The sequence below is a fragment of the Miscanthus floridulus genome, chromosome 5, assembly GCF_019320115.1.
Source record: "Miscanthus floridulus cultivar M001 chromosome 5, ASM1932011v1, whole genome shotgun sequence".
Taxonomy (NCBI): domain Eukaryota; kingdom Viridiplantae; phylum Streptophyta; class Magnoliopsida; order Poales; family Poaceae; genus Miscanthus; species Miscanthus floridulus.
In genome coordinates, this window is record NC_089584.1 from 82,682,257 (window position 1) to 82,754,345 (window position 72,089).

The window sequence follows — 72,089 nt, forward strand, 5'->3', positions numbered from 1 at the left end:
CAAAGTAAAGAGAGGAGAAGGAAAATAGCGATGTTTTGTCGAGAAATCAGAGAGTTGCCACTCCCCACTAGTCCTCGTTGGAGCACCCGCGCAAGGGTGTAGCTCCCCCTTGATCCACGCAAGGATCAAGGGCTCTCTATGGGTTGATTCTTCAACACTCCATCACGATGAATCACCCACAAACGCTCACAACTTAAGTTGGGTCATCCACAAGCTCCGCTGGATGATCACAAAACTCCCAATCACCACCAAGTTGTCTATGTGATGGTGATCACCAAGAGTAACAAACACAAACTCTCACTTGACCACAACAAGCCTAATGAGAAGGGTGGATGCACACTTGCTACTCTCCTTGCACTAATGAGGCCTTAATCTTGGATTCTCAAATCTCAATCACCTCACTAGGCTCTTGCTCTCCAAAGCACTCTCAAGGGTGTTTCTCAGCTGATCAAATGGGTAAGAGACCTCCCTTGGATGAATAGAGGAAGTATTATACCCCCTCATTCAAAACAAACCATTAGGAGGTCGCATCAGCATTCTGTGGGGTGATCGGATGCTCCGATCAGTTATCCCTGCCATAGAGCTGTTAAGTTGTGACTAGACTCTGACCTACATCCCGTCAGCACTAACTGGACATGCCTGGTCACAAAAACTGCTCTCTGGACCCTTACTGATGTTGATCGGACGCTGGAGCCTAGAGTCCGATCGCTTCGCTGTTCAGCGTCTGGTTAGTAACCGGAACCTAACTAGTGTCCGGTCAGCACTGACCAGACGCGTCTGATCAAGATTCTCCCTCTCTAGAACCTTACTGGAGTTGACCGGACTCTGGCACCCAATGTTCGGTCACTTTTCACTTAGTGTCCGGTCGCAACCAAACTACTTCTCCTTGATCAAATGAACTGATCGGACTCTTCTGCTAGCGTTCTGTCATAACCGAATCAGTGTTTGGTCAACATTTGACCCTCCATTCACTTCCAACTCGACAACATATGTGAATGAAGTTTGCTCCAATTGATCTTAGGGCTACTTCGGAGCTACCTAGTGCTAGATTTAACAAGTGTGCGCCACACCTAACCCACTAGACTTACCTAGGTCAAGCTACTAGTTCATACCCCCCTTAATAGTACGACCAAAGGAAAAACAAAGTCCTAAACTACTCTAAGTGTCTCTTCAACACCAAACGACACTTAGAACTAGTCCATCCTTAACCTTGTCGTCCATCCTTTGAAAACTGAAATGATTTTCATCGTAGGGGCATGATTACCATGATTGCCCAATCAATTTCCATTACCATGACCTAACTTAATTACCTCTATAAAACACACGTTAGTCATAGTAATCACATATTGTCGTTAATCACCAAAACCCAACTAGGGGCCTAGATGCTTTCACCATCCCTAGTGATGCCAGAACAAAACACACGCTTATAAATACCAGCTGGTTCCAAGTCATGCATAATACCTAAGATACCAACTAGTTCCAAGTCATGCAAACTAGGTAGGGATTCATCTCTAACTACTTCTCACATGCTCTGAAACTCACACATACATGCTGCCAAGCCTTTGATCATATCCACCCACAATCTCTTGTCAAGGGGAAAGATCCCTCTTTCTCAATCTCAACAGCCTCAAGTTAGATCATAACCAACCTAGGGAGAAAAGCACACATCATTCCCTAGTCAATGTAAAGCACTTATTAGCATAGGCCCATCCATGACCATGGGCATGGCCTTACATAATATCCAATGTTATCAGGTTGGCTAGTTGAGCCTGGTCACCTACCGTCCAGGACGTCTAGGATGTTTAGTCATCATCTAGGATGATTAATCGACCCTGGCCTGGATGAGTCCCCTAGTCATCCCAGTCGTCCCCTACATATGGGGACTGATATATACCATATATATTATATAGTTTTGCTAGGGCCTTCTCAACAAGAGATGCAACATCTAGAGCAACTGAGGATGCTAAGCCAACAGTAGTTGAGCCTGATGCAACTGAGGAGGATGGAGCAGAACCAACTTCTCCTTGTACATTGGCCTCAGGCATGTACACTTCCACCTGCGCACCCACTGTAGGCATGTGTGCCTATAGCATCAGTCGCAAGGGAGAGAGGAAGGGCAGCTGGAAGGGAGGGAGTAGCAGCTGGGAATTAGAAGGGAGAAGAGGAGGAAAGGGAGCTATAGAATTGCGGTAATGGAGGCAGCTACTGCTGCTGGATGGGAGAGGTGAGAAGAGTGCATGTGTTCTGTTGACTTCTGAGTGAGTGAGTGGCTGAGGGAGTGAGGGGTAGGAAAGAAGAGAAACCCTAATGGGCTTGGGCCAAAACATAAGACAGTTGTAACATCCCAGATGTTAAAAAGCAATTAAAAACTTGATCATGAGCATCATCATGCATAATCATCTAGCATTATAACCTAGACGCATTTCATGTTTTAATTGTAGTATGATTATGTTGCTCATGATGTGTTTTATATGTCACATGAAATGTCATCAATGTGTTTACTTAAGGTTATTTGTGAATTTATATATGAGAATCTTCTTAAACAAATAAAACTTTGTTAAAATAAACTTTGTAATATAAAGTGTGCTATGTGATGTAGAACAAAAGGTTGTTGGAGATTTCAAGTCAAACATGTTAAAATTGTGCTCCAAATATTGAATTCAATAACTAAATCTTCACACAGCCATTTTGACTAAGTCCCTAAAAAGTAGTTATAAGTTCAATTTTTGGTGAATTTATTAAATCAATTTCCATGAATAAAATGTGTCCAACTTTTGCTCCATTGTTTGGTCCTATACTTGAGCTATGTCACTGTGAAATTAGTTGAGATGTTTGATTAGTGGGTGCTCATTAATTAAATGCCAAAGTAGCTTAATCCAAAACTATTTTTAAAACCTAAACCTGAATTGTTTTTTGGTTTCACTAAACCCTTCTTTGCGATTCAAAACCTTCAAAACCATCAACTTTTGAGTGTCCATCTTTAAGCAAAGATGGAGAGCACGTGTTGTTGAACAACTTTTCTTAAAGTCAATTGATGAGAGAAGGGAAGGGGGAGTTTTAGTCAATGAATAGTGTTGCTGGCAGCAGCTAGCCGGCCTGTCTCACTACCGCTACCGAACAGTTGCACTGCTCTCGCAAGCGCAAACACGCAGGTGCTTCCCTTGATGCGTCGCAAGCAGGAGCTGGCAGTCGAGAAGCTTCAACTATGTCGATATAGTCCCTAGTCGGCCACCGTCCTCCCTTCTTCCTCCTTCTACTCTACCGCTAGCAGATCCACCATGTCGACGAAATACATCGCCGTCGCTGTGCCCCCACCTAATTCCCCTTGCTTGTAGAGTCACCTGCTCCCTGCACACTCACCAGAACCACTCGCGCTACCTCTCTCCACCAAAATTGCCCGCACGTGCTGCTGCCTCCACGGTCATGTTGCCATGGCCACTAAGATGGTGCTCGTCGTGGCCAGGGCGCCTCACTATAGGTCTCTCTTCCCTAATCCTTGTTCTAAATTCCCTGTACTGCCGAGATGCTCATCGGTCCTCCCTTTTTACCTCTACAGTGTAGGACACGATGGAACGCGGTCGTCTTTCCTAGTTTAGGCCGCCACGACCACCCTCACCATCGTCGGCTCTATCCGCCATGTTCCAATCTTGACCAAGTGGACGGTCAGAGTCACGGTGAGCTTTTGATCATACCCATAGCCTCCGTTTTGTCTCTTCCACTCCGTAGCGAATCGAGTTCCATCGCGTCGCCGTGCCGAGCATCACCACTCCGTAGCATCACCAAACTATAATTCGTCTACCTAGCACCTTAGACATGTTCGCCTAGTTGTGCTGAGTCTGAGGGTGGTCTTCCCATCACCGATGCCCTCATTATTACCAGCTGCCATGGTCATTGTCATGTGAGCTTCGGTGCGATAGAGGTTCAACTAGTGCCTTATATCGATGCGCCGGGTGATGGGGAGCATGTAGGTACCGACCTCGTCGCCAACGACCTCATCACCAGTGAGGAATCGCCGGTCTAACAGCGATGTACCCGCGGCTGACCATAGGGGTACTATGCGTGTGATCAGGTCCCCTTTGTCAGTCTCTGTGGCTGGTGGGGGCTAGAGTGCAAAATGATTTCTCAGTTTTATTCTTTTCCAGAAAATGTGAAAATGTGTTGATCTTGTTTAATTCCTAGAAAAATATAGAAGCATGATAAACTTATGAAAATTTTTGTGTAAGCTTATCTTTGTATGCTCTACCTAGAAAATATTAGTTGGTCATTTTTAGTAGTTTTGGTATGCTTAAAAATTACCTCTTTTAATTATAAAATGAACCTTCCATGATTTTTATAGGCTAAAATAATTATCCAAAAATCATGAAACTTTATGGTTATGCTTATTATCCTTAGGTGTGCCTTCACCAAAAGTTTGGCTCTGTTTTGATGAAAATAAATTATCCACTTAAGTTAAATGCCTTTTATGGATTAATTAAAATAACAAAATGGTTTCTATAAATCCCTAAATGACTTTGATGTGATTTTGGGCTTGATTGTGGACCTTGGAGCACTAATCCCTTTGTTGTTCCTTGGTAACTCTTTTACTTCTTTGATATGCTCATATTTAACTTTTTAGTTAATAAATAAAATAGTTTAATCAAATGACTAATTAAGTAATACATATGATTAGGTCATAAAATGATCCTTGCTTTTGTCTCAAGGTTGATCTTGTGTAATGTTAGTTAAATGCCTTGGCTTGCTTGACTAGTATAATATGATAAGTGTTGATTTCTTAATAACCACATGATTAACTTGTTTATATAATAATTAATATGCCTTAATTATTAGTTTCTTATAATGATCATGCATTAAGTTAAATGTTAATCCCTTCATGATAGACAACTAAGTAACTAGATAATTAATTAACTAAAATGCTTTGTAAAATAATTGCCCTAGTTCTTAGTGAAGGAAAGTTGTACTCAAGATAATAACTTTGTTTAACTTCTGTTATGCACTAGTGCATCTCTCATCATGCATCATGGCATGTACTCCATCATGTTAAGCAAAGCATCATCTATTACGTTTAGTGCACGAGAGTGAGAAGATTCATGTTGATCAAGTTTCGGAGAAGGTCCATCCACCATGGTGTTGGTGCCAAGTTAACCTTGGGATATCTCTGTGAAACTAACCTTCTCTGCAACATAGGCAAGCCCCGGAGCATAAACCCTTTTCTAGTATTTACAAATCTTTATTACACCTTAAGTCTTATGAGATGTGCATTAAGTAATTAGGAGTTGGTCGAATACCATTGCTGCATGATTACCTTGATATCCAGGTATCACTAGTTCTACCATGTTAGCATGAATAGGTCGATATCTCTGATGCTTAGTAATGCTTAGACTTTGATAGAAGTCAAATGATGGTTTCATCGTTCAAGAGATTAGATTTTACCTTGCTCTTCTGAACTCTGGTTATGGGCTATGATATACCTTGGTTATGATAATATTAAATTGAGACTAAGCAGGTGGCTTGCATCAAGAATGGAGTCTCAATGTAGTGCCTCTATCTATGTCGATTAAGGACCATTTGTTGTAGGCTTGTATGTGTTCAAGACTTTACAGTACTGGCCACATACTCTAGTAAGCCTAAGACCTCAGCTATTCCATTATGTCAAAGGCCAACTGTGCACTAGGAGTGGAGAGATGACAAGAGTAGCGTGTACACATCTTGTGAATCTGCTAGGAGCGGCACAGGGAGGTGGAGTACTGTGCTCTCGGGTAGCGCTGGACCCGTTCACATTTTGGAGGATCCGAGTGAGGGTTGATATATGTAGGTTCAAGTCTGGGCCTAGACCTACATATGTCGTATGGTAGGGAAACCCCAACTGGGCCTAAGTGATTCAAATCATCATGCTCCTCAGTTATGGAGACTCTATCCTCTACCCCGCATCATAGTTAATCAATGGAACATGGTTACTTGTGGATAAGAGAGGACAATGAGATGGCTAATGAAGTGAGTGAGCTAGATCAGGTGCAAACTAGATACTTCTAATGACTTAATACAAAGCTAAAATGTTGAAAGTAAGGATCCATTCATAGTAAGCTTTTCTGTAAAAGTTACTTCTTACTTCAATCTTTCCTTTAAGCTAGCATGTCCTTGGAGTCTTTTCTTTTGGTCGGGTAAGACTTGTTGAGTACCCTCAAGTACTCAGGGTTTGTTAACCCTTGTTGCAGGTTCTGACTAGTGCTGCTAATTAAGGTCATGTCGATGGGCTCGACATGATCTGGCTATCTCCTCTACCTTAGGTGCTTGACCTAAGTTGCTTCTGCACTTCTACTTACCTTTTGAACTTAAGTTAAGATTTGACTTGAACATGTTTTGTAGACTGATGTTATAAGTCTTCTACACTTTGATGTAAGTTATTTTTATACCAAATGTTGTAATGTTGTGGTAACTCCATTGTTGATACTGTATGAGTAGTAAAATATGGATGATTCGGGGTTCCTTGAGGACTACCGATAGACTACCTGAGTTATCTGGCTCTCGTGTGCAGCCATCAGAGGTCTTAAGGACAATGATAGGTGCACATGGGCCATATAATTAGGGTGGTTCTACCACAACTGCTAGCTAGGCCCAACTCTGAGATGTAGCCTACTCTCTAGCTAGACGACCACATAGCCTGGATGGACGATTAATCGTGACTGGACGACGACTAATCAGATGACCGGGTTTCTAGATGGCCTAGCCAAATCAGAGGCTCTAGTCGAGTAGCTAAGATCATCTAGGACAATTAGTCATGACTAATCGTGATTAATCAGACGTCCTGATAACACTAGTAATATCTATACTTTGTAGATTTTCTATACCCAAAGTTACCATCATCGGTGGTGCCATGCTTAGGCCAAATCAGAAGAAAACTAACTGGTCAAATAATACCTTACCTCTGATATCATGTCACTCTAGATGCCACTAGTGCATATAGGGCTATGAATTGTACTATATTAGGGCCTTTAATGGAGTGTTAAAGGTCTTGAGGGTACGGCAACTCCACTCGTACCCCTGACTTTGTCACCTCCATCCTCCTAGGTGTATGGCACTACCTCTAACTAGCCTTGGTAACTGACCCCTTCCCATGAATGTAGGAAGATGGCATGTAAGCTATGACTAAGTTTGTAGAAAATAACAATAACTATTATGATATCAAATGGGCTCCATTATATATATTATGAAATATAAGGTATTTTGATAATGGAAAAATTGGCTATGCATTGCCAATGGACACTGAAAAAGTTCAATTAGCTGTTGTACGCTATGGTTTGTGGCATATTTGTTGGAAGACATCATGTCCACTAAATAATATTTGTAGGCTAAGTAGGAGAGAGAGTAATTGAAAATTGACATCTAGTGCCCTTATAGTCGACTTTCTTTGTATGTGAGCCTCACATATCATTCTATTTCCCTGACCTTACCCCTCCCTTATCGTTGGCGCATTGGCACCGCTCTCTCACTGCCCTCGCTGTCATTGCTCTCCTTGTTGGTGTGCGCCCTTGGCTCTACATAAGCAATGGGTAGTTGAAAGCCCTAGTTTGGATTTGAATAATTGATGAAACCTTTGTACTAACCTTTCTATCTAACTATTGTGTGAGATAGGTTGGTACATCCAAGTGTGGAGCATGATGGCACTCAAGAAATGGTGATGATCACATGAAATGATGAGATGGCCACATGTGATGATGATCAAGTGCTCAACTTGGAAAAGAAGAAAGAGAAAAACAAAACCCTATGGAGATCAAGGTAAAGGTATAAATAGGGGTTTTGCTTCAGTGATCAAGGCACTATAGAGAGTGTGATCACATTTAGGGTAGATGGTCATACTATTAAGAGGGGATCTCTACTAGACAATTCGGTCATCTAGTGCCACTAGATGTTGGACTTCATGCATTGCATTTAGGCCTAATGCACTTTGGAGAGCAAGCAAAAAAATTATTGAAAATATTTTGAGAAATGCTAACTTGACTCTAACAAGTTTTGAGAGCAAGTGGTGGTGTCTGGGTGGCACTGCCACCCCTTATCTGGTGCACCGCCACCCATATGGCAGTGCCCACCTAGACTTGGCCAAGGATGGCTGCTATGGGGTGGTCACCGAACATGGCTGTGTGCACTGCCACTGGCACAGCGGTGCACTGCCAGGGGCTATCCGGTGGTACCACCTTATTTCACCCAAGGCTAGTGATTTGGGATTGAATGCAGAGGGTCACCACCATGGTCACCACCATGGTGATGGCAGTACACCACCCTATTTCACCCGAGAGTAGCAAAAACAAGTTTTAGGGCTGGGGGTGCACTGCCCTGGTCATCGCTAAGGGGACGACGGTGCACTGCCCTAATTTTCTAGAGACTTTGTTTTTGGGGGCTCAGCTGGGATGGCACTAGGTGGAAGCTTTGGGCTGGTTGTGATCTTCTTACTCTTGGTGTTTGTCGATACCTAGATGGCCCAGTGATTGGAAGATCGTTGAGCACAGTTGGTGATTGTCTCCAGCCTCGATCAGTTGCTTGTGAGGGGTTCTTGACCTTTCCCCGGCGGAGAGCCAAAAGGTACTCTATTGGATTGCTCGTGTCATTGAGCTACCTCACTTGTGGGTAGGTTCTTGTGGTGCCAAGTGTTGGCTAGATTTGTGATACCTATTAGCCACCGAACCACCAAGTGTTGGTCGACACAACGGGGACTAGCATGCCGGCAAGCACATGAACCTCAGGAGAAAATTGGTGTGTCACTTGTCTCTTGGATTTCTCCTGGTGATTGATTGGTATTCATATTGTGATTGGTTCATTCCTCGATATGGCGGTATAATCACCCTACTCACTTCTTTACATTCTTACAAACTAGTTGTGTAGCAAGCTCTTTAGTTTAGCTAGTTTTGAGAGCTTGCTTGCTACTTTAGTTTCACCTAGTGGAGCTCTTTAGTGTAGCTTGTTTGAGAGCTCTTAGTTAGTAGTGACTTAGCCTCTTGTGTGCCTAGTGATCATAGCAACTAGAATTGTTGGGTAGGTGGCTTGCAACCCTTGTAGAGCTAGAGAAAAATTGCATTTCACCATTTAGGTTACTAATTTTGTGCTCTAGTGATTTTGTAGAGATTTTATTAGGCTATTCATCCCTTGTCGGTGTTTCAAATCACCAGCTAGTAAATTTCTAGTTTGCTCGTCTGACCTAGATGGCTGTGCTCGGAGGACACAAAGATTTATACTGGTTCGGGTGGAATGTCCCTACGTCCAGTCTGCTGCTGCTAGTGTTACCGTCACTTGGTTTGTAGTAGGGGTTATAAACAGGCAAGAGAGGGCAAGGATCCTAAGTCTCTAGTGAAAAGAGTGAGTTTGGTTGAGCTCTCTGTCTACTATTGAGCGCCTAAGCCTTCCACCACTCAGACGTGTTAGATGTGTCTTTGGATGCCCCCATGTGGGGTGCCCTGCTTCCCCCTTTTATAGATGAAGGGGGAGATGCAGGTTACATTGGAGAGAGAGAGGAGAGAAAGGCTACCAGGATTGTAATGTCTTTCATCTCCTTTATGCGAGTCCTGCTGGCCCTATAGATGACAACGGGGATGGCTCCTCGTCGTGGGCCTATTCATCACTGACGCCGTACGCGAGCATCGTCAGCCGGCCATGGTGCTCCATCCTATCCTAGCGGACGGTATGGCTCGCTGATGCCTCCACTAGAGGCCATACGGGAAGTAGGTAGCACAGTGCTGGTACGCCCAATGTTGTTGATGACATGCGTCCTCAGACATGGCCTATCGTGGTCACGGGTCATGTCAAGATGCACTTGCTCCCCTTCTAGCGTTAGAAGTTTGACCCTGAACTCGTACGTTTAGACCCATAGTGGTTGGGGCGGTACAGACCTCCATCGGGAGAGGGGGAGCCCGTGCCCTCGGGGTCAAGTGAGGTAGAGCCCACGCTCTCGGGATCGGGCGAGGCAGAGTCCACGCCCTCGAGGTCAGGTGTGACAGGGCTCTCGCCCGAGGGGTCGGGCGTAATGGGGCTCTCGCCCAAGGGGTCGGGCGAGACGGAGCCCATGCCCTTGGGGTCAGATGACCCAGATCTTATATCCTTGAGGTCAAGCGAGATGGGGCCTATGCCCTTAGGGCCAAGCAAGACCAAGACATGCTCTTGACCATCTGAGGGTGTTAGCGTTCACGGCCATTAGCTTCCTTCTTCCGGGTATCCCTAATACCGATACCCGACAGTAACCCCCGAGCCAGTGGAGGAGTAGGATACTCCTTCAAAGGCTTCTTCAAATGGATTTTGGGGATTTTGATCTCCCTTTGCGGGCTGTGGGATGTCTTGGTATGGTCGAGATTCCTTTCCATCATGTTTGGACTCCTCGGGAGCATGGAGCTACGCAATTTGGGGGATTAGAGAAGATCTCTTTTGATTCTGATTCCTCCCTAGGATTCAACCAATCCACCATTATTATGCGCTCGCGTATTTGGTCTTCTTGCGAGTCCAACCCTCGAGCCCCCACATGTAGCAAGGGTCCGGTCGAGGGGTTAGCGCGTCTTGAGGTCGTCCTCCCTCAAGTTTTTTTTGATAAAACGGAGGGGCTGAGCCATGCCATGTTTTCCTCGATGGGAAAACTATGGTGCTCGGTGAGTTGTTAATGGGCAAGTTCGAGTAGGGCCCTGGCTTCCCATTCATGGGGTCTGGCATGGGTTAGCTAGTGACTAACTCTAGGTTCCTGACGGCTAGTCCATATAGTTCTTGGGTCCATTCGATCGGTCCCGAGGGCTCGTTACCTTTCTTTGAGGAAAAACCATGGACCGTGATCTATCAAGACTCGAACATGGGCCAGAATGTCCATGGATCTCGTGTGCCCAGGTATTGGTTGCTAACGGGCCCATCCCATTCTACCCCTTGCTCTAAAGGTGCCCCGGAGTGGTTGTGAACCTATCGGTGGGCCAACCTTTGAACTCCTAGGCCTTAATGGGCCATGGGAGCATTTTTAGCTCCATATCCCTACTTACCTGTGGTAGTTTTCAGCCCGTCGAGGGGGTGAACCGCTGTCTAGTGTCCCCTTCAAGGAGCGTCCGGGGGTGGTGTGTGCATGATTCCTAGAGGGGAGAAGTGATGGGGCATGCCGGGTGCGTCGATCTAGGCGGACGGTTCACCTCCCATCTCTCCCTGCCCTATAAATAGCGGGCTCCTCCTCCTTGTTTTGGTGTGCCAAACTGCAATCTTGCCATCCCCGCCTTTCTACCATTGTCGTTTGGATCTGCTGCCTCTGCTAGTCCACCGCCAGCACCCCAGATCCATAGCTTTTGCTTCTCTGTCATCGCCAAAAAGTCCTCGCTCCTCCGTCTTCGCTTTCCATGGAGTCATGGTACCGCTCTGATGTCACCCACGCACGCATGGAAGGCCTCATCAAGCGTGGTCTTTTTCACTGGAGAACTGACACGATGGAGTGGTTGGTTCTCAGCCATGAGGAGGTGCTAATATCGCTCGACGGTTACATCATCTCCTGCCCACCCATCCATGAGCGTAGGCTCGTGATCCCCCTCATCCATTCTTTTGGGGGCTGCTGCACCACTACCAGGTCGAGCTACAGCACACCTCAATCCCAATGGGATCCAACACATCATGGCCTTCATCGCGATGTGCAAGGGGTACCTAGGGATCAAGCCCTACTTCGAGTTATGGAGGTACTTCTTCACCATCTCCCTGCATAGGAAGAAGGACAGAGGTGGAGAGATCCCAATGCCAATGGGATGCGCGGGCATCCACCTCCGGGGATAGTGGGCGGCCAAGTACATGCCCTGCTAGTTGTTTAGATCCAACAAGGGGTGGCACGCATAGCGGTTCTACTTGAAGAACGACCTCGCCGCCCCCTTGCTAGACATCACTGGGTGCTTGATCGAGGAGGTGCCGCCGACATGGACGTGGGAACCACCCAACAAGGAGAAGAGGAGGATGCGTGACATCCTCAAGGCCGTCGTGTTACTAAGGAGCCATGACCTTCATGGGCTAGTGTCATTGGAGCATATCACACGAGGAGGGTGGCGCCGCTGATGGCGCGTGCCCTCCCATTGTTCGAGATGGTGCCCATCATGGAACTCAGCGAGATGGTGCTCGCTTAGGGGCCACTTCACAATAGCGAAATTGCGCAGCGCGTTAAGGAGGCAATGGATGAGTCCAACACCGTGTTCTTGATCCCGAGACATCCCATGATGCAGCTAGAGCTAAGCTTCATTGAGCTGCCAGCGGATTTGGGCTTTCAGGCCTCTATTGCGCCACCATCGGAGCATGTGGCCGTGAGGGGCGGCGAACCATGTCACAAATGAGCGAAGGAAGAAGGAGAAGGACAACAAGGAGAAAAAATGATGGGCGAGGGAGCAGGTGAAGCTGCAATAGGGGAAGCAGCACCAGGGCTTGTCAGAGGATGAAGATGAGGAGGAACAAGGAGAAGAGGAGGGGGGAGATGACTCTAGGTCGCCCATCCTATGGGATGATCTGGCCATTGGGGATGAGGACCCACCTTCGCCATAGGTGGGCCCTTCCTGTGGCATCTCCTGGAGCAAGAGGGGGAGGACTCACCCCCGAAGATGGTGGGAGCAAGTTGCCCAGCTCCACTCGGGCCTTCTACAATGCCCCCAGAGCCGAGGAGAGTCGGATAGCCCTGAAACATCAGCGCCCAACGGTGTCAAGGTAAGCTGAGAGTTTTTTCGTTCTTTTTTTATGAAATTTTCACCACAAACTAACCATCGTGCCTTCTATAGCATTGGGAGCATGGGACCCTCCTAAAGTTGGTGCCAAAGAAGACTCTCACCCTTCGGTGGTTGCGCCAAGACCCATCTACGCCACGTCGGAGGCTGGCGGGAGTGTGGCCAGGGCGACCACAGGGTCGACCGAGGAGGCGCAACCATTGGCCGTGTCTACGGGAGGGCAGCCAGCGAAAAGCATGTTTGGGGTGCCTGTGGCAGGTGCGACGTGGCTGGGTGTGGCTGTGACGCCATAGGCGGAGATGGTGCAGCCGGAGCCATCGTCCACGCTGGTGGGTGCATTGGTGACGGGGCAATTGGGGCTGTTGCGTGGGCAGACGGTGGCACCCATGGTGGGATGGATGGAGGAGGCCATGCCTGGTGCACCCTTGGCAGACGCAACGATGGGGCAGGCTTCCTCATCTACATCACTCAACCCCTCTACCACTGGGGGGGCGCTCTATAGGAGTTGCGGTCGTGAGAGGGGTCGGTGCTGCCTAGGGTCGGCGTAGAGGCATCTTGCCTATCGGTGGCGAGCCTCACACCTGTGGAGGACCCTAGATCAAGTGGGCCAACCGTTGGGACCTAGGGGCGATGCTCTTCAGTCTCAATGATGTCATGGAGAAGAGGGAGTGGGAGAGCATCCACATGGAGGTGGGGGCCACGGTCCGTGCCCTAACCACCGTGCTGAGTTCGCTACAAGATGTCATCGCTCTAGTTGGCTAGATATAGTGCATCAACATTTCTGACCTTCATCTTCCCTTTTCTTGCCTTTTAACTCATTCCCTTTTCATAGGTTCTCATGGACCGCATCTAGAAGTCTGTGTTCCTTTGTTGTGAGAAGGGTGTTTTGGATCACCTCGCGGTGGAGGAGCAGCTGCGAGCTATGGGGGAGTGGCTACATGAGGAACTAGCCACCCAGCTCGCTACCGCTCGTCAAGAAGTGGCCGAACTTGCCCTCATTCACCAAGAGTTGGCTGACCTCCAGATCAAGTATGCGAAGGCTCATGACGATGCCTATGAAGCTAGGGAGAAGTTTTGGGACCTGATCGAGAGTACATGCAAGGACGCCATAGAGATCGAGCGGCTATGGAAGGAGGATGATGACGCCCAGCAGTGGATTGACCTACTAGAGGGCGAGCTCTAGGGGGAGAAGGATATGAAGGCCGCGGTAGAGGTGGTGACCACCAGACTCGCTGTGGAGGCCAGCCAGCACTAGGAGCAGGCCTAGAACTTAGAGGCTGAGGTGGCCCAGTAGCGTGATGAGGCGTGCAAGGTCTAGGAAGACATGGACGGTATGCCCTGGTCTTCCTTTGTTGTCCTTCTCTCTAGGATCCACGATAGGCTTTTTGACATGGCTGGTGCGTGTTTTGGGTAGGTCTTGATCATAGGCTCGGGGCAGAGATGATGAAGAGCCATAGCCTAGAGAAGAAGCTCAGCGAGGTGAAAGCCACCTTCCTAAAGGAGAGCGATGAGCACGACGCCCTACACGTCGCCATCTAGCTGGTCTACGATGACCTCACGCTAGCCCCGGTGTAGGAGACGAGCTCGCTCATTGTAACACCCTAGTGTTAAGCATTGCATTTGGCACTTGCATTTCATGAGCACAAGCATCATCCAAGCATTCATGAGCATGACCATATGGAATTTCAACTTATTCTTTACATATTATCACATGTGATGTTGATTATATACATGCATATGGTTGTGATCATGTGTGACCAATGCAAGAGATGGTTGTGAGGACACAAAAACACCTTAGACATGTCTAGGATGGTAAATGGAACAATGTTTGTATTCATGACATGGGCCAATTTTGCTTCTAAGTCCTAGTTTACTCAAAATGTCATTTTTCATGATCCAACTTTGACCAAAGTTGAACTATAGCATAGAGTGTTTGCATGGCAGTGCACCCTTAATAAAAGTTATAGCTTATCTTATATGGAACAAACTTTATTGAAGTGTCATGAGCTAATTTAGTGCCTAACATGGTCAAATAGGGCTCACAAGAATCAACAAAATGTTGTTTCTAAACTTAGAAATTTTGCTAAGTCCAAAATGCTGATTTCAGTTTCAAGTGCACCACTTTGGAGCTTTGTAACTTGCTAACCATGATGAATTAGATGTTACTTCCTAAAGCAAAGTTGGAGATCTCACATAGCTCTACAACTTTCACTAATACAGTTTCCAATGATTCTCGATGGATTAGGAGTTATGGTGGAGAGAAAAATGAGTTTTAGACGGTTTCATCCAAACTGAAACTGGCCTTGCCGCACGCATCGTGGCTGACCAGCGCAAGCCATGTGCACCACATGGCAGCCATACGTCGATGGTGGCCCACCCTGCCATGCCACAAAGGCTAGCGCTCGGTCGCCTCGCTCTTACGCGCTCATTCACTCTCTCACCCTCTCCATCTCGCTCGCGCGGGGCTCTAGAGCAGAGCAAAGCATAGCGCCACCACCGTCGCATCGTCGCCGGCCAAGCACATCACCACCGCTGCACTATCACCTAATCAACCTTGCATGTAGCTCTGTCATGAGCCGTTCCACCTTCCCGAGTAGCTGGCGCCACTAGACGAGCACCGATAAGGCCACATTGTCACGCCACCGTTGCTGCCATGGCTGCGGTGCACCACCGAGCATGAGCATGCACATGGCTAGCCACAACCTGTGCATCTCTGCTCTCTCTCTCTCCCTCATTCGGTCTTCACCATAGGTCCTAGAAGCTAGAGCCACCATTCGTTTAACCGCTACCGCTTCGTCAGTGACGGAACACACATCCGTACTGTGCGCGCCCGCCATGGCCGCAAGCACGCGCTCGCCGTGGCCAACCCCAATCGGTAACCCATAGTCCCCTATGGTGCCTGTTACTGAGTCGCCTTGAGCACTAGATCCATATCCTATGTTGGAGGCAGGTCGCTGATAGCCCCTCGCCGAAACGGTAAGCGCCGCCGCCGTGCACCAGGCGCCACCCAGCTCCGCGGGACCTCACCGCCACTCTATCATGGCTTAGACCTAATGTAACACCTTTGGTGTTTTGACCTAGCACTAAAACTTGACATGCCATCATATGCATTGCAAAGCATTCATAAAGTAGAAAATTTTGAATGCATTCACTAAATAAGCTTTATTTCATAAGATTGTGATTCAAACTCTAAATAAAGATCATGACCACAAGGGTCAAATTTCATATGATCATGTGAGGCCATGTGTCATTTGACTCAAATAACCCTAATGGGCCATGTTACTGGTCAAAAATCAAAGTTAAAGTAAAAAGGTAAACAAATCAAATTTGAATTCAAATTCAAATCATAAAAGTCCTTTTTGCCCCTTTTAACTAATTCAAAATCCATTTGGAATTTGGGGTTGTGGCAAAAAGCAAAGTTGAATATTATTTTATAAGGATCAACTTTGGTATTCAAAGTTTTTCAAGTTTACATATAAAATTTGGAGTAATTTTGAAATGATTCAAATACTCAAATGCACCCTAAATTCAAATTTCAAAATGGAGGCAGAATTTGAAAATATTCCTTGAAGCAAAGTTGTAGAATTTGAAAAGTTAAGCAACTTTCATTTTTGGAGATTTCCAACTTCTTTAGAAAAATTGGGAGTAATTTGTAAAATGAACTCAGTGGCAATTTTGTAAATACTTCAAAAATCAAGTTGACAACAGGGCGCCATCGCCCCACCGCCGGTGTCCTTTCTCCGGCCTTCCAGGCGCGCCCGTGGCCACCCTCGGCTTCGTGCTAGCATGGGGTGCACACTGCGTGTCATTCCCGCGTGCTCCTGGCCGCGCTATAAAGCCCAGACGTCGTCGTTTGCTTTTCTTCCTTCCCTCTGTTTTCCCGACGCCGCCGTCTCAACTCCAGCGAGCTCCCCTCGCCTCCTCGGTGCAAGATAGCCTCGGAAAAGTAGTGTTCCAATTTTGCCTGCTCCTTACGCATCCGACCGACCTGTTGCTACCGCTTGATTTCGCCGAGAACTCGCTGTCCACGTTCTTCTTCCTCGCGGCTGGCGACCTCGACCGAAACTCCGATTCACCGTGGCCAGCATCATCCGGTGAGCTATTGCCCTCGCTTGTTGTCTCTATAGCTTCGTCTCGATGCTGTAGTGCTTAATCTACTCTTGCTTGGTCATTTTGCCCACTGCAGTCGCTGGAACGCCATCGTCGACGAGGTCCGCTCCGCCGTGATCACTGTCACCGTCAAAACGCGTCACCATAGCTTCTCCGGTCTCGCTCGTTGCTTCAACACATTCGGGGTGAGCCACTGATGCTTCCTGAACTCTTTGTTTCACCGTTACCGGCCTTGTTTCACCGGCGTAATGCTGCTGTGCCACCGCATCCGCCATGGCCGGTGTCAACCTCCGTAGCGCCACAGATCGATGCGCCTAGTCCTTGTGAACGTTGTGGTGCCTTTGCCTTCGACGTTAGACTCACCGTCGGCAAGTTAGCGCCGGTCAGCGCCGTCGTTGCCACGGTCAAAGCCAGAGGTTAGGGATGACATGCGGGACCGGCTGTCAGTGAGAGAGAGAGAACTGTGAAGTTTTGTTATTTCTGAATTTTGAATAGTGCTAAAACTTTGGGAATTTGTAGGAAAATAATCATAGCTCCAAAAATTCTGAAAATTTGTGTGTAGCTTCTGTACATGTTCTAGTATGGTTTAAAAATATGAAACTTGAAATTTGAATAAATTTTTAATGTTCAAATATTCAGTCCATTAATTGATAAATGTAATTTCCATGATTTTTGTAGGCCACTATATAATTCCAAAAATTATGAAATTTGTTTTGGTACACTAATTTGTCATGAGGAAGCTTACATAAAATTTTGAGGTCATTTGGAACAAGTTCATTTTTGGGCTTATTTCCAAATTAATTCAAAAATAAATAAAAGCAAACCCTAAGTGTTTGATTAGTGTTTGATCTTATTTTGATCATGCTTTGTGACTAGTAGGGTTTCAAGATCAGTTTGGTCAAGTCACATGTGTGGTTCTTGATGGTAGAATTGCAAGTTGGTTTTGTTGGCTTGCAACTGTACCGTGAAAAACAGTTGTATTCGAGGTGTTGTTATATTTCATGTACAATGATAGCATCATGTTTACATTATCATCGTGTTAAAGCATATGTTATCATTTTGTGTAGAATCCAAGAGTGAAACGATTCTAGTTGAGCAAGTTCTGGAAGAATCCCAGTTGTCACGGGATTCGATAATTATGGTACTGATCCGGAACCTGAGATCGTCAACGAAGGCAAGCCCCAGTTTATGCATTAAACCATTACCTTGTTTACTTTGAAAAGTTTATCACCTATGTTGCCTATTGCATTAAGTTGATTATTTCAAATGTTACCTACTTGATGCATTGCCTACCTTGTTAATTGTTTACCATCCTTGAAGATGATTTCATTTACAAAGGCGTAGAATGCTTAGTATGCTTTATGGTAGGTTTTCAAAGTAAAAGTTTCGATACAATCAAAGATGGCATACTGGCCAAAGAAAGAAAGAACATAGAATGAACTAGAGACTAGTCGGGTGACCTACCTTGAATGTTGGGTAATGTTGCTGACTATGTCGTTTAAAGGCCACTCATTGTGGATCTTCTGAACGAGACACTTTGTAGTACTGGTCACATACCCCGGTAAGCCTATTTCGGCTAATCTGATACTAAGACAAATGCCCACGCACTGGGAGTGGAGAGATGGTGGGAGTAGCATGTACCCTCATGGCTGGAATGTGGTCGGATTTGAGGTGTGTTGTGCTCTCGGGTGGCGTGGAGACGGCTTAGTATAGGAGGATTCGGTAGCGAGGTTGATATATGCAAGATTAAGTTCTACATATGTCGTGTGATAAGGAATCCCTAGCTAGGACTTGAATCAATTCAAATTGCCGGTGCTCCGTGGATATGGAGACTTGATTCATTATAGAAGCAATGTAGGACTGGTGAATTACTAAAACATGAGAAAAAGAATGAAATGAGAAGGATTGGAATATGGGAAATGTACATTTAGTTGAGATAATGAACTAAAAGGACTTAGGGGTAAAACGTGAAAATAGGATGAAGAATAGTAAGCTTTTGGCAAAGAACTTTTGAGACTTGCTACATCCTTACCTTGCCCCAACCCCTGCATCTTTAAAAGTCTTACACCCCTTTGCGTCGAGTTAGTCTTGTTGAGTACTTTTGTACTCAGGGTTTGTTAACCCTTGTTGTAGGTGAGTCATATGCGCAGGCTTATTTTGGTCCCTGCTGCATGTCTGTGTTTGAAGTCAATGACGATGAGGAATGATGAATGGCCTTTGGACAAGGCACTAGTTTGTATGATAAATAATGTTAATGTAATATTATCCCGCTACTATGGTTGTATGACACTTATGGTATTGTAAGTTTGAAAACAACTGGTTTGTAAACTATGTTATCTTAAGACTTCCGCTATCTTTTACTCTGATGTATATATTTGAATAAACCATTGTAATCTGCAATGTCTGTGATTGGGATCCTGTTCGAATAAGAATCGTGGATGATTTGGGTTTCCCGAGGACACCCGATAGACCTGTTAAGTTGTTGGAAACTCGTGTACGCTATCAAAGGTCTATTGAGACAACGATAGATGCACGCGGGCCTGATTTCTCAAGAGGTTCTGCCACACCTAACCCGAGAGCTCTGCTAGAGTCCATGGAAGCCGTAGCCACGCTTACCTGGCTGTGTCGTCACTGGAGACGGCAAGTCCACCACCACGCGTCGTCGCTGAGCCACCATGCTCACCGATGAGATAGCTCTGGCAAACCACTAAGCCAACCAAGGACACCAGTCAACGTGGAATGTCGAGTAGGTCATGATGGTGAAGACGCTACTGTCGGCGAGCTCCGGCCGGTCAACGCCATCCTCTGCTCATGTATCGCTGACGGGTGGGACCCGTTGACCTATGGGCCTCGTTGTTAGTCATAGTGGGTGCACTGGACCGGGTGCACCTAGCAGCTAAGCTCGATTTGAAATTCAAATTTCTTTATTTATTATTCCAAATTTTGTAGCAAACTTCAAAAATTCATATCTAGAGCTAGGAGTGATCCAAATTTTGATGGATTCTTTATGAAATGTACTATTTGATAAAAATATGAAACCTCCTATTTGTGATATTTTCTCGGGGAATTAAATTGAGCTAGATAAGTGCTTTTAAATTTGTTTCCATCTTATAAAATGCATATCTTGAGCTAGGAAAGTGCAAAAATTATCATTCCAATGTTACTAGTCTTGTGTTGACAAGCTCTAGCTAGGAAAAATGCTAAACCTAAAGTAGGTATACTTAGAATATGGTCTTCCTATTTAACTTTGATTAATTGCTAGTTTCTAGTGAAAATAAATGGGAAAAATACATAACTTATGATCATGCAAATTTTTACACAGTGTTATGGTGTTAGGATGAAAGTAAGAAAAAATATGAAATCTGTTGTTTGACACTTTTCACTAGGCTAAACTATTTTTGCTAAAATAAGCCTATGCAACTTGTCATTTTTGTAGAGATGGCTATACTTATCCAAATGGCATGAAATTTGTACAGTAGACTTTTGGGGTCATATGTAGACTATTATAATTTTCTCAGAATTTACTGTACACTTTTAATATATGTTCCTTATTTCACCTTAGTGTCCAAATAAATTAATAAAGGCATTTAAATAATTTATTTGGGCTTGACCATTATATTTTCTAAAGTATATATGATGTCTATAAACTGTTGGTACCATTGGTTATGCCCAGATTTAATTGCTTGTATGCAATAAAATATTAATTGCTCTATAATTTAATTATAGTGGCTGTTTTGGATAGTTTCTGTTGTTAAGTAAATTGCATGTGTAAAATGATGTTTGCTGTGAATTATATCAATAACAAAGTTGTACATAACTTACTTATCTTGCTTTTATAAAATTTTCATGGCAGTAGGCTAAATGGTTTGAAAGTTATAGTTGTTGGAAGTTGGTCTCCAGAAATGCTTATTCTCTGGAATTTCTGGACAGATCTAGGAAATTGCTTTATTTGACCTTGATAGCCACTGAATCATCTTGATATGACTATAAGAAAGTTGTAGGCAGTTTTATAAACTTTCCAGAAAGTCCAAGATCATAGTATTTGGTTGAGTAGAACTTCAGATATCGTCAAAATAAGTAGTTGTTGTTTACGGTCCAGGAAATGACTAAGTCAAATTGTAATTGTTTATCTTATATGATGCTTGTGTAGATGCTTAGGCTAATTAAGATTAGTTGTTAGTTGTAGGTTCTAAGCCTCCTACTAATGATGAACAACTTTACCTTAGGTTACTAAAACTTGGTGAGTGTATGTTTCTTGTACTATAGAAGAGATATGCACCTACTCAGTAAAGATCAACTAGAAGAAAGTTATACATCTACTTGATCAACGAATGCTAAACTTATCGTACATCTTGTGGATAACCATGCTCATGTGTATCCACTTCATCATGTTATCCCATCTTTTATGCATTCATGGTACTCATTTGTGCATATGCATGCAATAGGTTCCCCGGAAGGAGTGACGCTACTCGAGTTCAAACCCGAGCGTCAGGAGGAGCAGCAGGCAGCCCAAGAGCAGGAGGTTCAGGAGGAAGGAGGAGTCAACGTGGAAGATCTTCCTGAGTGTCCTGATCACCAACCTTTCTCATTTCTAAAAGGCAAGCCCCGGAGCATTCTAAGCCTCCTATGTTTTCTAAATGTTAACTTGAGTCCTTTTATGTTGATGCATTAAGTACTAAGGGTTGATTGGAACCACTTGTCGTATATACTTTCCTTGTCCAGACAAATATATCTTGAATCCTTTATAGGTCTAGGATCGAATATATGCTTAGCCATGTTTAGACCGGTAGAAGTCGGGTGATTTCCTGTCACCTGCAAGATATAGATAGACCGGTAGAAGTCAGAAATAACCATGTGTTGATGAATAAAAGGAGACCGGGCGGGATTGTGATAGAGAAGCAACAAGGCATGGAGGTCTTGGTGCCTATTTATCCCCATCTATGTCAGTTAAGGACCGATTCGTTGTACGTCCTCATGGCATGTTGAACGCATGCCTAGCACTTAGTTGGTCGGATAAGCCGTTCTGACCGTGAAGCCGAGTAGCTCAACTCAAGTCGAGACCCGGTAAGTGAAAGTGTGCACACTAGAGGAAGTAAGGGTGTGCGGGGAGCCAGTGGCGTGAGTCCAAGGGCAGGCCAGGCCTAAACTTCCTGGCAGACTGGTAGTATCCCTGAGGGTGTGGCGCTAATCGGACCAACGATACCTGAGTTGTACCAAAGCTGACCTGACACGACCCCGACGGGGGAAGTATGGGTTTGTGTTAGGAATAACTTTCTAGCTGGTTGGAATCGATTTGGGTCGCCATCTCTCCCAGATAGTAAGAACTTGACTGAGCGGCGGCAACGTAGCATCAATTGATGGAACTTGATGGTTATGATAATGCTCCAATTAATACACCGGATATGGTTACTAATGCTTGTTAGCTTAATCACGTGATTGCTCTAGTACAGGAGCTAATCTAGAGATGCTTAATTGAATAGGTATTCAATTTGATGCTAAAGATATTAAATCTCCAAGTTATGTTACTTAAGCTTTATGCAAAATATTGTTAAGCTAACTCCACCGATAAAGCATTGCATACTCCTTGGTGTGATATTATTTCTGGTTTACGACGGGTAAGTCTAGCTGAGTACATTCTCGTACTCAGGGTTTATTCCCTCTTGTTGCAGATGCTATGATGTATCATGGGTACTGTAAGAACTACCTTCATCCTGCTGTGGATGAGGGCTAAACCATGGGGCATGGTACTCCTAAGTTATCCTCTTTGTTATGCTTTTGCTAGAAATGACCATGGTACTGGCATGTATTTGAACTAAGTGTGATGTTGATGTCAAACTACTTTGCTTCTGCTATTTGAACTTGGTTTGTAATAACTATGTGAACTCCGATGTATGTGAGATACTTGTGAACCATTTGTGAACTATGATGTAACATGTGACTTGTTATGTTAAATCATGTATGATCTTGGCTTGTATGTTGGTTGATTTGAGATCCTTCGTGATTTCATTGAACTACCGGGTTTATATGGGCTCAAGTATGATAGTTTGATCGCTTCGGTGATTGCTATTGTACTTGTGCTCTTATAAATTGGGCGGTTCTGTTACAGTCGCGGTCCACGTCGTCTGGATCATGGATCAAGTGCGCGATGGCAAGGGATGCACTTCGCTTCGACGTTCATCGGTCGTTCATGATCGCTCGTTCTCACTATGAGAACATCGATCTAGAGACGATGAACCAAGGCTTCATGCCCGGTTACTCCGACGCTGAGCTAGAGGACATCGAGAAGAAGGTGGCCCCTCGGGCGTAGGACTTATCTACTATCGATGCGGGACCCACGGGATACACCGCAAGGAAGAGAGGAGATCTAGTTTGATTAGGATTCCTCCCATGTAATCCTAGTAGTAATACTACCTTGTAATCCTACTAGGACTCTACATTGTAAACCGACTAGGACTCTAGCCTCCTGACTATATAAAGGAGGGCAGGGCTCCTTAGAGAAGAAGGTTAGAGACAACATATAACGTAACTCAACACTTTGCAATCAATCCAACGCAAAGGCTAACGCTGACTGGACGTAGGGCTATTACTTGATCAAAGATCAAGGGTTTGAACCAGGATAAATCGACTATCTCTTGCATTTACCGTTGAGTTCTGCATACACTGAAGCCCGAACATACTGTCTCGGGTACCCCCGTGGTAGGCTATTGGTGGTGAAACATCGATAGCTGGCGTGCCAGGATGGGGCTTTCGGCGAAACTGCATCCGAGAGCTCAACAGACCTCGACAACATGATCTTCTCGACGGGATCAACCTTCATCTTTGGTTCATGGATCTGCAAGGCCGGCAATGATGGCAAGCTCCAAAGCCATCTCCTCAAAGATTCGGATCACCATGAAGACCTTTCTATTTCGATGACTACAACAGATCAACTCACCGAAAGATTCGCACAGCTCGTGATATCCGATCCAACTCAGATTTCGCGGCTTTGCGCATCCGACTCAAACTTAGGCTCCGCATCCAAGATGGAGTCTTTACCGAGTTCTTTCAAGAAACCAAGTTCTTTTCTGGTGGGGCTCCAGCACGTGGCCTTGGCCTATCAAGAATACAACTCGGAGTACACTCAGAGTCCTTTCAAGAAGTCGGTCCTTTTCCATTCGGACTAAACAACATGGCAAAATTTTATCAGGCACGGCCCGAAGGATCCCTCGATCCGGTGCTTAGAATGCCACTAAAAGGAGCTCAGGAAGGTCTCGTACTAACTATAACATCTCAAGACTACATCATCCACTGGCTAGGTTCTGTTCCTGAGGATAGCGGTACCCGACTAGTCGGAACGACGACAACAACAATTCTACCCTACCAAGAAGGAGACTTGATCTATGACCTTGAAGCCTCTACTAAAGTTATTAACAACTCCGACAGTGTGGACACCAACACCGATAATAGAACAATTCACACACGAGAAGTATTCATGGTTCGCCATCCTCGATCACCATTGGTCCCCCTAGAAGCACCGAACGTCAGGTCATCGGATGAATCTAAGTCCAACATATCACCCTTTATCTAGGGGCATGATGGTGAGACCGAGAATCAGAAGCAAGCCAGAGAAAGAAGAAACAAATTGAAACAAGGATGCCAACACCATGCTAGGCAGCGCAAGGAAGCTTGGATCAGATATGAGTCAAATCTGGCTGAGTACAATAGAAGAAAATTAGAGCAAGAAGTCAAAGAAAGGCGCACGGCGAATACACCCTACAATAGAATCCGAGAAGCAATAGAGGAACTCAAAGTGACCTCACATCCCAGTGAAAAACAGGAACAACTCTGAGACTTTCTTCGGTCAGCAGCCCTAAGGACGCACGACGGAAAGACACGCTCAAAACTACCTGCCAGGTCAACATCTCATAGGAAGGAAGATCAAAATCAAAGGAAGTCCGCTTTCGAGAGACTTGGACCAAGTGGAAGTCGCAATAGGGAAAGTAGAAGGGACCATAGTCAAAACTACCGAGTCGTACAACCAAGGAAGATCAGAAGTGAAGCACTCATTCAAACATCCATGTGGAACTACTCTCACCAAGACAATAGTTGGCTAGAAGGAGGTGCTGAATCATAATACACAGAAGCTGGAACGCACGATAGATTCCTCTGTTTTGCAAACAGACTTGCTTCAATACGACTACCTCACAAGTTCAAGCCGTCTAACCACTCTAAATATGATGGCAAGACTGAACCAAGGCAGTGGCTCAGGATTTACTCACAGTCGATTGAACTAGCCGGAGGAGACGACGATATCAAGACCTTGTTCTTTCCCATGGCCCTAGAAACCATGCCCCTCCAATGGTTCGACAAATTAAATCTAGGGTCAATCAAAAATTGGGAGGACTTGCAAAGAGTTTTCTGTGAAAATTTCATAGGTATCATTACGCACCCCATCACCCACGTAGAATTAGAAAGGACTCAAGCAGAAAGGAGGTGAAAGTCTCAGAAATTACTATCGACGATTTGGCGAACTGCGTGCTCAAGTACATGACATCACCGAACAAGAAGTAATCAAAGCTTTCTCTCATGGAATCATGGCTAGGTGGCAATTTCAGGACTTCTGCAAAGAAAACCCGAGAAACAATGAAGAATTCAGACGCATAGTAGAAAAGATGATTACTGCAGAGGAGAAGACACAAGAAAGGTTCTCGGATAGAAACAACCAAGACAACCCAGACCAGGCACGTACAAGTTGATAACTAAAGATGGAAAAGAAGTCAACAATACATGGCACATCAGCCAACTAAAAAGATTCTACGCATGAAAACAACTCAAGGAAGAATATATATACAAGCCACAAGAGATCAATGTTCATGATCAATAAAGATGGTGTTCCTCGACAACATATGTCTTATTATGGCTTCCCCTAGTTGTTTTCACTGAGCATACCGGCCGAGAGCAAAAGAGCTGAAAAGATGCTTGAGCCCGCCGACGAGGGTAGCTAATAAGCTAACACCCGAACCAAAAAGCAAAATGGCTGAAATTATGCCTGAGCATACCGGCCGAGAGCAAAAGAGCTAAAAAGATGCTTAAGCCCGCCGATGAGGGTAGCTAATAAGCTAACACCCGAACCAAAAAGCAAAATGGCTGAAATTATGCCTGAGCATACTGACTGAGAGTAAAAGAGCTAAAAAGATGCTTGAGCCCACCGATGAGGGTAGCTAATAAGCTAACACCCGAACCAAAAAGCAAAATGGCTAAAATTATGCCTAAGCATACCGGCCGAGAGCAAAAGAGTTGAAAAGATGCTTAAGCCCGCCGATGAGGGTAGGTAATAAGCTAACACCCGAACCAAAAAGCAAAATGGCTGAAATTATTCCTGAGCATACCGGCCGAGAGCAAAAGAGCTGAAAAGATGCTTAAGCCCGCCGATGAGGGTAGTTAATAAGCTAACACCCAAACCAAAAAGCAAAATGGTTAAAATTATGCCTGAGCATACCGGCCGAGTGCAAAAGAGCTGAAAAGATGCTTGAGCCCGCCGATGAGGGTAGCTAATAAGCTAACACCTGAACCAAAAAGCAAAATGGCTGAAATTATGCCTGAGCCTACCGGCTGAGAGCAAAAAAGCTGAAAAGATGCTTGAGCCCACCGATGAGGGTAGCTGATAAGCTAACACCTGAACCAAAGAGCAAAATGGCTGAAATTATGTCTGAGCCTACCGGCCGAGAGCAAAAAAGTTGAAAAGATGCTTGAGCTCGCCGATGAGGATAGCTGATAAGCTAACACCCAAACTGATCATGAGTTGTTTTCACAACCAGGGAAAGAGCCAGATGCTGGCCACACCCCGAGTTAAGCAAAAAGCTGAAAACATGCTTGAGCTCACCAGACGAAAGCAAAGAAACTTAAGATGCTTGAGATCACTGGTCCTAAGTCTTTTCAATACTGACAAAAACAAAAAGGCAAAGATCTACATACCCTGAGTTGTTTACATGGCGTAGATGAAAGCTAGACAAGCACTCGACAAATCAAGAAACTTTGTCAAGCCAACGATCTACATACCCCGAGTTGTTTTCATGTCACAGATGAAAGCCAAACAAACACTCGACAAATCAAGGGACTTTGACAAGACAACGATCTACATACCCCGAGTTGTTTACATGGCGCAGATAAAAGCCAAATAAGCACTCAACAAGTCAAGGCTCAGATAAAAGCCATACAAACGCTCGACCCATCAAGGAATTATCCTACAACGGATGAAAGAACACGACCACTCTAAACTACGGATGTGTGCCACGCCCAAGAAATGACTACTCAGAAAAAATTCTGATCACTTGGACAACTCATTTGAAGAATAAACAAGGCGAAGACATCCATGCAAAGAAGACATCAACGAAAAATAAAGAATCTTCATTCAAAAAGGAGTATAATATCCTATTACAGAGGCTGGCGTACAAAGGTCAATTACATCAAGCATCGTCATCAGGAGAAGAAATATCAATATTAAGATTATCCACAATCCTCCTAGCTAAATCTTCAACCTCAGGCTCCACCTTTTCAATGGCATCTAGATATTCTTGACTCTCGGCTTCCTCCACAATCTTGGACAAAGGGACCTCCGGAGCAAGAACCCGGACCTGGGCAAGAACATTTCTGGTACATTCAAGATATACAAGAACTACAAAATACGCCCGGGGGCTGCTCAACAGACTACCAGAGAATATGCCAAGATCCAGTTCTTTTTTTAATAAAAGAACCCAGATATATGCTCGGGGGCTGCAACAGGAGAGGTTTTCAGTTCTTTGAACAACTCAGATTCAAGACCCTCCAACTCTTTGTTCCAAATAGCAAGAGGCTCGAGGGTTACACTCAATGAGTGCACTTTTTCTTCAAAAAAGCGCACATCACTCAGAAGAATTCTTCAAGACAAAAAGAAGGCATGACATACAGCAGCATGCAAGAAGACATCAAGCACGCAAGCTAATTATGGAAAGTACTCGGTGGCGCAACTGTGTTGACTTGCAATGGTATATGGATAGCCTACTATAGTTCGCGGGTTACTTGGATACACCCTTGAGAATGTCTACAAGATCCTACATATCCTCAAAAGAGGTTTTCAGTTCTTTGAACAACTCAGATTCAAGACCCTCCAACTTTTTGTTCCAAATAGCAAGAGGCTCGGGGGCTACACTTAGTGAGTGCACTTTTTTCCAAAAAGCACACATCACTCAGAAGACTTCTTCAAGACAGGAGTTTTCAAACAACATAAGATTCAAGACCCTCTAACTTTTTATTCCAAATAGGAAGAGGCTCGGGGGCTACACTCAGTGAGTGCACTTTTTTCTTTGAAAAAGCGCATGTCACCAAGAAGACTTCTTCAAGACAGACCACTTCAAGGCCTCACGACAAAAAGAACCCGGACCGATCTATATCCGAGTTCTTTTTGATAAAGAATCTGGGTATATGCTCGGGAGCCCTTCGACGAAGAATCAGAGCAATTTCAAGACAAGACCCTCCAGCTCCTTGTTCCAAATAGCAAGAGGCTCGGGGGCTACACCAAGATGGGAGTATTTTTTCTTCAAAAAGCACACACCACTCAAAGATCCCAAGAAGCGCTACATGGTTTCACTCAAGAAAGCACTCGGACGACGCTTGTTCCTGCTCGGCAAGACCTGGAGGAACAAGACAAGGCTTCCGGAGTTCAACCATGAAGTGCTCGGGGGCTTGTCGATGCGGGACCCATAGGATACACCGCAAGGAAGAGAGGAGCTCTAGTTTGATTAGGATTCCTCCCATGTAATCCTAGTAGTAATACTACCTTGTAATCCTACTAGGACTCTACATTGTAAACCGACTAGGACTCTAGCCTCCTGACTATATAAAGGAGGGCAGGGCTCCTTAGAGAAGAAGGTTAGAGACAACATATAACGTAACTCAACACTTTACAATCAATCCAACGCAAAGGCTAACGCCGACTGGACATAGGGCTATTACTCGATCAAAGATCGAGGGTCCAAACTAGGATAAATCGACTGTCTCTTGCGTTTACCGTCGAGTTCTGCATACGCTGAAGCCCGAATATACTACCTCGGGTACCCCCGTGGCAGGCTATCGGTGGTGAAACATCAACATCTACCAAGATAGAGGATGAGATCATCCTCCTGAAAAATTAGTTAGTTAGGCCAAATAGTGACCTTGTAATAAATGGACAGATTTTAATTTCTGCTATGGTTGAACAATCTTTTGGTTCTTCGTCCTTTTTTATAAAAAGGTTAATGTGTTCCGACCCTTTCCATGGTTAAGGCTATAAAGCTTGGGATGCGGGCGAAACAACTCTGATCACGCTGGTGAGCAAAAATGTCGTAGCCGCTGGGGCGTAGGTTTCTTGCAATCCGACCAGTTTTACTCAGGGTTTATTTCCACAGCCCTTACATTGAGATCTTAACGTAAGGGAGGGTCGGGTGCAGAGAATGTCTCTGAGTAGATATACTCTTATCAACCCCCCGAGTGATGCCTAACCCCCGTTGTTGGGTCGGGTGTCACTAAAGATAGAGGGAACGATAGCGAAACCGATAAGAGAAAACGTTTTCGTATTTCAGAAATATCATTCTTAAGCATATGCATAGGCTAGGGGTAAAAGCGATGTAGTTGCTCGATGTTCCATGCGTTGGCGAAGACCTTGTCGTCGATGGTCTTGATCTTGTAGGTGCCTGGTCAGAGCACCTCCGCGACGGCGTACGATCCCTCCCACGACGGGGAGAGCTTGTGACGGTTTTTGTTGCTCTGGACGAGGCGGAGCACCAGGTCCCCGATGTTAAAGGCCCGACTCCGCACCCGACGGCTGTGGTACCGGTGCAGCGCCTGCTGGTACTTGGCCGATCGGAGGAGGGCAACGTCGCGCGCCTCGTCGAGCTGATCCATGGCGTCCTCGAGGGATGCCTCGGCTCCATGCTCATTGTACGCCCTGACCCTCGGCACCCCATAGTTGAGGTCGGTTGGGAGGATAGCCTCGGAACCGTAGACCATGAAGAAGGGTGTGTAGCCGGTGGCCCGGCTGGGGGTTGTCCTCAAGCTCCAGAGCACCGCGGGAAGCTCCGCGACCCAACGCCCGCCAAACTTGTTCAACCGATTGAAAATCCTAGGCTTGAGACCTTGTAGGACCATGCCATTCGCGCGCTCGACCTGCCCGTTCGTGCGGGGGTGTGCCACGGCGGCCCAATCAACTACCTGGCAAGCAGGTGGTTGTGGCAAGGACCACGTCGGTCATTTGACAGGGCTAGGGTCGACGAGGGCGGTTGTGAGCGCATCGGACAGGGGTGGCGGTTGATAGGGCGCTAGGAATGAGGGCATGGTGGACGTGGCTAGGGCCAAGGCGGTAGCGGATGGTGCGACTAGGGTCAAGGGCGGTGGTGGACGGGTTGGGATCGCTGTGTGGAAGAAGCAAGAAGCTACTGAGAGTGATTATCCTCACTTGACAATGTCTAACGGATAACAAACGGTGATGGCTTCTCTCTGTCATCGTCTCTCAAACCAAACATGGAACAAGAATAATCTCATCTTCTCAACTAAACACAAAGATTAGGATTAACTACGGATGAAAATGGTACGGATATTTTCCGACCGTATTCGAAACTGAATCCATTTAGAGGGGTTGAGATCTGCCCGTATCCAAGTCTGGATATCCAACATCCGATACCGTATCCGTATTCGAATACTCAAATCGCATATTTATGATGTTGATATACAATCGTATCCTATCCGACATAGTTGACACTATCCGTATTCGAATCCGAATCCGGACAGAAATATGAAAACAAATGTAATATCGGTGATATCCGCCCGTATCCGATCCGTTTTCATCCCTAGGATTAACGCAACACTAAAGTCGATGACTTTACACAGATATGACGTCATGTCTTGGTAATGGAACGACGGGTGGCGGAGAATATTAGATGGAATGGAGCTTTGAGGCACTGATCTTGGCGTCTTGCTATGTGCATGCTGATTTTTCCCCTTTTTTATACTCCCTGTCTAAATTATAATTTGTTCTCGCTATACACTTAGATATATACTATATAAAAAATGTGTATCTAGAAAAACAAACGACTTATAATTTAAAACGGAGGAAGTAGTTGTGTATTTCAACTTGTTGCAAAGGCAGAAACCTTATTTTTCATAAAGCTTTCTTCATTAAAAACGTTATTTTGATATTATTACAGCAGTTGCCGAGAACAACTAGTTTTCAAAACTTCAAATCTGATTTAGTGTTGCGTTAATCCTAATCCGAGTCGGTTTCCAGTCAATTCAAATTCAAGTTCTGGAGTGCGTGTGCAAGGCAAGGTCCCAAAATCCTAGTCGGTTTCCAGTCAATTCAAATTCAGTTTTTTCACCTCTCAGTTTATCAATTTTTTTAGCTAAATCAGTGAAAAGAAGCAGCAAAAAACGATTGTCAGTTACTCAGTTGGGTAGGTAGCTAATATATAGCGGGTTACTATGATGTACAGTAGGATTTATTTCTCTTGCAAGGAGAATCACAGTATTTTTGTGCTACCAAATTAACCTCCACATCAATCCGATACTACTGCAATATGTATTGCACATTCACAGCTGTCTGTATCATCGGAACTGGAAAGATCACTAGGCAGCCTGCAAAATCTCTGCATGCTTCGTCACCTTGCACACGCACTCCAGAACTTCCGTGGGGCTAACATTTCCGACAACGGTCAGCCTCTTGCTCTCCAGCTCCACTCTGAAGGATACGACCGCTACACATGACACAGCCCAGTAGCAAAGAGAATTCATCAGAATGCTTATTCTTGCATCGTTAATGTACATATACAAGGACTGAGGACGAACACAAGCAGTTGAACAGTGACATGCTCATCGCCTACCTTGCAGCTTGGAGACTTGCTTCTCGACCTTCCTTGCGCAGCCACGGCAGTGCATGGACACCTTCAGTGTTACGGTCTGGATAGTTCAAGAAGAAGCAGTGTACTTTATCACGTGGGAGAAGAGTGAGATAGACAACGCCAGATATACCACAAGATGACTCGAGTTTCCAAAGTTACCTTTGGTTCTATATGGACAGCTAACGCCTTGGACGTGCCAGCAAAATCCGTGACCGGCACGATCTGATCCAAGTGGCTCCTCAGCAAGCCATTCCTCTCGCTGCGGTCGTCTTCGTCCTTGAAACCACCTGCAGAGGATCGCTGGAACCAGCGTGAAACTCTCTCGAAACCCCTTGCGGCCATGAGATGGATCTCCTTCCCGGGCTGGAAGCCTGAAAACGCAAACAGTTTGATCAGAGCCATCACAACAAGATCCACTCGTGTATATATATAGATATAGATATTCAGAGTCAACCTGCATACATATTCACACAGCCAATAGCAGGCAACCCTTCTTCGTTGTTGTAGTGCTGTGACAGTGTTCTAGATGCGATTGCAGCCTTGAGGAGATACTCACTCGTGTTAACATGCCCGGGCCTCCGGGGGATCAACCACCGGAGAAAACCGAAGTCATTAGAAAGCTCAACGGCAGATCCATCCGCCCAACCACCTGGGTCGGTATTGGGTGACCTATGGAACAATTCATGTTCATATTCGGCAAGAAAGTTGGCACCAGCACGATAGAAACAGATGAGCTACACCAGCGCGATACAAACAGATGAGCTAGCAAGCATCACGAGGGGACCTCTACACACAACCGCCACGAACAATTACCGCATAGCTGGTCACAAAGAACTTGATACAATACTAGTACACATCGTACCCGTCGTGAACTCGTGATACATCGCCTAAAATGTATCGATGCTGCCACGGCAACTCCTAACAATCGTAGGCAGGAGGAAACAACGAAGCCTTCTAACAAATTATACCACGTCGAATGTTTTGATTCAAACTTTGCTCATTTCTAGCTTCAATAAGATGGCATGCGGTTCATTCCCCAATTACAGAATAGAACACTGTTCTTTGGAACTTTTACCATCAAATAGAAATTTCCATCACCCGGGGTAAAAAAGACGGGCGGATTCCTATTGTTGGATTTTCAAGCAGGTAACCGAAAAATCCATGTTGGACAGTTGGACACGCTCATTCAAGCTGAAAATAGTCACAAACCGCACCCCCACATTCCAAAAGATACAAGCTTGGTCTTAAGCAGCCACTATATGCGGACCCGGTACATCAGAGTAGACTGACACCAACTGGAGTCACTAACAAGATGTACTTAAAAAAAACTCTTTATCAACCAACGCAAACCATTATTTTCAAGCTCTCTTCAACAACCGTCCACATCTTCAGACGCAGCAACAAATTGGACATTTCCAGACGCAGCACAACCGAGAAATAACTGAAATTTCATGATGACATCAGTCGCATTGCTGTAGAAACTGAAAGTAAACTTAATAGTAGTTTTCATGGGGCAAAATGCTTACTACAATTCAAGTAACGAATGCCACCCCTGCTCTGCTGTGAAGTGACCCCATCAGATAACTCCCAGCACGAACAGGCATAAGACCTGGTAGATGTAAAGCGCTAACAGTTATGCACAAAGTACATCCAACTGTCAAACATGTAATCATCTCTCAACTGGCAATCAAACTTTGTATCCGAATTTTTACGGAACACAGCAGTGCAAGTCTAATTTAGATACAATTGTAGCTTCATTTGGAAAGTCCATTTTAGCTTCCCTAAACCACTTGTCCACCCTAACAAGTTCAAACCCCCTAGCCTCACACAGTCACACTGACCAATATGACCATGATCAGGATAGAAAGTGTTATCGATAACTTATACAATATGTTCCAAGCAAGACCAAATGACAATGCAATTTTCTTCCTAAATCCCTTCTAGTCATTGAATTGATGCTTCAACAAAGTACAAATATATCTGAGAAAGAAATTAACGAATGGGATTTAAAAGAAAAAGAAAAACAAGCTGGACGGTGTGCACAATGATGTTGTATTTCAAATTAAGCACAGTGAACAACGGAATCATATACATTCCTCTGTCGAAACACATGCATTTTCTTATAAGCTCCAAACATGTATAAAAGCATTAAAGCAAGACATTACCTAACATAATTAAGGGTACCAAAGCCACCCAAAGTGCTCCAGATCAGAACTGGAGATCACAAAGGGCCTAAATAGGGCCAGCATATTAAATAAGCTACAGATAAGTTTAACCACAGAGAAAAAAGAAGTTGATACACAATATACGAAACATGTAACTAACCATAAGCAGCTTATTCAGATGCAGTCCACTTTACAAGATGCCTCACTGGCTGAAGTTCATCTCTGAGTATCTGCAACACAAGAGCATAGCATGCATAAGATTGCGTAACAAATACAAGTGATTTGCAAGTCAAAAATGTTGAAAAGGATCTTACCTCCTAGGCTTGTTCTGGCGCTGATCAAGCTCCTCATTGCCAATATCTGCAGTTCAAGTTTTTCAAACAATTAGTCAAGCAGCTTAAAATTGTAGCATGAGCTAAAACTGTTTTCAATGCATAACAAAGACGCAGGTAGAACTCACCATTTCGAGGAGGAGATTTAGACCCTCTATTAGCACTAGTTTCCCTGTAAGAATAATAGACTCAGAATCCTTTGTCAAGAGAAAAGTTTGTGGATAATGTAATAAAAACATGGTACAATCAGACAATAGAGCAAGAGGAGGAAAATGTATAAGCACTACAAACAGTTTCCTCCTAAAGTATGTGCATTGCTGAAGAACTATTCAATACAGATACAGGAGAACGTGTTTCAAGTCCTAGGCATCCCCGTCACCGTGGCAAAATCAGGGAGAGAAAGGGAGGCCAAGTGGCAGCAATATACCCATCCCAGGCAACTCCAGCTGGTGTCCAGTGCAAACATCCCTCTGGTGTGGCAGTGGCAATCTGGAAAGGGAGCGGCTAAAGCAACCCGATCTTGAAGGGGGCGGCAGCAGCAAACACCGAGGGGAGGATGCGACCTAATATACTATGGAAGGGGAAGGCGCCTAGGCGTCCAGGCGTACCCAGAAACAGTGGCGCCTTGTCGCCTAGGAGTCGGACCCAGCACTCACCTGGACACCTAGTCGCCTTTTAAACACTGCCATTTATATTACGCAATATGGTAGAAATAGCATGGCTGCCTGGCAATTATATAAATTGTATGGTTACACAGGTCAAGTTTTAATATTTCACCTGGATGGAACTGATGATGATGTCTGTCCTGAAGATCTGGAGTAAAAACTCGGATCAAGGGCTATGTAGGGTGGATATGATCCTCCAAAAGCACCAGTTGCACCAGCCAATAATGGCAACCTGTACCAATTTTAAGCATTGTAAGTTAAAAAAAAATTATGCAGAAATACGAGCACCAATCCCAGCCACTATATCGTCAGAGAAGAAAAATCCTTTATGTCAACATATCAGAAGCAATGAAAAACAAGGCGAGATTCCGCGCTCGCCTAGGCGTGACTAGGCGCTGGGCGGAGGGGTACCGCCTCGCCTAGGGGTGTAGGCGGATGTTGGGCGGCGGAGGAGGAAGGGAGCAGCGAGCGGAGGTCACCGGTGGGGGAGGAGGAGCGGCGCGCGGCGGGCGGAGGTCGCCGGTGGGGGAGGAGGGGCAGGTGGCAGGCCCGTGCGTGTGCGGGCGGCGCGCCGACCAGAGAAGGCTGAGAGAGAGAGGTGCGGGAGAGGATCCAGTGGCGGCGGCGGCGGCTGTGCGGCATCAGGACTGCGGGAGAGACCGAGCAGGAGAGAAAGAAGGTTGGAAACTTTGGGCTTTGGGCTGTTTTCAGAGGAGAAAGAAGGGATAAGGTGCTAGGGGACTTGGGCTTTGGGCTGTTTTCTGTTTTAAGGGCCTTTCTCTTTAGTGAAGTCCACTTATCTCCTGTTTTTTTTTTCTTTTTTTCAACATATATGTGTGTATTAGCCACCGCCTAGAAAACGCCTAGGCGCGCTTAGGCACGCCTAGGCGCTAGGCGACGGGTCTCCGCCTAGAAACCGCCTAGCGCCTAGAAAAACATTGATCAGAAGTGATGTAGAATACATGACAGGTCTAAACATTTTCAGTAAGATTTTTCTTTTTACAATGCTGGAGAGCTGTTTCATTTCATTAAGCGAGAAATAAGATACAAAGGGAAGATAAAAAACTAACCCCTCCCAAACACATTCCACACACACACACACACACACAGCAGTATTTTAGGTGAACAAACACACCACTTTACAAACAATAAACAACCATGAAAAGCCTAAGACCTCCAAGGATCTAAGGCCAGCGATCCCACATCTTCAATATATAAACTAATACTAACAAGATATTGAGTTTAAACGCCCCCATCTGTATTATTTAAGTGCATGAAAGTGAAAGCATTGCTACCAGGTGAAGGAAATAAACGTTTTTAGGCCAAATGAAAAGTAATGGGAAACTGGGCGGACATAATCACAGGATTTTGATGCAAATACTGCTGTCGCTTCTCCATTTTAGTGTCTTATTAGGGAACCCATGCAGTCAAGTGTTACTTTCAACAAACATGAATATACAACAGCAACATAGCACTAGACACAATCAAATATAAGACAGCATGTCAATACAACTGAAACACTAGTAATAGCAAGACATAATGAACATACCATGCCATTTCGTTGTTTCCCATTCCCATCTGCTGTTGAGCTACATAGCCAGGGAGGGCCATACCAACGGTAGGAACTCCAAGACCACCAGGATGCTGACCCCCAAATTGCATCACTGCATTACATTACAGGAGGGGAAATAGGTAATGGATCAGTTGAAGTGGTTATAAGAAAACTGAAAATAATGATCAAAACAGTAAAGAAAAATAAAATGAACTGAATGATGAAGGAAGCAAACCTGGCAGCAGAGCTGGAGTGCCAGGAAAATTTTGATCGCCCTGGGAAAGACCAGCGGCCCCAATAACTTGGGCGCCACCATACATAAATGAACCCATTCCAGTTTCCTGGCTATTGGCTTTTACCACCGCAGAAGCTGTCTTTGAATTATTCAGACTAGGATATGAACCGTTCTCGCCACTTTCTGTTGATTTAACAGGTAGATGCTGAGCCGCTGGTGACGAATTGCTAGTCCGATGGCTCAATTGCTGAGTTGGGATTCTTGCTGCAGACTGATTCTGCACTTGCCCTGACTTCTGGTGCATCACTGATCCATGACTTTGTGGCTGTGTAGAAATTCTTGACGTTTGGTGAAGCGATGAAGTGGGCTGATTATTTGAAGATATTCCGATGTTTGAATTGCCCCCTGAAGCCCTGACAATAGGGGATTGACCAGGATTAACCGATGATGATGTGAATCCTGAATTCAGTGATGTCGTCGGCGCCCTTCCAGGGGATGACCTAACAGGACCATCAGCATGAAACCTATCACGCCCACCATAATCCATGGATGTTCTCCCTCTAACCATTGAACCAGATTGTAGCTTTGAGTTATCATCCATCTTAATGGAAGATGGAGGAATCTTATTAGAACCCCCTGTTTGTATGTCCCTCCTTTGAGCTGCTACTGGAAAATCTTGAGTAGATGCACCAGAGGGATAAAATGGTGGGGACGCAGAATTTAGGCTTGAACTGATGACATTCTTTTTGGGAGGGGCAGCCTCTGGCTGTGCATGTGAAACTTGACCAGAATCTCTGGCTGCTGCAGCATTTGGAGCAGGTTCTCGAAATCTAGCTGCTCTGAACAAACAATGAGAAAACTGTGTAAGTGAACTTAGTGAGCCAGTGACTAAAAATATTTATGTCCCAAGATAGTTATCACTCACTGTTTTCGTTGGGATCCAACAACCTCTCTGCTGTTCCTTGCAACAGCTTCATAACGCCGAGGTCCTCTCCCTCTCACTACCTTTGGGGGGCGGTTTTGGTTGTTGCCATCTTCATGGTAATTGCGCTGCTTTCCACCTCTGGAGGAACCACGGCCACCACCTCTTGCTTTACCTCGACCACCACGACCTCTAAAACGGCCTCTTGACATCCGCTGGTCCTGCAAGAAAAGATTTTTGCACCCTTGAGATTTGTTTAGCAGCAAAAGATGAGCTTGGTTTTGCATACTAAGGGCCTTGAGCAATTACTTCATAGCGATCATCATGCAAGTTCATCTCCTCAAATCTGTCATGCACCCAAGCTTGATCATCTTTAGCATCCCATAACTTCCTCGCACCAAACATTCGCCTGTTTAGAGGGGGCAAGAAACAGTCAGTACACATGCACATAAATATGAAGCATTAAATATTACCATCCACTGGCAGGTGGCATTATGACAAAGCCTGTTTGCACTAGGAAACTGAATCAATAGAAACTACAGCGCTAAACCCTGCATGCAGTTGTAGAACACGATGGGGCATGCTCAGTTGCTCATTACACTGTAAGCCATAAGCAGGCAATTTTTTGCTTAATCCCTCTTGAGAAATGTGTGATAATGTTCACAGCTACAATTTCATCAATCAACCCAATCTAAGGAGAATAATGATTAACAGCCCAATTACACTTTCCTGGAATAAAAAAAAAACATTTCCGAAGTCTACCTATTTCCAGGCTTCCAGCCATGAAAACAATTAAAAAGCACAAATAATGTCACAACTGCCAGCACAGTCTATCACACAGTAACTGAATATTCATACGAAACATACTTAACATTGAACTTGCAGAACTGTTGTCCCCCAAAAAAGGCCAAAACTAAGCGCTAACAAACATTTCCCTTTCCCAGTTAAGCAATCCCAATGCTCACTACCTAGCATCCACTGCCATTCCAGAGGCCTCCATTGTGGAGGTTAACACGCTTCATCAATAGGTTACACAAATTTAAGGATCCTGCTACACATTCTTTGACAGAGTTCTTTCTCCTGCCTTGTACTATCTTTCCACCCTGTCTTTGAAGACCCAACAGTCCTCTATGGGGTGGCCTAATGTGGTACGGACAGAAATTTGGGTTGTCCGAATCATAGTTAGGTGGCGCCCATTCCGCAGTGGGCGGACGTCACACTGCCACTTCAATAGCAGGCGGCTAAGAGCAATCCCATGTAACCATAAAATGCAAGAAAGTCAGAAACAGTAGAAGAGTGTTGCAACTCGCCACAATAAAAGGCAAATGACTTTATTTTATTCCATCAAACTAATATAATATAGTACCTGAATTGCAATTATTCTCTCCATTGGTAAATGTATGACATTTTCGACATTGAGACGATTCTCAATATGAAAATTTTGACCGCTACTTTGTATGTGAGATCAATATAAACATACTTCCCCACAATAAATTGAATGTTGTCGTCTTAATGAGTGGACAAAGTTAGAGGCTTCACTGCACACTTTCTACAGTATCATCATACATTTACAAACAAAGGGAGAGCTGCCTAACTTCACTCCTATATGCCTTCCAGCTCCAGTACTTCTGTTTTGATTTTTTTTCCCTGGTCCCTTAAGCCTTTAACAGTGTTCAAAAAGGAGTTAGCCTAGAGAAAAACCCTGGCGCTGCATAGGTGGCACCGTTTATAGCAGTACTACTCATTTACAAATTATTAACTATTAATTGTACTTTCCATTATGACCTCATTCTCAGAACGTAAGTAGTTAAATGTTTCAAAAAGCAATTGGTGCTACGGAGGTGGTCAGGTTATGGCTAGCACAGTAGCACCTAGTCAGACAGCCCTAGGTAATTGAACCTTTTCCAGACAGCTCGAGTATTGTCATGTTAGCTAGAAGAAATATGTCATATTAGTTAAAACAATGAATTTGACATTATCAGGTATACAAGTTCCACAACCACAGTTCATCTTCCTCTGTCTCCCATTTGTCCCACACTCCCACTCTCACATAGAGATAAAGCCCTAAACCATTCTAAGCAGCAAAACACCTAGACGAAATGCCTATGTGGTCAGCGAAGCAGCGCTGTTCTGCCTTTTGAAACAAAGGACAGAGATTGTATAGGCAACCTGATATTGTGGCGGACAATATCCAATGCCCTCGCTTTCTCAAATTCTATTTTTTCTATTCACCTATGTCAAGAAAAGCTGTACCTTTTCATGCAAAGAATTTGAGTTCAGAACTCCAGGCAATATCAGCCTAATACTAATTTTACATTAGAGTCCTGTCCTCATTCAATAGCCTTTGGTCCCTTCAACTGAAATCTATCACCATTTTATTTAGTGCTAATGAGAGACAAAGATGTGTTAACAAAAATTTGCAGACTTTGATTAGAAATAGTCAGCAGTTAGTTCAATGCCATTATCAATTCTCGGAGCTGAGCAGACAATTTGGTCGTGCCAGTTTTGACAATGCCGGACACAGAGCAAACAGGCCCGAAACCTCTGGCCCTAGTTAAAACTAAGTAACAATAACTGTGACTCTACAGAAAGTATGAGCTAGAACTGAATGTGCAGTTTTAAGCGATCCACACACACCTGCGTCTGCCGCGGTTCTCCTCCTGAAACCGGTCATCGTGCATGTAGAAGGCGCCGGAAGTGGGCACGGCGAAGGGCTCCTGCTCCTTCTCTTCCCCCTCGCCCTTGGCCTCCCCCTCCGGCAATCCCTCTTCCCCAGTCAGGCCATCCTCTCCGCGCGAGACCTGGCCGCCGCCGCCGTCCTCCATGGGAGGTGCCGCGCGCCCTTCATACTCCTCCTCGAACCCCTCTCCCACGTCCTCCTCTTCGTCGTCGTAGTACTCCTCATCCTCCTCGTCCACCTCGTCGTCGTACGCCTCGGGGGCCCCCTGGCCGTCGTCGTCCTGATCAGGGCCGATCCGCGCCCTGGGCCTCCCGTCCTCGGACCCCTCGTCGTCGCTGGCCTCTCGGCGCCGCATCGTAGGAAGCGGCGCATCGTCGGGGTCGCTCACGTACTCCTCATCCGCTGCCGCAGCGGCGTCCGGCTCCGGCGTGAGCGGCGGCGCGGGGGGCTTCTCGACCGGGGCGTCCTCAGCAGGGTCAGCGGGAGCGGGAGCGGCGGCGGCTGGCGCCTGCTCCGGCTGTGCGTCGGGGGCCGGCGGGTCGGCCATGGCCAACAAGCAACCCTAGATTTGGGAGCGGCGCGTTGCGATGTGGTGAGATTTTTTCCCCTTTTTTTCTCGTGCGCTGCGGTTTTGGTTTTTTGAGAGTTCGAATCGATGTGTAGAGGATGTGCGGGGGAGCAGGGGACAAGCGAGGGACTCGTGGAACGGAACGGGATGGGGATGGATTACGGGGCGGGGTTGAGGCGGACGGGGCTGTCGAACGGGTACGGCACGGGGCACGAAAGGGGTTTCTTACGTTCCAGTCTCTACAGTTGGTTGTCGTCGATTGAGGTTTGGTTTGTTTTAGAACAACTCCAAATTTGGATAAAGCCATTTTCTAAATAATACTTCCTCCGTTTTAAAATAAGGACAGGTTTGAATTCTCTAGTCTAAAGTTTAATGGCTAAAGTAAAGAACTAAAACTTTAGACCACTTTAACTCACTTTTATGGTCTAAAGTTTTATGAGATGATCTAAAACTTTAAACAGCATTTTAGATCTTCTATTTGGAGCCTCAAGAGCTAAAATGGTCTCAAGTTCAATGACTAAACATGAGACTATGAGCCCGAGCATTTTTCCTCTTCTTTCTCCTCCCTTTCGGATTTTTTCTCTCCCCACTTCACCCTACCTCACGAATCGGCATATTGGACCTTGAAAACTTTGATTTGATCCGTAGATCTTCGAGAGCAAGGTATCCTCGCTCCCCTCCTAATTTTTTTCGCATCGATTCGGTATGTATTAGTCAGATTTTTGAACGTAATAATCATCATCACTTAGGGTTTCATTGTATCCATCAATATATGTATTATACAACCGTAGGATGATGTCAAGGCGTGAAAAAGCTAGCAAACATAGGCGCATGTAGTTATATTATGGGTTCATTGTTGTGCATCAAATGGGAAACCCTAGGTTTATGGTTTAATGTTAACTGTTTTGGGTTCTTAGAACGAAATTGGTTGTATTGTAGTTATGGTTCTCATTGATATTTATTTGTGATGTTTTGATTTATGTTTGTTAAATTACATCTGTTTTGTTAGATGCAAGAAATATTTTGGGAGGAGTTTTGGCGAAAATAGGGTCGTCCTCGAGAATTATACCCCGACGCGTCTAGCAAAAATGCCCCCGTCCCTCCCGACCTCCTTGTCCCTAACTGTGACTGTAGTTTCCCGGCCCATGTTTTTCAATCGAAACATCCAGACATAGCGGCGCGTTGCTTCTACACATGCAGTCGTTTTAATGTAAAAAATTGTTTCCACTACCCTTTTTCTTTATTTGTGTAAGTATGCTACTAATATTATGTTGGAATCTCGTTGTGTAGGACCATGAGAGGTGCTTTTTCTTTCAGTGGATCGACAGTGCAGACAAGTTTGATCCTAGATACCTCCTTTTCGACGATTGGTTTAAAGGGAGACATCCACGTGAGCACTTCAAGCGGTGGGTTCCACCCCCCTAACCCTCCGTCAATGACGGCTAAGGAGAAGCACCTAGCCGCAATTAGACGACTCGAGGAACCTCCTCTATGCGATTGTGGAGATCGAGCTGTGATAAACCCTGAGAATACGTTGGAGTTTGTGTGTCCAAACAAGCATGAAGTAAGTGTGTATGTGTTGAAATGTTGAGCTATATGTGTTCATATACTAATGTCTCCTTATTTAGGTGTTTTCAATGGCGAAGTGTCGTTTCAAGGAGTGGTTGTATGGTCCTAAGAACTAATGGCCGGAAGAACCACGAAAGGTTAAGTAAAAGAAGAAAGGGTAATTTACAAAGCACCTCCTGTCATGTGCGAATGTGGTGTTAAATCCAACTATGGCCTAGTTCCTTCGGAGCTTAGAATAGGCCATTATTGCGGTCATATGGTTGAGTATGATGAGGTTGGTTATTTTTATGGTAAACATGAAATCGTATTTTGTTTCTTTTGCTAAGACATATATGATAGAATTTTCCGTTTGAACAGAGCACTAGGAAATGCAGGTGGGAATGTTATGATGATCAAGCTAAGTTCTTGGATGAACTGAAGAAGAGGCAAGTAATTGCATGGAAGATGGGATATGGATCTGACTACGTCAACCTATTCATTAAACATCACAAAGAAAAGATGCGTGAGTTTGCTAGATAACACGAAATTTATAACCCGATCGATGTTGGGCTTAACAAATGGGGATTGGAGAGACGGATGATGTTAGAGAAGGAGAGGGCAAGGAATGAAGCAAGGGAGGAGACAAGAGTACAGATGCAGGTCTTGAACTTGCATGTTGTTGTATTATGTGGCAGTGAGTGCTTCAAAGTATTTTTTCGTTGCATGATTTTAAATGTAATATAATCATGTTGCTAACTTATTGTATTTTATACATGAAGGGATTGGTTGTAGTGAGGAACATGTCGTAGAGCTGGCTCGTGCAAGGTATGAGGAGAACAAGTTAGATGAGTATAGATCGTGAGTTGGTCACACCGTTCAATCATCGATTATGTTGTCTGATGACGGGGACGAGGATGAGGATGACACTGGCAGACTCAGTGAGCTCATTGCTCTAGCAGAGGCGGGCTTGCAGGCGCAGGAGGCTGAGGACGATACTGGCAGACTGAGCGAGCTCATCGCTCTAGCAGACGTGGGGTTGCAGGCAGAGCAGGCAGGGGAAGACACTGGCAGACTGAGCGAGCTTATCGGTCTAGTAGAGGCTGGCTTACAGGTGGAGGAGGACGACGACACGTTCTTTACTCAGGCCGCAGCGGCCGCAGATGAAGCAGAGGCCGCTTACTACAGGCGATAGATAGGTCAAATCAATGCAGGTGAGCCTAGCCATTGCAACAGGGTTGTAGTAGAGGACTGGTACTCGGATGATGAGTTGCTTACTCAGTACGTTTCAGACTGAGAATTTGGAAGTGCATTTGCCCCTATGTCTACTATCGACACATACTTCTAGTATTATTATGTTGTGTAATGTGGCATAGTATTGAACTTTTAATTATGTGGTTGTTTTCATTATTTATGGTCTTAATATTCCGCTTAATGATACGGACGTATTGAAATGTAAACGCGTGCTGCAAATAAAACCTAACGACGTATGACATTATATAATTCAACACACGAAACAAATGAAATGGCATGTAAGAACATATACCGAACCTAGGTACAGAGTTTCATTCGACTAAATCTAACATGCCTTAGGTAATTAAACCAAACAACAAGCACATAGATGTGGCATATGAATAACATAAAGTCATCCTAGTAGTGTGGCCACATAGCAAATTGTGTTGCACCTTCTCCATAGTAGCCTCCCATTGTTGTTGGTGGTGGTGGCGGGGGTGACGGGGGAGGCCCTTTATTCTTGTGGTTAGGGCAGGTGCAATATAGATTATTGCAGAGTGCCTCCTGTGAATCGGCACCATTATTGTTGTCGTCCTGTCCGTCATCCTTGTAACCGCTGCTAACTTTCCTTTCTAGATCGAAGATACGGTCATGTAGGTAGTAGATGTACTCCGCATGCGGATAAATAGGTCGATGATCGACCCACCTACTGAACCCATAGTTGTCTTCGGCCAAGGAAGACTACAATAAGTAAGTCATGTAAGTTATATACAAGAGGAACATATTGAAGAAACTAATAGTAATAGCAATTACTCATGCTCGCGGGCATTTGAAGAAACGACAACCTCCATCTATTCCCTCAGTGAACATCTGCACTAGGCAGTCCTCACCATGCATGTATTTTGGCCACTCTTCTTTCCGTTCATCGTATCCTCTTAGTGGTGTCTTTTTGGTGAAATCACTTTTACTCTCAACTGGGAACCTCTCATAAAGAGCTTCCTCAAAGAAATCGGGACCAAGAGGACCCTCCCACCTAATGGTAGTTCTCTTCTCCTTTCCTCTTCCTCTGGATGACCCTCCAGACATTGGTACTGCAATGAAAGAAAATGCCGAGGAGTGTTCTTCTTCCTTATTGTGTGTGTGAATGAGAGGGAGTGAGTGGTTATTTATAGGTTGAGAGGAGGAATGGAGGCCTCTCGATGTGCCATGTCAGCGATCCATGTGCCTCTTCACCTTGGCCCTTGAATCAAACAGTCATAAGATGGATGATGGAGATAGAGTGGAGTTGTGCTACCTTGCATGCCAGTACTATGTCAGTGATGTGATAAATCGCTGCTGTCCTTGTATCTGAAAAGTCTATTTTTATTGTATAAAAAGCATAGATTCGTTCACTGTTGCTTGGTAACCCTAGATTCATCTACAAAGCGTATGTACGGTACATTTGGATTATACACGTTCTAATAAATTTATAGTTAATCTGTGTACTACATTTGTGTCTTTGTAGCAGTGTAGTATGATTAATGTTTCACGGAAAAAATTCGCAAGAGTTTCGCTTGTTTTGTGAGCATCCACAGTTACAAACAGAGACATCATTATATATTCCAAACATTTCATCATCCAAGAAGCAAAATGCAACCACAACGAACATCACAACCAACATAATATGTCCTGCACAGTCCAAATAGTCCACAATATCCATACAGTTCCAAATAGTTATACAAAAGTAAATACAAAATCCATAATAGTGCATACTAACAGGTACCAAATCCCTCACTGCCTCCTACTCTTGCCCTTACCCTTGTGACCCAGAGCGCTCGTACCTAGAGTGTAAGGATCACGCGGATGGCGTCGCATAGTGCCTAGAGGCGGTGTAGGATGAGTCGAGGGAGCGTCATGGAGCTGAGAGGGGCCAAGCTCCTCGTGCCTCTTGTCCACGTCATCGTCGTTGTCTTCCTCGTCCTCGTCCCCGTCCCCTGTAGCTGCTTGGCTAGAGGAACCTAAGCCTCTCTACGTGCGGAAGGAACGTACACGTCTTGCGCCGTGTCTATCCTGCAACCACAACGACTAGCCGCACGGCATAGACGACGGAACAACCTCTGTTGTACAAAACTATGTTAACTGAAAGAATCTAACGTATTAATAATATATTTGAAAGAATATTTTTAATCTTACGTCCATGAAGCCAAGTATGTAGTCATCACTGACTCTCGGCCGAATGCGCTCAATCTCTTCAACTGAGCATTTGAGTGTATTGCCCTGCAACAAAGTTCTTAGTAATAATACTTCTGAACAGATAGCAATACGTTTTGTTTTCTTTTGTACAAGAATCTAACGTATTATAAGGGTGATACGGCTCGAAGGTGGCACTAACTAAAATAGATAACTCCTAATGTCAGTCCAAGAACGCCTAATGTACTGTTGTGCAACTTAACGTAAAAAATAAGGCAATTTCCTTACCACTCTGTCCAAGATCGGTCCTGCCTCCACCTGCCTTCCTGCACGAGTCGATTGGTCATACGCCGTGTCTTCATCGTCGGAGGACTCGATGTCGGCGTAGTCATCTTTTGTCCACTGTACCCTCAGCCTACAACGTGTCGCACGTCGGTACCAAGCTTGGTACCGCCTGAACTCACAATTCATGTGCGACTCGTTGTTGCCATCCACGTTGTCATGCATCTCCTCCCATTGCTCAATGAAGGACTGGTGGTGCCTCTCCCAGTCAAAAATCTTCTTGTTCTTCTAACAATCCAACCTGCACATATGTCATCGTTACTTGAATTCATGTACATGTAACCATATTAATAGAAATGGACCATCATGAGACATTTGAAATATCAAAACACTTACTTGTGTAAGTCAACGCCAGTCTAGAACAGAGCCATAGGCCAAAGCTATATCACTCCAAATTGACGTGCAACCCTATCTGGCAGGTGAAACTCGATAGCATAGAAGCAGATTAGAGGGCACCTCATCCTATAGAAGTCATCGTCGAACCCACAAACATTGCTCAACTAAAAAGGAAGTGCGCCCTCTCCACCGTACGGCTCCCACTCCACCTGCAACATGTCCAAAAAGGATGTTAGATGGTATACTAATCATTTTCAAAGCAGCATAGAAAATAAAATTTACTTACGCTAGATGCCGTCAGCGTGTCTAGCTCGTTCGTGAACTCAATGTACGCTCAGTCTAACCTCGCGTATGGAACCCTGACCTGGTCCCAAAGGTACACCCACGTTGGCTGCCGACTTGGAGGATGACCTTGGAACCACTCACGACGAGCCAGAACCTCTAGACGGCCAACTGAAAGACGAGCCCACATCCACAGTTGTAACAGGTACACGCATCCACCAAGTGACGGGTTGGACAAAGACCGACGACACCCCTCGCACAGCTGCCAGTATAGAAAACACAAGACTGCAGAGCCCTAGCTGTAGTGACCCGCCTGGTCCCAGTCACTGAGGCAGTGGATCCACATCTAGGACGCACTATCACCCATGCCGTCGGGGAAGAGAACGTAGGAAAATAGGTGTAGGATCCACGCCCTATAGTAGTACCCAACTCTCTCCTCATCTGCCTCCTTGGGGCACTGTGCGAACTCTTCCCGTAGCCAGGAGATGGGAACTCTAGAAGTGCAAGCCCCTTGCTCGCCAAGCTCACGCCCAAGGAAGGCCTCCACTCATGCTCTCCAGCCCTCTGACCTGCACTGCCCGGTGACTGGGTTACCGTGAATCCTTAGGCCTAGCATCTTCTGATAGTCCTGGAGCATGACTGTCATCTCCCCGAAAGGTAGGTGGAAGTTGTGAGACTCCGGCCGCCACCTATATTAAAGACAAAGTAAGATTACTTGTCAAAAAGTCAATCGCATGAACAAATGGCCATGAATAGAGGCAATGATTCAATTTAATACATGTCAACCAACACAGTTATGGCTGCTGAGTTGAACTTGGGCAACCCACGATGGACCTGAAAAGAGATGACATCCAGGCCAGCTCTTTGCAGGAAAGGAGTGTACCTGTCATCGTACCGTATGTCCAAGGACCCATTGTGGGTTCTAGGACAAAGGAGCGGAAGGTCCTGCATCAAATAAAACATAGTCTCCTGTTACTTCACGAACACATGTACGGTCACCAAATTTTGAACAAAACTTAAAGATTATTACCTGCCCCAGCGCTATGAGACATCCTCGGTGGGTCGCCTCATACGTCGGGTCGAGTAGGTGGAATTGCTCCATCCTAGAAAAAAAGTGAATGAATTAGAATTTCAATATACAATGAAACATGAACTTAGAAATGTATAAGTAATTGACACAAATACAAGCATAAATTAAGACATGCATAATTAATTAAATGAATACGACAAATATAAAATAATAAAATCAACCAATAGTCCCACCTCACTAATCTGCCAATGGCAACTTTATGAATTGTGGCCAAGTCTACCGCACTTGCCGCACTCGTACTACTCGGGGTCAGTAACAAATGGAGTTCCTCTCCCACGCCTTGTTCTTCTAGGTATCTGATCCATAACCATCCTGTGCCTCATCCTCTGCCTTGATCCACGCTAGTTCCAGTGGTAAGCTGGGTCCGCAATGTACTTCGGCCCATCATATGGAGGCCACTCTCCAGGGTCCCGGAAAGGCACGAAGCGGGGGCTCCATGTGTGCACAAGCGTGTCGACACTGAACTCATGAGGTATCCTCCTCTCGATATTATAGTTGCGATGCCTAGCTGCTGCCACCAAATGAGAACATAGAAAGTGGTACTGCCTTGGTTTACCACAAGTGCACTTGAAATCTTAGAGGACAACCACATGTATCCTCGACTCTCGGACCTCGCCGTCAGATGTTGTACCGCCCCTATGCTCGACCTGATAAGTCCCTATGGCATGGTCAAAGCATGTAACCTCATGTGTGCTAGCCCTTTCTCTTGCCTTCTCTAGGTGTGCCTTTGGTTTTGGAGCCCATATCTTTCCATCACTCCACAACTGCAATGCATGAGCGTGTCTATCATTGAACCAGGCAATAAGCTTATAGAAGGTGAATTGAACAATTGCATTCACGAGCATACCACGTATCCCCAATAGCAACTTATTGAATGACACCGCCATGTTGTTGCACTGAAACTCATACCTCCATCCACCGACGTCGTGAGCTCTCATCTATTTCTCCAAATCCCTCATCAAACCTGATGAGGACATCACCTGCCTAGATACAACCACATTAGCAACTTTTGATTGCCATTGGAGCAAGTCGAGGATGACTTGCAGCCAAGAAGGGGAGAATGATGAGGACATCACCAGCCCGGATACAACCACATTAGCAACTTTTGATTCACAGGTGAAACAATCCTTTACCATGATTGTATTTGATGAATTGATGCAGCACCATGACGTGTGTTCATTGTCATTTTCAGAAATACATACATGGATCAAAAATAGTGTTAAAGACACATGGAAGGCATGGAGGACCAAAGAAGTTGATTGGGGGCCAAGTACAAGTATTCCCAACATCCTCCACCAGGACACCACGTCACTTTTGGTCCAAGGAAAGAAAGAGATCAAATCCAACACGTTTTGGGGCTGGATTCGGACTCCAGGACAGCTCCATCTTGTGATGTTGACCACAGTTGCATACAGACTCGGATTGAGGCGTTCAAGTACTTCATGAAATCCTTATGAAGTCTATTTTCACATGGATCTAGAATGAAGTCAATATCTATTCTGAGGCGGCCGCAATGACCGAATTACTACCAAGAGGTTTTCTATCCAAAGGTGCTGCATTGCCTTAGTTTGGTCCAATGGGCCGTGTATCAAGTCGGGTCCATTAGGGACGCGTCCTAGGGTTGGACCACGATCCCAACACCCTGGTGGTCGTCCTTCCACCTTTATATACCCCTTAGCCGCTACCAAGAACAGTTGGGTTTTGTTTTGTTGAAAGTTTAGCCATTGCTACTTCTTTGTAGACGCGTGTGTTGACTAGACCATCCATTCTACTTGATTCAGAACCCCAACTTTGTAAGTTCAGATTGGTTTTTCATCTCCATATTTGCAATTGAGTTGCTTGTCTTGCTTGTTCCTCAATTGCTTGCAAGAATTACCCTAGTGATTTGGTTGATCGTGCTCCACAAGATCACGACGGCCGTTGGAGGTGGTGTATCGGTTGCTAAGGCGCAACATCCTTGGATGGTAGTAGTCGGGCCGTGAACGTCATCTCCATCCCCAAATCGAGTTATCCACCTTCTCTCATCGAAAGATTGAGATCAACCCTAGCTGGTTCATATCAGTTGGTATCAGAGCAAGGTTTATCGGTGAGAGACTTCGAATCCTTCGCTGTTTTTAATTTTTCCTATAGTCCAGAAAATCCAAAAAAATAGTAGATTAGTTTACCCACAATCCTATAAACCCTTTGAGCTTAATACTATTATGCTTAGTTAGGGCTTATTGAATGAACGGTTGCATTATCGTGTCAAGTTGCTGGTCTTAGCGTCTAGTCGTTTAGAGTTTCGAGTTCTAGTAACGTTTGTGTCACCATCATAGATTTGAGTTTATTTGTTTCTCTCCATGAATCAGAGTAGATTTTCAAATTCCTTTGTTTTGTTTACCACCATTACCCTAGCCACATCCTTGGAGGTTTCATCCACGTCCATACTTCCATCTCCAAAAAGGAAATCCAACAAGTTCAAAACAGAATTTGATTCGGAGTCCTATTTTATCCTGAAAAAAGCACCATATTTCCTTTGTCAGGAGTCCGAATAAGGAGTTTAAATATAATCTGGAAACCATAACGTGTGCTCTTTCCAACGGATCTGACCTTGGTCCCAAATTCATTTTGAGTGCTTCGTAATCGCCCTGGAGATTTGCGCATCTCCTGGTTTTGCAAAACAGCCACTTGTTTGACTTTGCTACTGAAACACCCTTCTAATGAAACATTTAATTGCTGTAAGTAGCTTGTTATCTCTTGTTGGAAAATTTCAGCTTTGTGCTACTTGAAAGAAAAAGAAAGAAAAGAAAGATAGAAAGAAAGAAAAGAAAGAAAGAAAAGAAAGACAGGAAGAAAGAAAGAAAGAAAGAAAAGAAAGAGAAAGAAGAAGAGAAGGATTTTTCTTTTGTTGTTATTCCTCTCCTTGGGATCCTTCTTTGTTGCAGCTCAGTGACTTCGCTTGTATCCAGGCTCGCGTCTTTAGCACGTACTAGCCTAGGACCAGCACAATAACATCGTTGAGCGTTTGTTCAATTTGCTTGCAACTAACGTGGTTCTAGTACTTCCTTGCTTTAGCCCACCTACAGCTCCACATATTCGACTACAGCTTGACAATTTGTTTTGTTGCTGTGGCACCGATATACTTCACTCCACGGTTGTAGACTTGTTGGTTGCCGTCACCTCCTGTTTGGCTTGGTAAGAACTTGTAAGGGCTTGTTTTAATAAGTTGAGTTTGAGAGAATTACAACTGACACATCCTAGTAGCTGATAGGAGGATACATATTATTTTTGTGTTTCTTGTTTTCTACTAATCATGGCAGGTGATATGGAGATTTTTGAGCTATTGAAACTAGACCCTCATATTTAGGATGTCATTCAACACTTGTCATTCAACACTTGCCGTTATATGATGGTAAGTTTGATCCTCAAGCTTACATTGATTGGGAGTTAAAAGTAGATAATAAATTTGATGAGCATGACCTGTCCAAGAAACAAAAGATTTGTATTTCCTCTAATGTTTTGATTGAATATGCTTTGCTAGAATGGAAACACATTTGTAGGCAAAACAAAGTTCTAGAATCTTGGGAAGAGTTCAAATTTCTTTTTAGAGATGCATTCGTTCCTGCATATTATGCTGATTATTTGCTTGCAAATTTAGACAACTTGAAGCAAGATAGTAGGACTATAAAAGAATACTACCATGATTTTAAGATTTGCATCATGTTTGGTGGATTAGATGATGGCATGGAAGATGTTATGAGTAGGTTCAACAGAGGGCTCAATTCTGAAATTCGAACCTTGTTAATTAGTAAATCATACATACATATTGGATAATTATTTTGTCTTGCTCTCAATGATGAAAAGGAGAGTCTATTATCTTTGAATACTTGCAATAATGATGTGACCCATAATATCCAAAATTTGTCCACTCTGCATGCTAATGAAGAGCAACAAATAGTGGAGCCCACTGCTGATTTTCCTTTATCACAAAATGAATTACTTGTTGTTCCTTGTGATAAAGAGGACTTGTGTGCTGATGATTCTTTTACTCCTATGCCACAAGTAGCGAATAAGTGTGATACTTTTGGCTTGGAACCATACAAATGTGCTGAAGAAAAGCTTTTTCATCCTATTACTTGTACACAAGATGAACTGAATTTGTTGTCCTCTTTAAATACTTTAGGTTATATTGAATTTGATATTCTATGTAATCTAAATTGTCCAAAAGAGAAACTTAAATTTGATTCAGGTTTGTCAAGTTTTAGTCAATGTTCACTTCATGCAATTGGCAAATACGACAGCAATGGAGAATATTTGGTGCATAAAGTTTATATTTGCTCTAATCTGAAATGTCCTTATGGACTACAATACCATGAACGAATAGGGGGCTGCACTAACACTAATAATGTCTTGCAAAGTTTTCCTAGTTTTTCCCATATGCAACAGGGTAATCCTAAAGAAAGGGAGCATTGCTGGTTGTGGCTGTGCAGCATAGCCATCGCTCTGTGTTCCAACATCAAAGCAAGCACTTTTGAATGCCATTGGAGCAAGTCGAGGATGACTTGCAGCCAAGAAGGGGAGAATGATGAGGACATCACCTGCCCGGATACAACCACATTAGCAACTTTTGATTGCCATTGGAGCAAGTCGAGGATGACTTGCAGCCAAGAAGGGGAGAATGATGAGGACATCATCTGCCTAGATACAACCACATTAGCAACTTTTGATTCACAGGTGAAACAATCCTTTACCATGATTGTATTTGATGAATTGATGCAGCACCATGACGTGTGTTCATTGTCATTTTCAGAAATACATACATGGATCAAAAATAGTGTTAAAGACACATGGAAGGCATGGAGGACTAAAGAAGTTGATTGGGGGTCAAGTACAAGTATTCCTAACATCCTCCACCAGGACACCACGTCACTTTTGGTCCAAGGAAAGAAAGAGATCAAATCCAACACGTTTTGGGGCTGGATTCGGACTCCAGGATAGCTCCATCTTGTGATGTTGACCACAGTTGCATACAGACTCGGATTGGGGCGTTCAAGTACTTCATGGAATCCTTATGAAGTCTATTTTCACATGGATCTAGAATGAAGTCAATATCTATTCTGAGGCGGCCGCAATGACCGAATTACTACCAAGAGGTTTTCTATCCAAAGGTGCTGCATCGCCTTAGTTTGGTCCAATGGGCCGTGTATCAAGTCGGATCCATTAGGGACGCGTCCTAGGGTTGGACCATGATCCCAACACCCTGGTGGTCGTCCTTCCACCTTCATATATCCCTTAGCCACCACCAAGAATAGTTGGGTTTTGTTTTATTGAAAGTTTAGCGATTGCTACTTCTTTGTAGACGCGTGTGTTGACTAGACCATCCATTCTACTTGATTCAGAACCCCAACTTTGTGAGTTCAGATTGGTTTTTCATCTCCATATTTGCAATTGAGTTGCTTGTTCTACTTGTTCTTGCTTGTTCCTCGATTGCTTGCAGGAATTACCCTAGTGGTTTGGTTGATCGTGCTCCACAAGATCGCGACGGCCGTTGGAGGTGGTGTATCGGTTGCTAAGGCACAGCATCCTTGGATGGTTGTAGTCGGGCCATGAACGTCATCTCCATCCCCAAATCGAGTTATCCACCTTCTCTCATTGAAAGATCGGGATCAACCCTAGCTGGTTCATATCAAAACCTATGATCCATTGTCTACCTTCTGCATTTGATGCAGTTCTGACCTGCTCCAATTTTTCTAGAAAGTACTTGTCCTTAAGCTGTCGAGCAGCCTCCTGGAACAAATCAAAGTTACCCTTCATACCATCCTTCCGGAGTAGATTCTCAGCAATGTGCCGAGTACACCAACGATGGTGCAAAGGTGCATACCCCTCTATCTGCTCTCGCACGGCATTAAGTATGCCCTGGTGCCTATCAGATATGACGCCAACCTCCCTACTAGGCCCAACCACGTGTATCCGGACTAGCCTCAAGAACCATCCTCAACTGTCATTGTTCTCCTTCTCAACCAAAGCAAATGCCAAAGGAACCAACTTGTTGTTTGCGTCACATGATATGGCTATAAAAAGTGTGCCCTGGTATTTGTCAATCAAGAACGTACCATCAATGGAGAAGACGGGATGACAGTGCCTAAAGGCCTCGACACACTGAGGGAAGCACCAGAAGGCACAGAAGAATATCTGCCTTCCATCCTTCCATGCATTAGGTTTTGGGATGTACTCATAAGGCATGCCTAGATTCACTGCTTTGATTGCATTGAAAAGAACTGGCAGCTGCTCATACCCATCCTCTCAGTCCCCATATATCATCTTCCACGCTCGCTGTTTAGCCCTCCATGCTTTACCATAAGTTATCACATATCCTCCACACAATGCCTCAACAGTCCTGATAATTGTCCTCACCTTCATGTTGGGTTCTCCCTGTAAAATTCCCATCAATCGCTTGGCAATGAGGGTAGATGTCAACTGCCGATGCCTCAGTATCAGCTCATGGTCAGCACAATTGTGTGGCCTGACAACTTTTGTGATCTTCTATTTTCCAGTTACATGTTGCTTCATTGCACAAACCCTCCATGGGCAGCGTTCCTTGTCACACACAACTGTGTAATGACGCTCCGCATATGAATGCAATACCCTGTAAGGCCTCTTTTGTATCACTGCAAAAGCCTGCAACCACCTCTCCAAAGCAGAGAGGTCATTGAACACCCTCCCATTCTCAATTACCATGTTAGGACCGGCCTCATGAGCTTCTAGGAGCTCATCATCACGTCCTTCTGCAAATGTCTGATCGGAATGAGCAAGATCGCTGAACTCGTGAACTCTAGGATCACGGCGGCCGGGAAAGATACACCTTATCATCTCAACATCACTCTCTGTCAGCTCTCCAACAGGGCGATCATCATCAGAATCAAGAGTCCTAGCCATCTCATATGGCTCCGAATCATGCATAATTTCAACACTATTGGAGCCACGGAATCCATCTCCAAAGTGCACTTACGCAGCAACAGGGGCACATCCACATTCTCAGGAATGTCTCCTGCAACATTAGTAAAGAAATGAGGAAAGAATGAAAGAAATAGATGTAAGGAACGGGGTAAGCTCCCAAAAACCATGCGGTTAAGACACTTACTCGGATAATTCTGTGTCAAAGGGATCTCATAAGGAGGATCTGCCACGAAAACATGAGTCTGACAACCATATCTAACTACCGCATTGGGGGCAGATTGAGCATCGGGAACCGTAGGTGCAATCTCCACATGCAGATAAGGTTCCGGAACAGGAGGGTCGATGTGTGCCTGATGATCTATTGCTAGGGTAAACCCATGAGGGATGGGATCGACTAACACCCGACGCACAACCACGTCCAAATATTGCAGCTGGCTCTTCATAGCCGATCTCACATAGTTCTCCCACTGTTCCGCACAACCAATTGAGATCATTCGCCTGAATATGTTGGGAGAAGAACCTAGGTGCAGTACACCATCAACTACAATGCCATCATCTCCAAGCCAATGCAGCTCCTCCCGAGCCCTTGCAACCATCTCACTAAATGAAGGCCTATCATTGAATAGCGCAGGCACATTTTGCATGTCAACAAACTCAACATATCCATAGCGATCGCTTTCAACGGTGCCTCCATAATATATGGTAACTAGGTTGTCCATCTAGTTCAAACACGTAACGAAACACATGTCATTTAGTCCGAATTAGACGATAGATAGTACCTAACAAGTATTTTCTAACTACAAACTAAGTAAATAAGATAATAACTACGTGTATATATATATACAGTGTACTCACTAAATAGCTAGATCATATGTAGTTAATTAAATATGAAACTACATATCTAAGTAGCTATCTAACTATATCTATGTACGTATGTATCTATGTTTCTATCTATCGACATATATATCTCACTAGATCACTAACTAAATCAACTACCTGAGTCATCACATTAACTAGTAAATAACAAATGCTAACTAAGTAGGTACATTGCATATTCATAATTTTTACCTTTCCAACGATTGATCCGTGGACGTCGACGGAGTCGTAGCGAACGAAGGGCGTGGGTCAGGCCGACGATCCGGGCTGGTGGTGGCACGGTCGGTCGCTGCAGGTGGCGGGGTCGGCGGTGGCGCGGCCGACGATAGCGGTGGCGCGCGGCGGGCGCGGGATGCCCGCGGCTCCGCGCGGCGAGTCTGGCTCGTCGGGCGCGGGAGGCACGGCGGCCGCGGCCTAGGGCGGTGGTGGAGGGCGGCACGGCGGGACGAGGCCGGCGGTGGAGGGCGGCAAGGCGGGACGCAGGCCGTCCGCTGGGGCGCGGCGCGGCGCGGGGTGGCCGCGGGGCTCGGGGCGCGCGAACGGGTGCGGTGCGGCGTGGCGCGGGCGCGGCGCGGGCTCGGGAGCGGACAGACGCGGGCAGGGCGCGGGCGTGGGCGCGGCACGGCGCGGGCGATGACGGCCGGTGGAGGAAGGGCGCGGGCGGCGGCGGCGCGGAGCTCGGCTATCCTAGGGCGAGAGAGGGAGAGGAAGAGAGGCACAGGCCATATGTATTAAAGGCTCGGCGCCAGTCACTCTGGCGCCGAGCTCAGTGCCATGTCACCTACCGTGCCCAGGAGCTCGGCGCCAGAGACGCTGGCGCCGAGACGTGTTAGTTCGACGTCAGCACCAATGACGCCGAGCTAAGGGTCTATTTTCTGAATTCTTTCCGCCAGAGATCTATTTGCGAGAAACTTTAAAAAAAAGACCGAAATATAAAAAATTCAGGGAAAGGGATGGCACACGAAAAGGTTTGCTCGGTCAGTTGGAGAGCGATAAAACCGGAACAGAAAATGAGGTATTTTGGAGAGCCATTTTCTGAATTTGTTGGATGCGATTTTCCACGCAAAAATCACCAAATCAGAATATAGGTGCTAGCTAACTAACCTCTTTGGGGCTGCTCTTAGAAGGAGATTAGTAACCAGCGCGACAGCATGGCCGGTTCTTATGCAACAAGGTAATTTTCTTATGCAATATCGGGGCAAACTAAACTCCCGGCACGGGGCAGGTGAGGTGACGTACGTCCAGCAGATCCAACTATCCAAGAGACGGTGTGCCCGAAGCGACGGCGATCATGCCGGAACCATGAGCTGCCGCGCGCCGTCTGCGTCTCAGCACACGTACGGCCGGCCAGCCACACGCCACCGGCAAAGCCCCGCATCACATCCGCGTTTCCTGCCCGGCTGCCCCTCCTTGGACCTCCGACTGCTCTCGGCCGGTGTCCCGCGCGCAGTGCGGAGCAGTCGTCCGTCCCGGGATCCCCGGCAATAAAAACCGGACACCCAGCTGCCACGCTCGGACGAAATCGATCAAGTCATCCGTCCACGACCGAGGTGAGGTCTCAGGCACCAGCGGTGCTAGAGGCACGCGGCGGACCGCAAGCAATGGGCATCGTCAGAGGCATGGCCGCGCCCTTGGGCGTCACCATCGTCGTGGTCGCGGTGGTGTTGTCCACGCCCGGGGCAGGATCCGCGGCGGTGGATCAGGGCGGGCGGCCTTGCTGCTTCCACGCGTGCTTCGACCAGTGCGTGCTGCGCGACGAGTTCTGGTTCTGCCAGTTCTCCTGCTACCACAGGTGCGCCGCCGCCGGCAGCACGACGGTCCTAGCCCCAGGACGTGATCGGGACTGCGAGCACTCGTGCGCTCTCTCGATGTGCGGCCAGCTCCGGCCCGGCAGCAAGATGATGGCCGCGTGCCGGGACACCTGCCGGAAGAGCTACGCGGTCGCGGCGTGCAGGAGTAGCGCGGCTGCGTGATGACCACGACTTAAAGTGCCCGTATCTATCATGCGAATCGATCAGGATCGATGCACACAACAGTTGCTCACTCGGTTTTTAAATATATTACGTTTATGACAAGTTAATCAGTTTGATCTTATGTAACTGGCCTCTCAAGCTCTGAGCTTTTAGCAATCCTGCCTCAAAAAAACATAGACATTAATTAGCATACAATACAATGATACACACATAGCCAAACTCAGCACGTCCCCTCGCATATGCACCCGTGCATTTGCTAACTGAATCTATCAGTTACATTCATCAGTACATAAACAAGCTAGAAGCAAGTTAGCTTAATCGTGTGGTATGGAAACATGGAGACGGTCATGCATAAAGCTAAAGCAGTAAGCCGTTTTCCGTTCATTAATGTAAGACATATTATTATTTTTGCAACTTTTGATCAACACAATTAGCCTTTTTTTCCTTGGTATATATCAGATTTGAGACACTCTTTTTAGTGTCTTCATCAAACAATTAGTTACACTATATACATGTTCAATGTTGAGACTTGCATTAAGTAGATTTGTAATCAAATGGATTTTGTGATAATGTTAATTATGTAGGAATAGAAAATATATTATAAGAAATTAATATCAAAATATTTTTTAGAAGAACTTCATTCTAAAAAGTAGGATTCTGATACATAATATAATACGAAGATGGTGAACAAAGGGAGTAGTTAGACTGAGTAGTACCCTTTTTCTTTAGGAAACACCACACTCTTTCTTGAATGAGTTGGTCATATGAAATACAAACGCCCTCAGGCGGTGCTAACAGCAAGACATGCCTACCTGTTGCAAAAGAGATCATGCTCTTAGCTAAATTATGAGCATCAACGTTTGACTTTCTATTCTCATGAATAAAATCAACATAAAGAAAATCAAGTGCCCTAGCCTTAATCTCCTTCATGACTTGGGCATACGGACCCATGCTTGTTCCTTCAATACTTCTGATGACATTAGTACTATCTGAAGCTAATCGGATGGACCACAGCGCTAGATCAGTTGCCAACACTAACCTTCCCTGCAAGCAATCGCCTCAGCTGTTTCGGCATCAGTGATACCCTCCACCACACCCGACACCCCTAGGAAATGTCTTGCCTGATCACGAGCCACAACTGCTACAAACGCCCTTCCCATGTTCTTGGAGATTGCCACATCAACATTCACTTTTCATACATTCCGCTGGTGGCGGCAGCCACTTCGGTCTTTTGGCGTGAACCGTCGCCTTCACCTCCCGAGGCGGCTTTGATGCTTGTAATTCGGCCACATAGTTGTTGACGAAAGTATGCATCGATAGAGGACTCTGGAAAATATTCTCATATATGGCTTTTCTTTGTGCATACCAGATAGCACACATCGTCACAACCACCCGCGTGAGATCACCATGTGGAATAGTTTTGATCAAAGCATCCACCCACGCCCTAGAGTCTTCCTCTTGCACCTCACTCAGGTGTTCGACAATTTCTTCGCGTTCCACGTGCGGAGCTAGGCCATATAAGCAGTTTTGGACGCGGGGTGTGTTACAAGCCTCATGACCAATTGTACCCATAATTGATGGAAGCTGAGTTTGAGGATAATTGCCTTTAAATAGTTCCATTCAACACGGTCATAAACTTTCTTCATATCCAACTGCACCTGAGGTCGTGGGCTTTCTTTTGCTTCATAAAGTGTAAACACTCATAAGCAGTGATTATATTATCTGTAATAATCCTACCCGGAACAAAAGTTGATTGCTCTTCAGAGATGATCTTAGGAAGCGCCACTTTCAATCTGTTGGCTACAACCTTCAACACTATCTTGAAGATAACATTGCATAGATTAATCGGTCTGAATTAACCCAACTCCTCTGTACTAGCAACCTTTGGGATTAGAATGCTAAATGTATCATTTATTAGAGCCGGATCATCTTCACCACTCAATACATGTGAGACCACTGATGTAATCTCCCTTCCACAGTGATCCCAATGACGCTGGAAAAAATGGGCAGGAAAGCCCGCTCGGTGGATCAATTTGATTACAAATCTACTTAATGCAAATCTCAACATTGTCGCAAGAGAGGGTGCAGCTTGAAGCACAATGAAGCCCGGCTCGGTGGATCCCCCCACCAAGCAGACTGATGAACATAAATGTTGACGCAGCTTTGGCCAAGAATTCAGCAAAGGTCGTCGCAGGGGCTGTTGCTCGAGATTTTAAAGGGAAATTCCTGGGTGTCTCTGCTGTGGTTCTGGAGGGCCGAATGGAACCAGACATGGTAGAGGCCATCGCGTGTAAAGAAGGTCTCGCGCTTGCCAGCGATTTGGTTCTGCATGGTTTCAGACTAGCGTGTGATAATGCTGAAGTTATCAAGAGCATCAGAAGGGAGCATGGGCACTTATGGACATGTAGTCCAGGAGATCAGAGCTATATCACGCGAGTTTAGTTTTGTTGATTTTATTCATGAAGGGAGGCAATCAAATGTTGATTCCCATAATTTAGCTAGAAGTAGTATTTATGCTGATTATGGTAGACATATTTGGTTAATTTCTCGGCATGATGGCGTTTGTATTTTTTATGAAGATCAATAAAGGTAAGCTTCTGCTAAAAAAAAGAGAGGAAGCCTAATAGTCCTGCAGGGAATAAACTTTACTCTTTGCACGTATTCAGCTTGTCCTCTTTATATGGACAATCTATCATGGTAAGCGACGCAAAACCTCCCTGCAGGTATACGGCACACTGAGCCAACCCAACTTTGTGAATTGATTTATTGCTTTCTCAAGAAAAAAAATTGATTGTTTTCTCAAGAAATTTGATTGTTTTCTTTTTTGCTTGATTCCAGCGATTTGTCATGTGTGGTCGATCTTCTTTTTTTTTTTTGCACCCTTCCTTGGATTGTTTCTTCTTACCGTGGATGACATGTTTGGCATGTGCTTCTCTAGCGTCGTGGCGCCTCCGCCTAGACCTCGTCAGCACTCTCTTCCGCCCCCCTCCCCGGCATCACCACGCCATCCTCATCACCAGCGCATGTCTCGGTCAGGTCCTCCTGGACGCCCCTCTCCGTCGAGCAACAACACCCCAACCTCCTCCCGTCCAAGTTAGGGGACAAAATTAGCTATTCTTCCACATCAAAATTGGCGATCGACAACCTTTGTTGTAATTAACAGCGACGACGGACGCAGCTAAAAGAAATTCAGCACAAGATTGTCCACGCAAATCACTGCTAGATAGCAGGAGCCACCTCTTGTACATCACTGCATTTTGGCACGCTGACCTTATTCCTACGAGGCTACGACACACAGCTAGTCGCGCAAGGTGCCACGAAGGCACGGACTAGTAACAATTAGCTAGGAGAACTTGAAGAGCATGTCGTGCCGGTACACCCCGCACTACCGGACAGAGCATCTTTGTCGAGGGCCTGAGGATTTGCCGAGGGCAAATGCTCGAGCACTCGGCAAAGAACAACCCTCGACAAAGTTGCCGAGGGCCAGACCCTCGGCAAAGACAAGCAGCCCTCGGCGGGGCCGGCCCTCAACAACACCGTCTGACACGACTTTAACAGTTTTTGAAATTTTTCTTTTTAAAAATTCGTTGCCGAGTGCCCCTGGCCCAGCACTCGTCAAAGACAGTATTTGTCGAATGCCAAGCTGGCACTCGGCAAATTTTTCAGTTTTTTTTACCCCAAATTTTTTGTTGGGTCCGCCTACATTGTTTACACCTTCATGTTCAAATTTGGTGCTTTTTCTAGTTTTTTTGTTATATTTGGTTGATTAATTTGATTATGTTGAATTTTTATATATAATTCAAATTTGAACTGCAAGTGCATGGAATATTGTAATCTAGTGCTTCGAAAAATGTTATTCATGGTATTTGGTGTATGTTGAGTCTCTATCCACGAACTCACATCAAATTTCGCGCATCTTCTTCACGTAACATGACGAGCCACTTGCCGGAAAAGTGTTTTAAAATTATATAAAGTCCATACGAAGTCCGAAAATCACGAAACTTGTTGAGGTGTCATGTTATCGCATGTGTAGACTGTGGTAAAAAAATTGAGAATGTTTCGAGCAAGTTGCGACATCAGATGCATAAAACCCAGACATCTCCACAAGTTTCGAGCAAGTTGCGACGTGGAGATGTCTGGGTTTTATACATCTGACGTCGCAACTTGCTCGAAACATTCTCAATTTTTTACCACAGCCTACACATGCGATAACATGACACATCGACAAGTTTCGTGATTTTCGAACTTCGTATGGACTTTATATAATTTTAAAACACTTTTCCGGCAAGTGGCTCGTCATGTTACATGAAGAAGATACACGAAATTTGATGCGAGTTCGTGGATAGAGACTCAACATACACCAAATACCATGAATAATATTTTTCGAAGCACTAGATTATAATATTTCATGCACTTGCAGTTCAAATTTGAATTATATATAAAAATTCAACATAATCAAATTAATCAACCAAATATAACAAAAAAAACTAGAAAAAGCACCAAATTTGAATATGAAGTTGTAAACAATGTAGGCGGGCCCAACAAAAAATTTGGGGTCAAAAAAACAAAAAAAACTGAAAATTTGCCGAGTGCCAGCTTGGCACTCGGCAAAGACTGTCTTTGTCGAGTGCTGGGCCAGGGGCACTCGGCAAAGATTTTTTTTAAAAAAATAAAAACATCTTTGCCGAGGGCCCTGGATCTGGGCCTTCGGCAAAGACCCAAAACCTAAAAAACCGACGTCGGCCCAAAATCCCCAAAATCCCTCTTCTTCCCTCTGGCCCGCGCCCACGCTCGGTTCTTTACCCCCGCCGCCGCTCACCTCGCCGCCCGCCCGCCACGCCGTTGGCCGCGCCGCCCCGCGCCTGGCCGCCCCTCCCCCGACCTCAGCTCCCACCGGCGGCCGCCCCGCGTCCCACGTCGGCCTCCTGTAGCTGCGCCCGGCCGCCCCGGCGCCCGCCCCCGGCGTCCCGCACCCGGCACAGCCAGACTTGGGAAGCTACGCGGCCGGAGCAAGTCCTGAGCGAGGAGCAGTGTGCCGCCGAAGCACCCCGTGGCCAAGGCCAAGAGAGCCGCCGCGCGTCGGCCCACACCAAGACCGAGAGCCAGCGCGCCGATCCGCTCCCGGTCGACGAGGTACGCCGCCGCTGTCCATCAATCTATAGTTGCTGAACTGCTGGTGGTGTCGCCCCAGTGGCAAAAAAAATAAACTTATATTGTCAGATGTGTATTTAAACTACTTGTGCATGAAACCTTTGAATCCTACTTTCAGTATTATATCGATTGTCAAATGGAATTACACTTTGATCAGTATTGCTATGTTGTGGCCCAACAAACATCTTAGAGTTTGTTTTTTAAGTAGCCTGGAAATATGCTGGATGTATGAAAAAAACACAAGAATACTAGTTTGAGCATGGTACTTAGTAGTCCATATCCGAACAATTGCAGGTATTCTTTTCATCTAAAGGTTCCATGTTCATAAATCATAACATGAGCTGCACCGTTCCATCCATATCTGATCTCATATCATTCAGTCACTTGAATTTGAAACACAATTAGTAAACATGAAGGTCGTGATTTGGGTCGAGATATCGGTAGGATATGAACAAAAGCCTCCTTTTAGGGACGCTGAGGGAAACCAACTTGTTACTGGGTAGCCGGTCATTGTACATAGAGAGAATCATTTTTACTGTACTCAAACTGTCCAGTTGACTTTGAGGTGGCACAATATTAGATGTAATGCATATATATAGGGATCGATTCCTGAAACAAAAACCTCAAAACCACTGTGAGATAGAAAGTGTAATTTACATTGAATTTGCATATCACGTGTTGGAAGATGCCAATGAAAGATAACTCGAATTTTGCTAGATTTGATTTGTTCGGTCCAAAGGGAAGTGCACAATCTAATTCGTTAAGATACTGACAAATGCAATTCATTCATAGAACTGGCCAGTGGGGTGCATATAGACAGTGGCTAAATTGTTCCCTCGCTAATTTCATTCAGCACACAAACACACACAGCAGAAATCAAAATGACTCAATCCAGATTAGATTCTTAATAAATAGCACTGCATTTAGCTGAACATTATTGTTCGTAACAGATGAAAGAGAGGTGCAAGGACCACAAGTGTACAACATAATACTACAGTATTACATAGGATTAAGCTTGGTCATACATCTAGAGCATTTTGCCTACAAGAAATGCAAAAGGAGATAATGGCATGGTCTGATAACATTGTTCCCTGCAAATACAAGCCTCCTTTTCACTGTCCAGATTTCGTACAGAGCTGGAGTTCTCTGCACTGGGTACCCCCTGGTAAATTTTGACGATACTTTTGCTACTCCTTGTTGCACTAACCACTACTGGAGAACCTGCAACGAGCTGAACTAAACTCTAGTTAAGACGGCAAATGCATGATTAGTTATTAACTCTAGCCCTGTCTAACTTTTGCTACAAAATATAAATGTTTATGGATAGCTTGAGCTTCAGCTGAGAAGAAATAATGCCCGCATGGCTAGTGTTGGGTAATGCAAGCATCAATTGATAGGTCCAGTGCACAAGAACTAACACAAGCATGAGTAGAAAAGAGCATGTTTATCGCTTGACAAACTAAAAGCAGATAATTTCGAGCTTCTTGAAAGGAAATAAATTCAAGGGACCAATTTTCGTTCAGGCCATCCTACAGATCTGTACTAAAGCTATATGAAACTCGGTACAGACTAAATAAAAACGAAAGCAAAATACTAATAATAAAATAAAGATAGAAGGCAGTGCCCAAAACCCAAAGTTTAAACATATGCAGAGCATGCATCACGTAAAATATGCATGACACATTTCTGAATAATATAGATAAGCATGATTCTACTACAGAAAACATGATCACACAAAGAAAAATCTTCCTATGAATCATCAAATGTATCAAAACTCAAATAAAGGCATCTAATGTGCACTAAAGTACATTGTTTGCTTTTGCATGCAAGATCCAGAAATAACATGCGTTAACATTATTTATGGGCTAGACAAGAGAAAAATGAAGGGGCCGAGATTCATTATACACTTTGGCCTTCAGAAAGTTTAATTGGTCCTGGAAGAACAAATTGCAGCATTATGAGTGCACATGGTAACCCATGTATGAGAGAGCAGACCACTTCCCATATCCAATATCAAATAACGCAGAGGATTCATTAAAAACAGCCGTAGGTGATTTCCGTTATCTGAAAATTGATTATCCTTGCAAAACTATAAGAACGCAGAGTATTCATGAAAAATCGCCCAAGGTGATTTTGATCATCAGAAAATTGAAGAAAAAATAAATCTGAAAAAACATGCGAAATATCTAATCAAAATAAAAAAAAGATGCAGGAATCTAAAAAGCCCAGCAAACTGAACTCAACCAAAGGTTTCATGTGTAGAAGGCCTCAAGTTGAGGACAGTGTTTGCCTCTCATAGCTGAAGGTGATTTTCAGTATCTGAAAATTGATTACTAGCAAAACTATAACAATGCATGTTATGAACGACGTATAGGAATATGAAGTAAAGAATCAAACCACAGAGGAGACACACGATTTAACGTGGAAAACCCCTCCGATGTGAAGGGGAAAAACCACGGGCACCAGCCAGCAACAATCTCACTATCTCAAGAGTTTTGGGTTACACGCCTATGGCGGCTTACAAGAGAAGTCTCCACGAAACCCTAGCAAGGGTGTATATACCGTACCGTACCGCGGGGGCTCCGCCCCCCGCACCCCCGAGCACAGGGGCGAGACCTGATGGGCCGGCTTCAGACTCCGCTACGCTCCGCCCCAAGCCTCCGGCGACGGGCCTCCGCTTCGCTCCGTCAGAAGCCTGGCCTATATCGTGGAGTGAATTTGGAACAACTCCAACAATGCAAAGAGTATTCATGAAAAATTGCCAAGGTGATTTTTATTATCTGAAAGATTAAAGAAAAAAATAAACCTGAAAAACATGTGAAATATCTAAACAACATAAAATAGATGCAGCGATCTGAAAAGCCCAGCAAACTGAACTCAACAAAAGGTTTCCTGTACAAGGCATCAAGTTGAGGACAGTGCTTGCCTCTCCTTGCTCAAGGTGTCCTAATCTCGTGCTTCCGCTGGAAGCTGCTGCCACCGCAAGCACCTGGGTCAGGAAGGGAGGGAGCGAGGCTGCCAGAGGAGCTGCTTGTTTGAGCCAGGGGGAGGGGGCACCGGATGAGAGAGGCAGTTCGTCGGAGGATCAGCTGAATCGACAAGGAATCACACCCAGGAGAAGCCAATTCAGTGGAGGAGCCGATGGAAGAGAGCTGGAGCTGCCAGACCGAGATGAGTGACGATGCGAGGGGTGTTTCGCTCCTGGGAGGCTGGGATGTTGTCCTTGGAACGACAGGGTCTAAGAACAGGGGTTGCTCCTTTCCACGATATAGCCAAATGCGCTGAAGGGGTCCCAGTGAGCAGGGATACTTGAGGCTGTGCACGACGGCCACCTTTAAGGCCAGCAGTGCCTCGACGTCCACCTGTGATTGAGCACAGCAGAGGGAAGGACTGGAGTGGAACCTGAAGGCTAAATGCATACTCCAATACACACAGTACATGAAGCAATCTCTCCTGTACCGGTTCTATTTCACTCAAACCCATCATCTCTTATCACATTCACACCTCACCACCTTTTCCCAATCAAAGAGAATCCAAATACTACCCAAGGAATAAAGGAATACAGTGAGTAATAGTAATATTCATATCTTCTGACACGCTAATCCTTCTATATAAGCAGGATAGTCTTCCAACAAGCCACTAGCTTAGCTTCATCAGAATAATTAACAGCTAGTCTTCCAACATGAGAAAGGGCATCTTTGTAATCTCACGTGCCCTGAGTCTGAGTTTCCCAAATATATACATTGGCATCCAAGTCAGAAGTCACATTAACACGGCATCTAATAGTGGTACTACTAGCAGGTCATAGTAACTTTATGACGATCTGTATATTCACCTATAGCCAGCCGTTGCAAAAAAACTACTATAATTGGGCACATGTTCAGCCACAGTTGATGACGATCTGTATATTCACTTGGGGCACCTTCACTTCACCAACTGTTCGAGTGAAGTCACTTTTTGCATTATCAGTTCTGCGGTGACATTTAGCGATGCAAGTAAAATAATTAAAATTAATCATATTAAAAAATTGAACAAATGTTGAGGATGTAGCTCAATTGGTATATTTGGTGAAGGCATTTTGCACATACTGCAGAACAGCTGCTCTGTCGAACTGTATGCTGTCCAGTGACATCAGTTGTGGACCTGCTGCTAGTGCGAGTGCTACAGCTGCCCATCGTTGTCGGCCTTCGTGCCGTTGTGAATGTCGGCCTTCGTGCCGTTCTTTTTTGCAGGTTATGGAAACCTCACCGTGCAGGGGAGGTGCTGCCGAATTTTTTAACAAATACTAACCTGTTGCCTTTTTATATTGCAGAGGATCCGTCGGAGGGGACCAGAGGACCCCGATCGTCTTCGTGGGCGTTGCGGGTCTGCCTGCACCGCGTCGCCTCACCACTGCACCGACTCGACACCGCCCCGCTAGCCTGACCTCACCGGCACCTTAGGTATAACCCCTCTATTCGTATCATGGTCGTAGGTCACGTAACCCAGTTAGGCGTCTCCCGTCCGAAACAGATACGGTCGGAGGTATGCGGATCTTTGCATATCTGCGACCGTATCTGTTTCGGATTGTCCACATTTTTTGGACAGCCCGCGGATGCGTAGATGAGGTTAGTTTTCATGGTCCGCTCTGGTCCGAGGCAGACTTTCGGCATCACCTCCTTGTTGTTCTCTGGATACACACTCTCCCTTGCAGGACGTGTATCGGGAGAACGGCGGGGAGGTGCTGCCGAAATTCTGTCTCGGATAGGGAGCGAAGCATGAAAACTAACCTTATCTACGCATCCGCGGGTGGGATTAGGACCTATCCTCACCTATTAGAGAGTAGAAACACCGCATAGATGCAATTGATGGTTACATTACTATGTGCTGTATATGTGGAAGGATGGAAGACCATCAGTGGATGTACACGGGCCGGAGAAGCAGGAGTGACTTTGACATTGAGTGGGTGAATGGGACAGATGCTTTCTTGGAACATGCATGGAGCTCGGGTGTAGCTAAAGGACATTCTAAACTTTGGTGTCCCTGTAGCAAATGTGACAACAACAGAAGGGTAGACAAGGTGACCATGGGTAAACATCTTGTGTACAATGGTTATACGGCTGGCTACCACCAGTGGATCCACCATGGTGAAGCAGATCGTATAAGAGCGGAGGTGGTGAGACCACGCCTCGAGGCTTTTGATGATAATGCCGGAATAGCAGACATGCTAGATGACACTCACCAAGCTCACTTCGTAGAAGGACGTGAGAAGGAGGAGATGGAGGAAGCCGCTAAGGCCTTCTACGAAATGTTGGACTCGGCACAGAAACCCCTTCATGAGAGTACAACGGTTTCTCAGCTGGATGCCATTGGACATGTTATGAGGTTGAAGGCCGAGTTAAATCTGAGTCGCGAAGGCTTTGATAAGATGTTGGCCGTGTTTGGCAGCATGCTACCGGAGAAGCACATTCTGCCGAAGAACTTGCATGAGTCACAGAAACTACTTCGTATGCTTAAGATGCCATATGACAAGATACATGTTTGTCCGAAGGAGTGCGTCTTATTTAGGAAAGATCACAAGGATGCAAAGTACTGTCCAAAGTGTAAATCCTCAAGGTACCTGGAGGTAGACTCTAGAGATGGCCAGAAGAGGCAGCTTACGATCCCCGCGAAAGTCCTACGGCACCTTCCGTTTGTGCCAAGGATCCAATGGCTTTTCATGACCGAGGAATCCGCGAAACAGATGACATGGCATAAAGAAGGTGTATGGTACAAGCCATGGACGGTGGTGCATCCGTCCGATGTCGAAGCATGGACGTACTTTAATGACAAACATCCTGACAAAGCAGCTGAGGCTCGTAATGTACGTGTCGCGCTGGCAACAGATGGGTTCAATCCTTATGGACAGTTGTCTGCTCCATACACATGTTGGCCCGTGTTTGTTATCCCCCTGAATCTCCCCTCGGCATCTCCTTTCAACGGCATAACATCTTCTTGTCGTTGATAATGCCTGGACACCCGGGGAGTAATATGGGTGTGTACATGGAGCCTATGATTGATGAATTGATCGACGCTTAGGAGAAGGGGTATGGACATACGACCAAGCTACAAAATCATCCTTCAAGATGCATGTTTGGTACCACTACTCCCTGCATGACTTCCTAACGTATGGGTTATTCGCCGCCTGGTGTGTCCACGGGAAGTTCCCGTGCCCAATATGCAAGGAAGTTGTGAGGTTCATTTGGTTGAAGAAGGGTGGCAAGTATTCATCATTCGACAGGCATCGTCAATTCCTCCCTTCTAACCATCCATTCAGACAAGACATCAAGAACTTTACGAAAGGTGTTGCAGTGATAGACCCTAAACCGCGCATGAAGAGTGGTGCTGAGGTGCGTGCTCAGATAGATGCTCTCGTGCCCAATGAAGGAGGTGGTTTTGTGGGATATGGTGAGAAACATATGTGGACTCATAAGTCCGGCTTGACGAGGCTCCCCTATTTCGATGACCTTCTTCTGCCACATAACATTGATGTAATGCACATCGAAAAGAATATCGCTGAGGCACTTTGGGGAACTCTCATGAACACTGACAAGTCTAAGGACAATGTTAAGGCTAGAGTGGACCTAGCGATGTTGTGTGATAGACCGAAGCAAGAGATGCGGCCTCCTAGTGGCCGAAACAAACAATGGAAAAGACCTAAGGTCGATTTTGTCTTGGAACCCGATCAAAGGAGGGAAGTACTAAAATGGATCAAGACGTTAATGTTCCCAGATGGATATGCAGCAAATCTGAGCAGGGGAGTGAACTTAGGCACTTTATGAGTCAACGGGATGAAGAGTCATGACTACCACATATGGATTGAGCGGCTTCTTCCGGCGATGGTCCGAGGCTATGTCCCTGACCATGTCTGGCAAGTGCTGGTAGAGTTGAGCTTTTTCTTCCGTCAGCTTTGTACCAAGGAGATATCTTGGACCGTCGCTCAGGACTTGGAAAAAGCGGCACCTGTATTGCTCTATAAGCTGGAGAAGATCTTTCCACCCGGCTTCTTCTTACCCATGCAACATCTGATTGTGCACCTCCTGTCCGAGGCACGTTTGGGGGGGGGGCGTGCAAGCCCGGTGGTGCTATCCAATCGAGAGATGTCTAAAGACTCTTCACAAGAAATGTACAAATAAAGCCAGAATTGAGGCTTCCATTGTAGAGGCAAGTCTAAGGGAGGAGGTGGCAAACTTCACAACACTATACTACAAGCCGAAACTTCCTAGCAATCATAATCCACTCCCTCGTTACAATGTTGGCGAAAATGAATGGACCCACAGCCTGTTCCAAGGCCAACTCGACAGCGCAAGTGGATCGACCAATAAGATATTGGGAAATGAAGAGTGGTGAAGTGTCATGCTATATGTGTTGACCAACCTTCCTGAGGTGCAGCCGTTCGTCAAGTAAGTTCTCAACGAACTTGTTTCAATACGCCCTGAATATTCTTCATGCAACCCCACTGATTCTCGTTCGGACAGGGAATTTGTTTGTGAGTCCTGGCATCAATCAAGGGATCCTACCTCGCAGGAACATGACATCCTTCTTTCTCGGGGTGCGGGTGCGGGGAGGCCTAATTTCATTTCTTGGTTCAAACAAAAGGTAATGTCCAATTTAGCTCCCACGTTCCATATTCCAAGTTTCTCGTTCGTTCGATTAATATAACGACCTATCATGCTTGAGCTTGCAGGCCCAGACTGACTCGTCCATGAGTGAGGAGTTGAGACAGGTTGCAGGCGGCTATGACGTTAGGGTGCAGTCATTTACCGGTTATGATATAAACGGATATCGCTTCCACACAACAAGATATGAGCAAACTCGGCCCAAACGGAAAACCACAAATAGCGGAGTTTGTACGCCCGACACTGATGGCCTCGACTATCATGGTAGAGTTGAGGAAATCTATGAACTCTCATTTCATGGTCACAAACATAAACCTGTCGTGTTCAAATGCCACTGGTTTAATCCTCGAGAAACGAGACGGACCCCTCATCTTGGGCTAGTCGAGATTCGAGAAGATTCTGTCTATCCAGGAAAAGATGTCTACATTGTGGCTCAACAGGCCGTGCAGGTGTACTATACGCGATATGCCAACCAAGACAAAGCGGATATTAAGGGTTAGGCTATTGTGCACCAGGTGTCTCCACACGGTAAACTACCTGCCCCAAACGATGACGATTACAACTTCAACGCAAACACATATGATGGACAGTTCTATCAAGAAGATAGGCTACCAGGCACGTTTGAGATAGTCTTACCTGAAGCAATCGAAATGGAAGTAGACAACGAAACGGAGGATGACGAGGTTGATGGAGATGTGGTGCAAAATGTCAAGGACATAGAAATGCTTGACCGATTAAGGCTAGGCAATGACGACGAAGACAACATAGAACCTTCAGATAGTGTTGCCCATTTGGACAATTTTGACAGTGATGACGACACCTATGATCCTAATCATGAAGATTATTCCTAATACATGTAATACTACGTTTGTTTTAGTTTGTGTTTTCTTTATTTATTTTGAATCTATTTCTAATATATATACTAATAAGTCTTGTTCATTCTTTGTGATTACAGGTGATGGCGAGCAGCCGTCCACGACGTGAGACGGCCTCCCTTTATGGGAGACCACGCCCTCCCGTTTCAGACGAGGGGTCGGGGTCAGGGGTAGCGTCCACAGGAGGTCAAAGGAGGAGGACCAGGGTCAGGAGGAGGAAGCGGACTCCTTCCCCGCCACCTTCAGACGAGGTGATGGAGGAGGAGCACGTGACGGCCACGCCCGAGGACGAGGTCGAGGATGAGGATGTCTGACAGACCAAGGATGAGGCGGCCGAGGACGAGGCCACCGAGGGCGAGGCCACCGAGGGCGACAGTTCCGCTACCCCGACTGTCTACCAGCGAGGTCCCGTGAGCCTCCCTCAGCCTCCACTTCCTCGCAACCGGGCACTGATTCGCCCTATGGCAAAGAGGTAAGTAACTATAGATGTTATCACAACTACTTCATATGATAATGTTGGAAATCAAAAGAGGAACTGATAAATTTTCTTAATCACTTATGCAGGGCCTGGTTGGTTTTGTCGGGTGCTCCTGCACGCTCCCCCGCGAGCATCCTTGGTGTTTTGTGCAGGAAATGGTACCCCGGCCTTGTGAACGTGTCCGAGGACGTGCGGGAGCCGGCCTACACGTGGGACAGGTACCAGTTGGCCCCTGACGACAGGTACCGCAACAAGCAGGAGCGGGTACTGGCGGAGTTTTGGGTAAGTCTCTCTCACACAACATTTTCATTGGGCAAGTCTTTTATTGAAATAATGAATGGATACATCGGTTTTGTATGT

The 72,089-nt window shown here is 45.4% G+C and overlaps 3 protein-coding genes and 1 pseudogene across 4 annotated transcripts; 1 reads left to right on the forward strand and 3 right to left on the reverse strand.

Moving 5' to 3' along the window:
- Positions 1-29,492: 29,492 nt before the first annotated feature.
- On the reverse strand, positions 29,493-29,942 carry LOC136454842 (uncharacterized). Its single transcript, XM_066455103.1, has one exon. The coding sequence runs from the start codon at positions 29,940-29,942 to the stop codon at positions 29,493-29,495; it is 450 nt and encodes a 149-aa protein (XP_066311200.1).
- Positions 29,943-32,849: 2,907 nt separating this feature from the next.
- LOC136450133 (protein MLN51 homolog) lies at positions 32,850-40,919 on the reverse strand. Of its 2 annotated transcripts, XM_066450442.1 has the most exons (12): positions 40,196-40,919; positions 37,868-37,967; positions 37,562-37,779; positions 36,637-37,475; positions 36,399-36,513; positions 34,962-35,081; positions 34,313-34,356; positions 34,167-34,212; positions 34,012-34,082; positions 33,853-33,929; positions 33,214-33,296; positions 32,850-33,128 (listed from the first exon to the last, which is right to left on the reverse strand). In XM_066450442.1, the coding sequence occupies exons 1-9, from the start codon at positions 40,783-40,785 to the stop codon at positions 34,055-34,057; spliced, it is 2,100 nt and encodes a 699-aa protein (XP_066306539.1). In that variant the 5' UTR covers positions 40,786-40,919; the 3' UTR covers positions 32,850-33,128; positions 33,214-33,296; positions 33,853-33,929; positions 34,012-34,054. The 2 variants fall into 2 exon arrangements, with proteins under 2 accessions (XP_066306539.1, XP_066306540.1); XM_066450443.1 differs by lacking the exon at positions 33,853-33,929 and having other exon boundaries at positions 34,013-34,082.
- Positions 40,920-57,157: 16,238 nt separating this feature from the next.
- Positions 57,158-57,690, forward strand: LOC136452482 (uncharacterized). The gene has a single exon (XM_066453092.1). The coding sequence runs from the start codon at positions 57,217-57,219 to the stop codon at positions 57,586-57,588; it is 372 nt and encodes a 123-aa protein (XP_066309189.1). The 5' UTR covers positions 57,158-57,216; the 3' UTR covers positions 57,589-57,690.
- Positions 57,691-71,493: 13,803 nt separating this feature from the next.
- LOC136454844 (uncharacterized) overlaps positions 71,494-72,089 on the reverse strand; it is a 4,320-nt pseudogene continuing 3,724 nt past the window's right edge.

What these genes read in the sequence shown, in the direction of transcription:
- LOC136452482 (XM_066453092.1), top strand. Translation starts at nt 57,217, where the DNA reads ATGGGCATCGTCAGAGGCATGGCCGCGCCCTTGGGCGTCACCATCGTC.
- LOC136454842 (XM_066455103.1), bottom strand. Translation starts at nt 29,942, where the DNA reads ATGGTCCTACAAGGTCTCAAGCCTAGGATTTTCAATCGGTTGAACAAG.
- LOC136450133 (XM_066450443.1), bottom strand. Translation starts at nt 40,785, where the DNA reads ATGGCCGACCCGCCGGCCCCCGACGCACAGCCGGAGCAGGCGCCAGCC. An exon ending in GAGAACCGCGGCAGACGCAG is followed by an intron (nt 37,968 to 40,195) that starts GTGTGTGTGGAT and finishes CCCTCTAAACAG; the next exon opens with GCGAATGTTTGGTGCGAGGA. An exon ending in TGCATGATGATCGCTATGAA is followed by an intron (nt 37,780 to 37,867) that starts GTAATTGCTCAA and finishes CTTTTCTTGCAG; the next exon opens with GACCAGCGGATGTCAAGAGG.